Source organism: Cryptomeria japonica, chromosome 9, assembly GCF_030272615.1.
Source record: "Cryptomeria japonica chromosome 9, Sugi_1.0, whole genome shotgun sequence".
Classification (NCBI taxonomy): domain Eukaryota; kingdom Viridiplantae; phylum Streptophyta; class Pinopsida; order Cupressales; family Cupressaceae; genus Cryptomeria; species Cryptomeria japonica.
This window is the reverse complement of record NC_081413.1, coordinates 438,021,936-438,094,024: the sequence shown is the minus strand read 5'-3', so window position 1 is coordinate 438,094,024 and position 72,089 is coordinate 438,021,936.

Here is a 72,089-nt window from a genome sequence, read left to right as displayed (position 1 = left end):
CATCACAAGTTCACATGTACGCATGCATATAATCATGAAATCAAGAAAATAAAGTAGAGATACATACCTCCGCCCTCTCTTGATCCATGGGAGAATCAGGTGCATTCAACATATCCACAAAGCTCAATGGCCACTGTACATGTAAAATAGACAAAAAAACACTAATCAATCTACAAACCCCAACTAATACTTGATTTCAACATTTTCAAACAATTGTACAACTAAAAATATGTTCAATTACCTTCTTCACATGTTTTGGCATCTTCAAGGAATTCTTTTTCTTAGGACGAGCCCTAGACGTGGAGGGGGTAACCTAAAAACACAAAATTAACATGAGATATTAGTACAGAGTTGTACAAAATATGATACCGTATAGCCTTGTAGGCCAAAATCAATCGCTGAGAGCGTGATGTCATCAATCTGGGGTATTTCGTCCCCTGTCAACACCTACAAACCAGAAATTGGACCAAGCATTAAAGATAGCTAGTATATCTTGTATTTTTTTGAATTCAAAGTGTACTATTCTATTTTAACATGTTACAAAATGTATACCTCAGGCATCGAAGTTGCAGCTATGGTAACTTGGGGAGGTGTATGGGATACCGCTGCTGCATCCTATAATGCATATTATTTGTCTCATTTTAAATCGATGTATAAATGAAAATTCATTTATGTAATTACAAATTTAAAGTGACTGATAAATAAATGTTATGAATTCAAATCAACACACCTGTGTCTGTGGCTCATGGGCAAACACCATGTCCATCAACTAATCTGTCAACGCGACATCCTCAAACCTGTGAGCTTGACATCTACAACCGCAAATCATGCACAGATGATATGACTATCCATCTGCACTGGCTGCATCATCTATCCCCAAGAATATCCCTAAGCAACTGACACACATATGCTTGATGGGCTTTTTGTTGCCCTGTAACGGCTCATCATCCAATACAATAGGGTGTGCTAATGATGTCCCATGCTAGATGATGGCACCAGTTAATGCTGTGGCTGCCTGAAGAGTCTGTAGCTCCATCAACTCTTTCAGTTCTAATGGGACAACCTGATGCACCTGGGGTTTGGGTGCTAGGGGGCGGCAACACTCCACGGCTAATCGCCTATGGGATCCAAGTCTTTCTTGGGCAGAGCCACCACCTCTACCATGAAACTCTCTCATGTCAAAATAGTGTGGCCGCACATTGAGCACAAACTCACAATAAATTTTTCTCAAAATATATAATGGCACCTCATAATTATTACAAGGTGGATCATCAAAGACCATCCACCACCTCTACCAAAAAAGATTCTTCATCTGCGCATTGGTACACCAATGTATGGGAAACCTCTTTGCATTAAGAGGTAATGACTGACCAGTTTTGGGATCAACAAAAAGGGTACACATTTGTTGTTTAGAAATATTTTTGTTTTTTACTCCATCGTATGATAGCCCATTGGTATAGAATTGACTACACCTAACCCTAAAGCTTCCCCATTTGGGAATTTATGTGGAAATAGCTTTGGCACCACTAGCTAATGTTTCTAGGCTAGTGGCGAGGGATTGATGATGGTCAAGTTCAGAAGTTTTTAATTTTACAATCAGTCTATTGATTTTAGACGTATTTTGTCCTAACTAATTAATTAATTCTTCCCGTGTTTCGGTTGTGTGGTCAAAAGGAATTGGGGGTTGTTCTTGTGTGTTTTCAGGAGGTGAATTTGGTTGTTCTTGTGGGTTTTTAGGAGGTGCATTTGGTTGTTCTTATTTTGGATTAGAAGAATCTAGTTTTGAAACAAAAAATGAAAAAACCTAATCAAAATTAATGAAATTAAATTCAAAATGTAAAACAAATTGCATAAACAAGAAAGAAAGACAAAAAAAAAACAAAAACTAACCTTGATCAATAGCCTAGAGGACAAATTTAGCACCCCGTTCGTGGTTTAGGTGAGAAAATGAGGAAAAAATGAAGTTAAAAACGCGATTTACGGGTAAATGAGACCCAGTTTTTTTAAAAAACTTTTTTTACCAGGCACCACGTACGCAGTTTTATTTGGATTATTAGCGTGTACGCACTCATTTTCCTATTAATAGCACATATGCACTCATTTTCCTAAAAGCAGTGCATATGCTCATTTTCCTAAAAGCAGTGCATATGCGCTACCTTTTCTAGGCTCGAGAAGAACAAACCTAAGCGCGTACACGGGAATTTGAAATTTTAAATCCGCATACACGTTGCTTGTTTTTCCAAGTTTTTTTTGGGTAGTGTCCACTTTTCTAACCACCATCTTTGTACACACGCCCTAGGGGAAGAGACGGTGATAAAGGAGGACCTCTTAGGGGGTGACAGCTATAAAAACTTACAGTCTTATGTATACATCTTGGAGCTGAAGATTGAAATGTTTCAACAATATATCAAGGATATGACCGAGATTCGGGACCCTCTCCTTAGAGAAATTTTGTCATACGAGAATTTTGTAAAGAATATGCTAGGACCTTTTGGCCTCAAATTAGCTGATATAGGAATAATGGACCAACAACAAGTTTTGAATTAGTGGGATGCATATGAGGCACAACACCTAGGACCTACGACCCAGTTTGATGTCACCCTTATGGACATATACACGTATCTGATTACTCAATGTCAAGAGGTGGCACACATAGTGAAGGATTTAGAGGAGGGGAGAATGTATGCAGATGAAGTTTTGAAGAAGTATAAGTTTAGAGTTAAGCATGTAGCAGATCCTTCGGTTCAAGCAGTTGCATGTATAATTGATAATTATAGAGATTTTATCAAGAAATAAAGGATAAGCACACAATTGCTAAAGATAGCAAATCTTTTTTTATCCTTAAATCTTGTATTTTTAACTGCGGCTCCTACTCAAGTTCCAAATTTGAGAGAAATTCTGCATGATTATGAAAACGTGGCTCACCTAGTAGGGTTTTTGTAGTGCTCATGTAGTCCCTATTTCGTAGTTGTTAAGTGGAGTGTCAAGGCAGAAACTTGCAAGTTAACTGCGACTCCTATTTTCAGTTCTTAATTTAGGGTAGGTTTATTTCCTAGATAGTAGGGTAAAGAACTTCTATAAATTGAGAAGTTGGATTCATTTGTAAGGGTCCCAAATTGATGGTGTAGACACTCAAAATTGTCATGTTTAATTAAATAAATATTTTATTTATTTAATTATCTAAGCCTAATTCTTCTATTAATTAAATAAATTTTTATTTATTTAATTAATTCATTTATCCTCTTCTAGCCTTATTTCTCATTTAAATAAATACATTTATTTATTTAAATTATCCCTTTCCTAAATTAAATAAATATTTTATTTATTTAATTGTCCTACTTCTTCTATTAATTAAATAAATCTTTATTTATTTAATTAATTCATTATCTTTTTCTACACATGACACATGTCATTCATCTCTTAATTCATACACTACCTACCTCTTTCATTATTTTGGTATTTCTTTTACCTACCCTCTAATCCTAGCCGACCTCTCTTTTTACACCTCTCAATCTTAACCCTCCATTTCATATTGTGTCTTCTATTTAAGGAGATGCTTTCTTCATTGTCAAACCCTAATGATTGATTTTGGAGTACTTGGCTACACTACAATCCTACTTGCAACCACATTCCGTTCTTTGTTGAGCTCTTGTGCATACAAAAATCTGAGAGCAAGCATATCAAACAAGATCAATGGAGATAGGAAGAATGGAGATCAAAACCCTATTGGACATGTGATGGTATAATCTTTTTGATTTTGAGTTATTTTGCATTGTCTTAGGTTATCTTCATATGTTATGGTGGATCTTTGTTCATTGTTAGGCTAGGGTTTGGTGGTTGAATTCATTTAGCCTTTCAATATTGTTATTATTGTTATCCATTTTCACCATACACATTTTGGCACGCCCCATGGGACATGGATTTTTCTTAGATCTGTGTTTTTTGCAGATTTTTCTAACCCTATATTGCTATTTTGTAAAACAATTTGGAGAATAACCTTGTGCAGCTAGGGTTTTGGACACAAAATCAAGATCTTGGAGAGATTCGATCATATCTCACAAACGGCTTGGCAATTTTGCACCAAATTTGTTTTGCAGGTTGAAGAAAGTATCAGGAGCTCTCAAGTCAAAATTCAGAATTTTTGGAGCACATTTTCATTTTCTATGAATTTTTTATGATTTTTCATAAAAAATTAATTTTGAGAGCAAATGAGAGAATTTTTCGGATTTTCTTACATTTTTGGAAATATTTCATAATTATACACAGGATCTATTCTTTGTGATTTTAATTTTGATGCAAAATATTTCCCTAAAAATCGGATCTTTAAAAATTAGAGTTTTTCGTTATTTTGATTAGATCTCACAAACGGCTTCAAATTTTGACATAAATTTTTTTGTGTAGGTCAGGAAAAGTATCAGAAAGATTTAGTAAAAATTTTAGATTTTTTGGATCGACTTTTGCATTTTATATGAATTTTTTATGATTTTTCATAAAAAATTAATTTTGAGAGAAAATTAGCAAATTTTTAGGATTTTCTTACATTTTTGGAAATCTCTCAGAATTATACACAGGATATGTTATTTTTTATTTAAAATTTGATGCAAAATTATTCTTCAAAAATCAGATCTTTGAAAATTAGGGTTTTGCATTATTTTACTCATATCTCACAAACTGCTTGGATTTTGTTGTAGAAATTTTTTTGTACAAGTTTGGAAGACCATAAGGACTCTCCAGTAAAAATCTTAGATTTTTCTAATCGAGTTTGCATTTTATATGAATTTTTTATGATTTTTCATAAAAAATTAATTTTTGGAGCAAATTAGCAAATTTTTTGGATTTTCTTACATTTATGGAAATCTCTTGAAATTTTACAGGTGATCTTTTTTTATGATGAATTAGATCTTTGAATTGGTCAACAAAACGCATTATTGAAGGCCCCTATTTCACAAAGTCTTTTGGATCTAAAATTTACCTAACTTGTGTGCTTGCAGGAAGGGGTGATTATTTCAAACAATCCAAACTACTAATAAATCTTTGTTGCAGATCCTTGGCAAGGGTTTTTGGATTTTTATTCTGTGCCTTGTTTTCATAGACTAGCAAACACTTCAATTGGTGCACTAAAATTGAATCATTGTCTTTTGTGTCTTGAGCAATAGGCTCTTTTTGTTCAATCTTTAGAGGGCCTGTCTTCCCGTGTGGTCATTAGGACTACTAGTGAGAAGAGAACGACCCAAGTGGTAGTGAGGAAAACCCACCTCATCCGAACCACTATAATCAAATGTATTCATGGTGAAAACTATGAATAACGTGTGCTGATTAGTTCATACCGACACTATGTCTCCCCATACACCCGTTTGATCAAATTTATTTGATCAGTTGTAGGGCGTAACCCCTACCGGCTGGGAGCCTTCTGTATTTACAGAGCTGAAAGTGCTGCATGTATGGCCACACGAGCAGATGCCCTTACTAGCACCATTTTGTTTTAGAGGCCCAAATCCTTCTAGTTGTTGGGGCAGGAGGTCGGACCTCTGGTAGCGGCCCACACACATACGGTTCTTAGTAGAGATACAAAGTTCGCCATGGGGAGTTTTCATGGGGACTGATGCTTGGCTGACCCGAGAAGTGAGTGCCGAGGGTGGAGCCAGTGAGGTCAAGCATCTAAGTATCCGCTCTGAATAGCGTAGCCTCGGGGGTAAAACCCCATGTGGGATCAACAACTATTGTCTTGGCCAGCCATAAGAATTGTGCTTGACTTATGTTAAACATTCAAACAATCAAGATCAAACAACAAAACATTGTGTCTTTTGTGTTTTCAAGTGTATGCAAAACAATTTTACATCAAACAACACACTTTCTTGGAGTCATTTTGCAGTCTAAACACTTGCAAACATTGAGTCCTCATTAACATTGTGTCCTCTTGTCACAAAAAATAGTCAAACATTCAGGTTTGGTCACAACCAAAAACTTCACAAATTGGAAAAATTTCACAGTCCAGCAAACAAAAGAAATCATTTTCGGAATTCTTGAGCTTCCTAGGTCATTTCTTCAGGTTTCATCTAGCATTCAACCTGTCCTTGGGTCTCACATAGTCCATCATTGCTTCACATCTCATTTTACATTCACAATTGTCTAAACTTGAGTCAAAAGGTCGCTTGTCCTCATCATACTTTGTCAACACACTACATACAACTACACATTGCTAAGTGGTCCCTCATCAAGGTTTTTTACCTTTGGGTCTCATTTGGTCTTACTTAGGGTCAAGGTCAGCTTAGCTCATCAAGAGAAACTATCCTCTCTTTGGAAGTCACACCTACTCTACTACATACATACTTGGTCTTACACTTTGGACATTACAAGTACACTTCAGACTCATTTACATTTCATCCAACTCTTGGTCTTCCATACTCTTTCCATTTTTCATCTAGTTTCTCACATCTTGGTCTAATACCTAGTTCATGGTTGAAACCCGCCTTCAAAAATCTAGGAGAATAGCTAAAGAAGCTCAAGAATCCGCCAACATGAGTTCTTATGAGTATGACAATGATTTATTCTTCAATCCTGAGCACACTACATTACCAGACATGAATGTTTATAGACACAATCCAAATGTGGAAAGCGCAAACACTATAAACAATGCTACACACAATGACACAGTGGACAATTCTTCAATACTCTCAGCAGACATACAAGAATCCATAATGGATCCTCAATTCAATAGATTGGTTGAAGAGATAATGAGGAGAGATCGTCAATACTTTTTAAACATGATGGCACAAAGTGGAGCTAAAATACCACATGATTTTGACTTATCTCAACTTATGGAAAGTCGACCCTCACAGCAAACTCAACCTAACATGGATCAAAGGAGACCAAATAGTGGAGAAAATAGAGGACCGAATAATATGATGCCGGAGTCACCATCAGTTTTGCTTCAAAAACCAGAGATCCCACATACACAAGCTCAAACATATGATACTTACATTCAAAGACCATCATGGAGGCCTTATGCTCAAACACATGCTCAAGGTATGGATCAATCAAGACAAGTGGATACTCAAGGACATCCTCAAAATTTTGACACAAGGAGACCTCATGTCAAAATTGGGGGCAACACAATGGAAAATGAAAGGCCTATTGAATATGGTTTATATACGCAAAAAAGATATGGAGTCCCCCAACAAGAAGTTATGCCAAGTGCTCCATATATGTCACAACAATATAGACCTCCATATGGACATGTCTACGATCAGTATCATCCATATATGCAGCAAGCTCCTCCTCAAATAGGTGTTTCAAACATGGGATATGCTACAAGAAATCCATCTCCTCCCAAAAATAATTTGGAGCAACAAATTAGAGATCTACAAAAGAAAGTGGAAGACATGGGCACATCAAAACCCACATATACTATGAGAGATATATGCCCTTATCCCTTCGATAAGAGCATTCCAATGCCTCCGTTTCCTCCACACTTTGTAACACCAAAATTTGATAAGTATAGAGGAAAAGGAGACCCCAAGGCACACATAAGACAATTTTTCACAGCTTGCATTGAGGTAGCGGCAGAAGAGACATATTTGATGAGATTATTCCCACAAAGCTTAGGCGATCAAGCTACGGAATGGTTCTCCCAACTTCCACTTGGTATTAAGTCATGGGGTGACTTAGCAGAGGCATTTATCCAACATTTCTCCTACAACATAGAGACAGACATATCAGTCACTACTTTGTGCAACACCAAGCAAAAAGAGGGAGAATCTTTTGCATCATTCTTACAAAGATGGAGGAATCTAGCTAGCAGATGCTCTTACGAAATCCCACAGAAACAAATGGTGGAAATGTTCACACAAAATGTTAACAAGGCTATTGGCTATGATCTCAGAAAAGCTTGTTTGTCTACATTCAAGGATGTCATTGAAAAGGGCCTAGCAACAGAAAAGGTCTTAATTGAACAAGGAGTTATCAAACTATTCAAAGAAAACAAAGAGGACTTTAAGGGAAAGGACAAACCAAAATTTTGGAACAAGAACAAGAACACAGTTAATGATGGCGTTGTTGATGCCAATACAGTGAGACCAAAGTTCGTCTTTTCTGGATCAAGTTCTACCAACAATCAGGTGAACACTCAAACAACTTCTAGACCACGAAGGAAGAACACTCCATTGGGAGAACCACTTGAATCAGTATTCAAAAATCTTGTGGCAAACAAAGTGATCACGGTCCCAGATTTTCCTCCATATGAACCAAAGGTCAAACCGAATTGGTGGAATGATGATGAGTTTTGTGAGTTTCATAAGAGCAAGGGTCACAAGACAAGTAATTGCCATCGATTGAAAAACATTGTGCAAGATCTCATTGATAGAGGTGATATTGAGATTGAGGGACATTCATCTAACCAAGAGCATGAGGTGTTTAAGGAACCATTCCCAAAACATGACAAAGGAAAAGGCAAAGTCACAGATGATCAAGCCAATTACACCAGAGCACCTTACAATTATGATTCTACCATCAATCACATCTCAATGGACAATCATATCTCTACCATTACTATCAAAAATAAAAATCCTGAGAATCCTCCTCAGCGACCTAAAATTGTCCTAAAGGGTGTGGGATCTTCATCCGAAGCTACCTCCGAATGTCATGTTACAACCTGTCGAGGTAAGATTACATTGCCAGGTGCCTCCACTAAGAATACCAATCCTTTATCTACCAAGCCTGAGTACGATCTTGTAGAACAACTAGGGAAGACACCCGCGCTCATCTCCATCCTTGAGCTCTTACGTATATCTCCCGCACATAAAGCCATTCTTCATAAAATCTTGAGAGATACTGCTGTTCCCACTGATCTAAACATGGACCAATTTCAAGCCATGGTGGGATACCTTTCCATTCCACACTCCCTTACATTCACAGAAGCTAGTGACGCCTCTGTAAGTCAGCCACATAATGCACCACTACACATCGAAGCCTTCATACACAAACATAGAATCAAACGAGTCCTGGTAGATGGAGGAGCAGGTCTAAACATTTGTACATTGAGCACTATTAAACAATTGGGATATTCTGATAAAGCTGTGAATTCTACAAACAAAATCACCATTAAGGCATATGACGATGAAGAGCGTTCATCCAAGGGCACAGTCACCTTACCTCTTAGAGTTGGGCCAGTTACAAAGGATGTGGTTTGTCAAGTCCTAGACATCGATCTCACATACAACATACTCTTGGGACGCCCATGGATTCATGAAATGAGCGCAGTCCCATCTACATATCATCGATGTATCAAGTTTCCACACAATGGAGTTGAAGTGACCGTCAAAGCGGATCCAAATCCATTCATATATTGCAACAATCTGCAACCTAGATCCGAAATAACAATTCCAGCTAATCGAGAAGCTATTCCTTCATCGGCATATGTGGATCCTGAATCCTTAAAAGCTTCTACATCCAAACAAGCAGAGCTAAAAGAAAAGTTCAAGATTAAAGACCTAGGATGTGGTGAGTATATATTTCATGTTGACCAACTCCCATTATCTCCTAAGGTATTCTGTCAACAAGAACAACCTACAAACAATTTTCAATGCCAAGGAATTGGGTGTGAACCACCTAGTGTTGTGGCTACTAAGTCTGAATGCAAATCTCCTCTAGCGGTGCAAGCAACTCTTGATATCAATAGTCCTAAGAGTGGTTCTAACAAAGAATCTATTGAGTGTATCGCCAACCCTCTTGAGAACTCACATAGCCTTACCATATCATCCGCTCATTCCATTTCCACTCCACTCTCAGACTTGGATCAACAAGAATCACAAAAGCCCTTACTCATTAGGGATCAAAAATCAAGCTTTGAAAAGAAAAATTTAAAAGTCAAAAATAAAGAGAAATCCTTTAGTCCAAATCAAAATCAAAAGCTACTGGACTCTGCAAAAATCAAAGTCAAGGATAAAAATCCTATGAAGCAAAAAGAGAAAGAGTTGATCTCCCCTAATATCAAAATAACTGGGGGCAAAAGTTCTACAATTTTAAGTCAAAAAGCATACTTGTTGATCCTAAGTCTCCATCATGCTATCCTACTTTCACTTCTTTTCACAATCATAAGCCTTCACAACTCATCCACTTGTTCCACACATCCTTTTCCTTCTGGTGATAAATCATGGACCTTTAATGGAGCTTCCTCGAAGGACTTTATTATCAGTGATGCCCAAACTTCTTCAGGTGACACGCATATGGGCCTGTGTAGTCCACACACTAGTAATTCTATCTCAATTCCTTTATCAAGGAAGACAGACACTCAAGCTACACATCATTCAATCAAGAAACAATGCAACTACAATCACAAAGTCAAGCCTCGCACATTTGAGGTAGGTGACTTGGTTCTCCGAGAAAACCCCAAGAATCAGCAAGACAGAGAGAAGAAGGGCAAGTTTGAACCAAACTGGCTTGGTCCTTACATTATTACAGCAGCATATGGATCTGGGGCATATCAGCTCTCAACTACAGAAGGTGAACCCTTGGAGGATCCTATCAACAGCATGCACCTTCGCAGGTTCTACACATAAGCTCTTCGGAACATCCTAATTCAAAAATACAAAAAAAATCAAAAACATTGCAAAAATACAAAAAAATTATAAAACAAAAAAATCGTTACTTGGTGAAAACCTGGCAAACAGGCGCCTTGTGACAACAAAAAAATTAAAAAAAAAAAAAAAAAGTAAAGAGAAATAATTTCGTCCAACGGTGAAAACCACTTCGGTGGCGCCCTGGGCAAGTACCATGGTGAAAACTGGGTCACCAGCGCCATGCGTAGAGACTTTGCTCCTCCCTCTTTCAGGATTCTCTTTCATCCTTCACTTTGTACACACTCACAACCTATTCGTTCACAATAAACTTACCTATTCCCATCATGGCTTGTTATTGATCTACCTAAGATTGGTTAGCCATCCATAACCCTCCCTTTTCACTCCCTTTCCATCCATAATAAATCAGATCCTATCTGTGGCTAAGGCAAAATCCTACGTCTAGTGATGGGTGTGGAAATGAGAACATCACATGTTTCGAGGAGTACAGTTTCTTCCAGCTTCCTTCAGTCTATTCGCGCACAATCCGCAATAAAGCAACATTTGCATCACAGATCCGCAATAAAGTTTCATCTTCTCCGCAATAAAGTATCAGTTTCATGGATTCAGTCAGTTTCAGATAAGACACAGCAGCAACAATGGGCTTCAACAAATCAAATCTTTCAACAAACTCAGACAACATATGGTTCAGTGCTATCTATCCTTTTTGTGAAAGTGAACATTGTGACCATAATCAAATAAGACTTATACAAGTGACAAGAGACACTAAACTTGAGGACTACAGTGGATGTTGGTGTCAAGTCTTGGTTTTCTTTTGATTTTATCTTTTGGTGACATGTCTTTTAGCTTTTCCAGGATGTCTTTGACTAGAGATTCTATCTCCAAGATGTCTTTGACTAGAAAGGCGAGGATGGGGTATCGTCACCTATTTGCATTTGCTGTCTGTGGATTGTCTCTTAGTAATGCTATGACTTGTCCAAGGATATGAGGACACTGTGAGTCTAGTATGAACTAGGGCATTCCTTGTTTGTGACTGTCTTATCTCCATGCAAACAGGTACAATGACTTTCTGGGTCGAACATATGCCTCGATTGTCATAACCTATTCTGCCATAATAAAGCTCAATGATGATAACGCACAAGAAGCTCTTTCACATTCATATCTTCTGTCTTCCATCCCCCTTTCTTGATTGACGTCCATGGTCCTTCTCGAGTCCGCGTAGCCTGCTATCACATGATTGAGTATAATGACACACCAAAAACATTTGCATTTCATATAGTTACACCTACATCACCACATATAAGCATTTCATACATACATATAGATATCACAATTGCATCACATCCTGCATACAACACATGTTAGCACATCTCACATTTTCATTATGTAAATAATCGTTTGCATTATCATATTCATTTGCATTACATACATTCACATTTGCATCATGCATCTCATATAAAACATAAAAGAACAAAGATATATTGCATTGCATCATATTAGCATCCATATCATAAAACATGTATCACATAAGAACATCTCATCACATAAGGTACACATGCATATAGCTGGCGCAAAAATGGTGACTCATCTCATATATAATCAAAAGTGTCATGATACAATGATGTCAAAAGAATCATATGGCTACAAAAGAATCACCCGCAGGTGTCTACAATACAACAATGATACATATACTGATACAACGGGAGCCCACTATAGCTATGAGGAACTCCCTCCCTCGGAGCTACCTCACCTCGACGGAGTCTGAGCTATAGATGGCCCCGCCCCAGGATCCTCCTGTCTCTCTGGTGGTGGTGGAGGCCCCATGACTCCACCGCTGGATGCCTATCTCCTGCGACTCCCTCCCGTAGCCGTCGCTGTGCGCGACGATCTATGGAAGCTCCTAGCCCGCTGATCTGCTGGCACGGCTGCATAGTATAGATCCCTCCAGTAGGCGATCTCCTCTCCGGCTTGCAAAACATATGCGTAGCCTGCCCCTGCATCCTCTGCTGCCCGCCTCCCTGCCCTCAGAGCTGTCTCGGCCTCTGTGTATCTCTGGATGGCCTGATCCCTCTCCCGCTCTGTGTCTCGGACCTTGATCCTGAGATGGTCTCTCTCCCACACTAGATCCTCAATCTCATCTGCCTGGCCCTGGCAGATCTCCAGCAGCCTCAACACCTCATCCTCCTCAGAGTCTCCGCTCTCAGCCTCTGCCTGTGGCTCCTCCCCTACAGGTGCCTGTCCCTCAGCCTCTGCCTGCACCTGTCCCTGTGCCTGTATAGGTACCTGTGGCTGTACCTGTCTCTGTCCCTCTGCCTGCACCTGTCTCGGTCCTTGTCTAGGACCCTGTGCTGCTGGTACCTGTAGGGGCAGTCCACCCCGTCCTCTCACCATCGGAGCTGCTCTCTCCTGTCCTCCCTCCCTCCGAGGTGCTACCCGCCTCTCTCCCACCACTCCCCTCCACCTCCGCCGGCCCCTACCTCCATCCCTTCCTCCATCATCATCATCTCCTCCACCCTCTCCATCCAGTGGCTCTGCCGGATCTGTCAATCTGGGAAATGGATGCTCTGCCCAATACGCAGAGTACTCTGCATCCATCCCTGCATCATCTACCTCTGGCCACATGTCCCATGGCATCGGCATCATCTCCGCTAGCTGTGTCACCGCCTGATCATATGATAGCAGTGGGCCAAATTGCACCTGATCTCTGACCGTACGGGCATACATGCTCGAACCCCGTGGCATCCGCTGGATCCGCCCAAACTGCCTGCACACCCTGTCAACAAGCTGCCTCTCCAGAATATAGGGCGTCCGCCCAATCAGATACCTGCTCCTGAAAACATAGGGTAGCTCCAGCGCGTCGTCCTCCCACTCCTCGCACCCCAGGTACGGTCTCCAGATGACCATGTCTATATCATCAATGACTCGCCTCCAATGCTCCAATCTCCCAATCCGAGGCTGGAATGTGATCATGTCATACAGGTGCACGAAACTCCGTCCCTGTCCTCTGCCTCTGAAATGAATGGGCCGTGTGATGGGAAGGTGCTCATAAGCCCACACCTGCAAGAGAGTCACGCCGCAGCCCAAACCCACTGACCCGTGGTACACAAACTGATGCAGCTCATAATACAAATGTGCCAGGACACATGGCCCCCATGCATACCTGGTGTGCTCTGCCATCAACGTCTCCAATGCCCCCCCCTAGCCCACTGCCAATCCTCGTGTGGCCCTGTCTGGACACAAATACCCACTGATGACTCCCCCAACAACTGCCGGCAAGGCTAAACCTGTGGCAGTCATGGTATCCCAGGCTACATGACCTGCTCGCATCTCCAAACCGGGATCCTGAAACACCCGTCTCAATGCCTCCTTGTCACCGTCACGGTCATAAGGAATCAACTCTCCATCAATAGGGATATGCAGTATCTTGTACACATCCTCTAATGTCACTGTCATCTCACCCATCGCTAGGTGAAACATGCACGTCTCCGAGTGCCATCTCTCGGCCAACGCAGTTAGCAACCCCATGTTTGCTCGAAACTCGGGCACATAGAGCATATGTGTGAGACCCATCTCCTCAATGGAAATCATGTCCTGGATCGACAACTCTGGTCGCAGTCTCTGAGTCGACGGGAATCTCTCCCGTGACTCTAACATCGGCAAATACTCCTGCAGTCACACAATCAATCTTGTCAGTTATCGTGGCATTCACTGTTTATCACAAAATGCTACTCGCTACCTAAATACATCTGGTTATCTATCCTAGTGACACTCACTGTTCATCACAAAGTGTTGCTATCTACCATAAGTAGTGCTCCCTGTTCATCACAAAGTACTACGTGTGTGACATTCCCTGTTCATCACAAAGTGTCACTCACATTCGCACTCCCTGTTCATCACAAAGTGCTACCTATCCTGGTGCTCCCTGTTCATCACAAAGTGCCTTGATCTATCCTAGTCTTCCTAGAGGACCTGCTTGAGTGTATCCTCTCAGCAGCTTATCCAATCGACAGCGTATGTTCATCACAGAACTGCCGATTTGACCTAAAAGACTAAAACCATGCATTTAAACACACAAATGCACTTTTACAACACAAACGCGCTTTTAACTCCTAAACGCGCTTCTAGACTGCACAAACGCGCTTCTGCGACACAGACGCGTTTTCTGAACACAAACGTGCCTATGCCAGACACAAACACGACCAGGGAACACAGACGTCCCTACATTACATAAACGCTACTAAAAAGCACAGACGCTGCTACATTTCACAAACGCGTCCGCATTCAACACAAACGCGGTTCCAGGCACAGACGCGCCTGGACCCGACACAGACGCGCCTGGCGCGGACACAAACGCGGTTGTGCGTTTTTGCACTTTTCAACTATCCTATTCCTAGCGCATTTATTGCTCCTAAACATGCATTTATGACAAAACTCAAAATGCGTGAAAGTACGAGGAGGTTTTCGGGTACTTACCGGCTCTCCTGCATCGGCTGGTCGCTGGAATCGGCGAACACAGTCGAATCTATGAATGGAAGCCATCGCTGCTGACTGCTGCTGCTCTTTTCTTGCTCTGCACTGTGATCTTCTAAGGGTGGTCTATCTTATAGCCTACTCCTGGCCCTGGCCTTCATTTCCCGAGTCAGTCTTTCTCATCCCGTGACTTTGTCACTTTATCCGATCAATCCATTCTAGCCTTTCTTTCTTATCGAGAGATTGTCTGCAATCTTTTCAGACATTTTCATCCAATCTCTCAAGGGGGCATATAATTCCCATCTTGGGGCAACTCTGTATCAGTTCATCTTATTTTCTTTGAAACAACGCGACAAGCCGCATTGTCTCAAAGAGGGGCAAAATGTAGACACTCAAAATTGTCATGTTTAATTAAATAAATATTTTATTTATTTAATTATCTAAGCCTAATTCTTCTATTAATTAAATAAATTTTTATTTATTTAATTAATTCATTTATCCTCTTCTAGCCTTATTTCTCATTTAAATAAATACATTTATTTATTTAAATTATCCCTTTCCTAAATTAAATAAATATTTTATTTATTTAATTGTCCTACTTCTTCTATTAATTAAATAAATCTTTATTTATTTAATTAATTCATTATCTTTTTCTACACATGACACATGTCATTCATCTCTTAATTCATACACTACCTACCTCTTTCATTATTTTGGTATTTCTTTTACCTACCCTCTAATCCTAGCCGACCTCTCTTTTTACACCTCTCAATCTTAACCCTCCATTTCATATTGTGTCTTCTATTTAAGGAGATGCTTTCTTCATTGTCAAACCCTAATGACTGATTTTGGAGTACTTGGCTACACTATGATCCTACTTGCAACCACATTCCGTTCTTTGTTGAGCTCTTGTGCATACAAAAATCTGAGAGCAAGCATATCAAACAAGATCAATGGAGATAGGAAGAATGGAGATCAAAACCCTCTTGGACATGTGATGGTATAATCTTTGTGATTTTGAGTTATTTTGCATTGTCTTAGGTTATCTTCATATGTTATGGTGGATCTTTGTTCATTGTTAGGCTAGGGTTTGGTGGTTGAATTCATTTAGCCTTTCAATATTGTTATTATTGTTATCCATTTTCACCATACACAGATGGTTTGTGGCCTACTTAGAGATTTTAGAATATTTTACAGATTGTTAAGAAGTTTGAGTTATTTTTGTTATACATTCATTGAGATTAATATTAGAAGCAGCTTGTAGATTGCCTAGTCTACGTTTATATTCCACCAAATTGTTTTGTGTAATCTGGTAACGTCTATTCTTTGGAGTTAGCAATGTGGTTTAATATTTTTGTCTATCACTTTATGAATCATATTGTGCATGTTAGTGGTTTATGAGAATTATTCTGATAGGCCATATTGTTGATGATTTTATTTCCATAGATTTGTGAAATTGATGATTTTGTAGGTTTTCTAGAGGTCCGTTGTTGAATGCTAACTTGGATAATATTTGATAATTGCTTGGATTGCAGGGAACTAATTGAGTAGTTCATTAAGTTGTCATTATATTGGTCTTTATTGTTATTTTCTTGTTTCCCTTTATGCTTCACATTTTATTTCCTAGAGAATCTTAAACTGTAAAAAAACAAAAAGAAAGGAAATACAGTTTGTTAGGTCCCGGAGACAACTGAGAGTGGGGGGGGTGGGGGGTGAATCAGTTGTCTAATAAAACTTAACCAGCTTAATGCTTGATACCGGTAAACCAGTCTAATATACTGGTAGACAGTTTTAAAAGTTAATTGCAATACTGGTAAGGATTAATGCATGAAACAAAAAGACAAAGTCATCCACAACACATAACACCAATATTTGTACGTGGAAACCCTGTAAGGGGAAAAACCACAGTGGGAAACCTTACCCACAATTAGATGATACTACTGCAGATAGTAAGTGTATACAAATGGTGTCTGCACATGCAGAAAGGCCAAGTTCCTAGAGCTCACTGCTCAATCACAAATGGGAGTCACACTGACTACAATTGGATGGTTAAATCCAATAAGAATGTACTGCTTAAGTTAGCATCTTTGTATGCTGGATTCAATACCGGTATAGTTTTGATGTCTTTACAAAAATCCTTCTTCAATCTTCAAATGATGTCTGCATGTATAGCTCTACTTATTCTCACATATACCTTTACACAATCCTTTTTTGCATTCCACACTTGATCTTACAAGTAAGATCTTATATTTATATCATAACATAAGACCAATTTTAGTAGGTCGGCTCTACAAGATATTACAATAAAATCATTTTATAAACAATACAATATCCAATGCAATAACCGATTCAACATGTCGGCTTAATACATTTCCAACAATAATAAGTCATCTCCATAGCGTGTCATGCTGATCTAGAAAAGATAAACCTGCCAGTGTATATCCTAGACCTATTTTCTGGTAACAACAAATATACAAATACAAATATGCCAATTAACAAACCTTCAAGACAAAGTGTCCAAATGATGTCTTCTACATAACAATGTGATTTCCATTCCATTCCAAGTGCCAGTGATCATTATATCTTGCCAGTGTACTAGATATCGGTGACTGTTCATAAGTCATTTGCTTTCCGGTGAATGTTGTTGATTCTCCAAAGAGCCAGAGTTGATAATTGTTAGTAGGTGTTGACATCAATGACAAAACCATACCAAAATACCAACAATCTCCCCCTTTGGCATTGATGGCAACACAAGATTGAAAAACCATCAAAGTGCCAAAATAGAATTGCCAAATACCAATAATTACGAAAGTATAAGTAAACTCTCCCAAAGTATCAATCTCTCCCCCTGAGAGTAACATGTGTTTCTTTGTGTTTTTCCATACCAATCTCTCCCCCTTTGACATCAAATGCCAAAGTTATTACCAAGCCAAGTTCATATACAAAATACCAATCAATTTAGTATACCAACTACTCCCCCTGAGAAGTAGCTTCCTCATCAAAAGCTGGAATAAAAGATTTCTATGTTAATTCTACCGGTTGATGATAGTCATCAACTTCCTAAGTCTCTACCAGTGAGGGTATGACCCCAAGTTGATCTCTGAGATATTCAAAAGTTTCCTTAGGTAGAGGTTTAGTGAAAATATTTGCAATCTACTCTTTAGTATTCACATAAACCAGTTTTATTTGTTTTGCTTCAACATGTTCCCTTAGAAAATTCAGTTTAATAGAAACATGTTTGGTTTATAATGTAATACCAGATTCTTAGATATATTAATTTCTGTAGTGTTATCACAATAGATAGTAATAGGTTCCTTGCATTTTACCTTTATGTCCTTTACCATTTGCTTAAGCCATAGTACCTGTGTACAGTTAGTTGTTGCTGCAACATATTTTGATTCTGCTGTTGATAAAGATGTACAACTTTGTTTCTTACTCAACCAAAAAATCAATCTGTTTCCAAGAGAAAATGCTCCACCGGTGGTGCTATTTCTATCATCCAAATCTCCTGCCCAATTTGCATCTGTGTATGCACATAATTCAAAGTTTTCATCTCTAGGATACCATAATCCAAGATCTGTAGTGCCTTGTAAGTACCGGAAAATTCTTTTTACTGCTGATTCATGATTTTCTCTAGGATTACTCTGAAATATTGAAATAATACATACTGCATTCATAATATCAGGTCTGGTTTGTGTCAAATACAGTAACCTCCTATCATAGATTTGTACCTAGTTGGATTAACAAGTGTAGATTCATCCCTTAGTGATAATTTTTCATTTGTAGTCATAGGTGTGCTTACCGGTTTAGAGTTCTCCATCCCAAATTTCTTTAGTAACTCTTTTAAGTACTTGGATTGACTCAAGAATATACCTTTATCAGTTTGAGAAATCTGCAATCCTAAAAAGAATTTTATTTCTCCAATCATAGACATTTCAAATTCTTGTTGTATTTCAATAGAAAATTCTCTACATAATCCATCTTCTCCTCCAAAGATTATATCATCAACAAAACTTCTATAACCAAGATGTCATCATTAGTCACTTTATAATATAAATTGTTGTCTGCATTACCTTTAGAAAAACCAATCTTCAAAAGATTCTTATCCAATCTTGCATACCAAGCTCTTGGAGCTTGCTTCAACCCATACAAAGCTTTCCTTAACCTGCTAACCATATCTTTGTTTTCTGTCAAAGAAAATCCATCAGGTTGTTCAATGTAAACTTCTTCTTCAAGATCTCCATTTAGAAATGCACATTTAATATCCATTTGATACACTTTATAGTTCTTGTGTGCTGCAAAAGCCAAAAATAATCTGACTGCCTCAATTCTAGCTACCAGTGCAAAGGTCTCATTGTAATCAATTCCTTCTTTCTGAGAATATCCTTTACACACTAGTCTTTCTTTATTTCTGATTACCTTGCCATCTTCATTAAGTTTGTTTCTAAATACCCATTTGGTTCCAATCCCATTTTTATCTTTAGGCCGGGGAACTAATGTACAAGTGTTATTCTTCTCAATTTGTTCTAATTCTTCTTCCATAGCTTTAACCAATATTTATCTTCACATGCCTTATTAATAGATGATGGTTCAATTTGAGAAATAAGACATACCTCTTCATTTGCCAATCTTCCTCTTGTCATAACTCCTTTATATTTTTTTCCATTATCTGATCTTCAGAATGATTCAGCCTTACAGGCCGGGGTGTCTTGGTTTGCTGTTGTTCCTTAGTTATAGTGGAATTTTCAGATGATACTGGTGTAACTCGATCTTCATTCTGTACCGGTGGGTTTAGTGTAGGTTCATTTGTCAAAATTTTTGTTGCTGGTTTAGAGTCTATATACCTTGAAGTTCCTCTGAATTATTCATCAATCTTCACATTTGTACTTTCAACAATTTTCTGCAGTCTTTTGTTAAAACATTTATATGCCTTGCTCTTAGATGAATAACCAAGAAATATTCCTTCATCACATCTAGGATCAAATTTTCCAATATACTCATCTCTTCTGATATAACATTTGCTTCCAAATATTCTGAAATATTTAAGAGTAGGGGTAATACCAAACCATAGTTCATGAGGGGTCTTACCGGTTTCACCTTTGATGTGAACTTTGCTAAATATATAGACCATTGTACTTAGTGCTTCTCTCCAATATACATGTGGTAGGTTTGCTTCTGATAACATACTTCTGGCTACGTCCATGATAGTTCTCTTTTTCCTTTCTACAACTCCATTCTGCTGTGGTGTCCGAGGTGCTGATAGCTGTCTTCTGATTCCATTTACTTTACAAAATGTATTAAATTCCTTAGATGTAAATTCTCCTCCTTGATCTGATCTTAGACATTTGATTTTCTTACCGGTTTCATTTCTACCATTGCTTTGAACAGTTTGAACTTTCCAAGTGCTTCTGATTTTTCTTTCAGAAAAGTAACCCAACACATTCTAGAATAGTCATCAATGATTAGCATGAAATATCTATCATCTTGTAAACTTTTAGCTCTAGCCGGACCACATAAATTAGTATGAATTAAATCAAGAGCATTATTAGATTTTTCTGGAATACTTTTGAAACTAGCTCTAACTTGTTTTCCAAATTGACATTCCTTACATATTGTATTGTGAGGTTTGATAATTTTAGGTAAATCTCTAACTACCTTATGAGTACTGTTCTTCACCATATAATCAAAATTTACATGACAGAGTCTCTTATGCCATAGCCAACTTTCATCAATATGTGCAATCAAGCATGTCTTTTCACTATTATTCAAATGAAAGATATTACCTCTAGTTTGGTTACCGTTTGCAATTTCCATACCAGTTCACTTCATGATTTTTCATTTTTCATTTTTGAATTGTAACTGAAATCCTTTCTCAACTAATTGACCAACACTCAAAAGATTATACTTTAAACCTTCAACATATTAGACGTTGTAACTATTATTCTTACCATCAAGAGATATTGTACCCTTACCTTTGATCAAACAAGCTTTATCATCTCCAAATCTTACAAGGCCTCCATTATACTCCTGAAAAGTTAGGAATTTACTCTTATCACCAATCATATGATGTTCCTGAATCAATGATCCATTCACTCTTAACTTCAACTTTAGCTACCAAGGCCTATTCTACCGGTTGAGCAGTAGGTGCCGGTTGATCTTCTATTATAGCAACAAAAACCCATCCATTGTCTGTCGGATCCTCATCAGAATCATCAGTCACTCCTTCATCAGCAATGTAACAAGATTTGTCTTTATTCTTCTTAAATCTGTATCTCTGATATTCAGGGTTAGGCTTGTATGTTCTTCTAGCTTCTTCTCTTAGTCTAGCATGTCTATCAGGGCATCTTGAAGTCATATGACCAATCTTATTGCAGTTAAAACATTTAAAGGGTGCTTTACCTTCATACTTACTTCCAACTGGACCTTTTGTCATTTTCCTTGCAAATAGTGCTTCAAGTTCTTCAAGTTCTTCATTTTCTTTCCTGCTTTCTTCGAGTTCTCTTGCATAAAAGGCTTTCCAATCAGATTTGTCAAATGATGATACACATGATGTTGATGCTTTACAAGCTAAATCTATCTTTATAGTAGCAATAAGACCAAATTCCTCAATTTCAAAAGCTGAAAGTTTTCCAATCAATGTATCCCTAGTTACTAATGTATTAGGCATTGTTCTTAACTCATTTATAGCAGTGACTTTCATTTTATATGCCGGTGGAAATCCTCTTAAAACTTTTGAAACAATTTCATCTTCACTTAAAGTTCCTCCACAACATTTAATACCTAAAACAATCTCATGAACTCTTTCCATAAAAGCAGAAATCCTTTCATCTTCTTCCATTTTTAGATGTTCATACCTGACCCGGAAGCTTTCAAGTTTTGCAATCTTGACTGTGGAATCTCCTTCATTCAGTGTTTCAAAATGATCCCAAATAGCTTTTGCAGTAGACGTATCTGATAATCCCATGATTTGTTGATCTGATAATGCGCTCAAAAGTGCTCCTCTTGCTTTACGATCATTTTCCTCATCTTTAGTCAAGTTAGGTGGATTAGGCTAACCAGGAGTGGAAGCAGTATAGCCATTTTTTGCAACTTCCTAGATGTCCTTTCCAATGTAATTTAGATGTGTCTCCATTCTGATCTTCCATATGCCATAGTTGGTTCCATCAAGTTTAGGACTGTCCTTCCTGAAATAGTTAGTAGACATTGGATCTCCTCAAGCTGTTAAACTTCTCCAAAAAGAGGACTAGGCTCTGATACCAATTGTTAGGTCCCGGAGACAACTGAGAGGGGGGGGGGGGGTGAATCAGTTGTCTAATAAATTCAAACCAAAAATAACTTAACCAACTTAATTCTTGATACTGGTAAACCAGTCTAATATGCCGGTAGACAGTTTTAAAAGTTAATTGCAATACCGGTAAGGATTAATGCATGAAACAAAAAGATAAAGTCATCCACAACACATAACACCAATATTTGTACGTGCAAACACTGTAAGGGGAAAAACCACAGTTAGAAACCTTACCCACAATTAGATGATACTACTGCAAATAGTAAGTGTATACAAATGGGGTCTGCACATGTAGAAAGGCCAAGTGCCTAGAGCTCACTGCTCAATCACAAATGGGAGTCACACTGACTACAATTGGATGGTTAAATCCAATAAGAATGTACTGCTTAAGTTAGCATCTTTGTATGCTGGATTCAGTACCAGTATAGTTTTGATGTCTTTACAAAAATCCTTCTTCAATCTTCAAATGATGTCTGCATGTATAGCTCTGCTTATTCTCACATATACCTTTACACAATCCTTTTTTGCATTCCACACTTGATCTTACAAGTAAGATCTTATATTTATATCATAACATAAGACCAATTTTAGTAGGTCGGCTCTACAAGATATTACAATAAAATCATTTTATAAACAATACAATATCCAATGCAATAACCGATTCAACATGTTGGCTTAATACATTTACAACAATAATAAGTCATCTCCATAGCGTGTCATGCTGATCTAGAAAAGATAAACCTATCGGTGTATATCCTGGACCTATTTGTCGATAACAACAAATATGCAAATACGAATATGCCAATTAACAAACCTTCAAGACAAAGTGTCCAAATGATGTCTTCGACATAACCATGTGATTTCCATTCCATTCCAAGTGCCAATGATCATTATATCCTATCGGTGTACCAGATACCGGTGACTATTCATAAGTCATTTGCTTGCCGGTGAATGTTGCTGATTCTCCAAAGTGCCATAGTTGATAATTGTTAGTAGGTGTTGACATCAATGACAAAACCATACCAAAATACCAACATAGTTACCCATAACCAACGAGACTTAGTTCTAACCAGTAGGCCCCTTTACAAGTATAACCACATCAACCATTGGGCTGCCCATCACCATCGAGATCTGACTATAGAGACCTTGGAGTAGGGAGTTTTCCCAAACTCGTTACTTTTCAAGAGAGGTGGTGAGTGTTCACATTGGCTACGTGACTGTTGGCAAGTGTGTCAAAACAATCATCAACAAGTGGTCTCTACAGATTTCACTTCAAACACATCCTTTATGCTCGAATAAATCATCTGCAAATTCATTGTTCCTTTTCTCTTATGTTTTTCAATAATTTCTCTTAGACTTTGTGTTAAGATATCACTGTGTGGTATATCAGGATGCACATCACCATGTGCTTTGTCAGATTGCACATCACCATGTGCTTGGTCAGATTGCACATCACCACAACTATTATTTTCACCAAATACATTTGTTGAGTCTTAAAAACATTGGCTTCTACGAGTTGGCCGCATTGTATCTTTACTTTCTTTTTGTTTTTTCTTTGCATTTTCTCTGCATTGTTTTTCTTTCCTAAAAAACAAAGAAATATATCATATCATGTCTTATGTACATCAAACTCTTGCCTATAAAATTTTATTAAGCAGTATTAAACAAATGACATACTACTTAGTGGATGTACAACTTGCCTGTTTGTCAAACCAAGATGCGATAAAAAAACATTATTTTTGGTCACACGTTCTTCATGAGAGCACTCATAATCTATGATTGGAACTTCAACAATATGATCACTATCATCTAATTTGTGCCTTAAATTATCTTTCCTCATTTCCTGATGTCCAAATAAACAATAATGTATAATTACCCCATCAAATTGAAGAGATCTCATTACCAGAAAAATATAGAGTGTATAATCTAAAGGAATATCAAATCCAAGAGAATCTATTTTTTCAAGTAAAATTAACTATCATAAATACCAATATATTCTAAACCCAAAGCATATCACTATCATAAATAACAATCATCATGCTTATAAAGACTTCAATAAGTTCATGAGAACAAATCCAGAAGGGGATTATTATTGTCAAAGATCACTGAATAATGTGGCAGTGATAATACAAAGCAACAATGATCTTTTTCAGTTCACAAAGCATATCTCAGTAAATCATAGTTTGATACATAGAACAATGAATCATCTAGAGTAGGTATAAGGCAGTAACAAACCATACCATGATAGTCATAGAGCTAAAAGATTGTTATTATATAGTAGTCCCAATAAATGCAGAGCGGTCTATGATACAAAGATAGATTAAAATATAGTCTAAGATAATGGCTATCAACAAAGACATTTCATCAAATTCTTGTCTTGTAGTCATTACTATTATAAGGCACAACTGATAGTCACAGTATATCATGGTAATAAATATTAAAGCTAACATATTCATATTGCAACTTTGTTCAACATTAAAGCTTTGAAACAAGTATTAGTTAGAAGGTCTGTGTCCTTACAACATAAAACAATCTTTAAAAAACATAAAAGTCTTAAATAAAAACTCATAAAATGGGGCTCATCAATAATCATCTGCATTGCCAACGAGATTAGAATCTTTATCACTAGTGTCGGCATCTACATGATTTTCTTCCTCGTCCTCATTTGAGAAATGTAATACATTCTCTCTCCCAATTTTTTCATTTGTAATAAAAAATTCTTCTTCAAAGAGTCCCTCATTGTCTTCATCCACTTCTTCGAATGTTTCTTGTAGATTAGCATATTGCCCATCAGGCATTACATCTACAACTTCCATAAATTTTTTCATTTCAAATGAGACTCTATTTGAATTCAACATATGACCATCCCGAGTTTCTTACGTCATCATTTAGAAATGACTGGTTAATTTGAAGAGGGGAAACATACGGCTCATCTGTCTTTGATAAAAATTGTCGTGTATTTGCACGCATAAATCCATACTCATCAAATTGTACCACAGATGGTTGGATCCACTTACATTTTAATAATATAAGACTATTTTCACCAAAATCCACTTGAATAATATCTTGGATGAATCCAACATAAAATTTCTTCTCATTTTCACGAAGAAATTCAAAACTAACAACACAATCACAATTAGTATTTGCTTTGTCTTTTTCTTCCACTCTTAAGTGACTACCATAGGCCCACATTGCACTAAAACAAATAGCCCATAAATGTGGAGATTGTGAAAGTTCACTTTCCTCTGTTGTTATATCGTGACCTCCATCTTTTGCATCATTGATTGCATTAGCAATCCATTCTTCAAATTTTGGAAATGAATCACCTCCAATCAAATCATGATGTCTATGCTTCTGAGGTTGATGTTGCATCCAAGTTTGATTCTCTTCTTCATATTTTATACATAAAATTTTGACGTACAAATAGTAAGATTTATAATATAAATATGTAAATTCAATTGAGTAAATAAATTACTGTGTAATTTCTTTTTTACCTGCGCCACTTATCGAACTAAGATGTGCTTTGAAGAATAAAGGCATGTATTGCACTTCTTTATTGATGTGATCACTTGAAGCAAAATCCATTGCCTTCTAATACTTCACGTGCAACTCTATCATCTTCGTCATCATCCCATACATGTTGATTGACATTTTAAAAATCCTTCATATATTTTATGCAAAATCACATGGCCTCTTACATTGAATATCCCTTAGACATGTTGTCTTTTGGTTTTGCCCTAGGATGGACAATTTTTTTTCAAAACCTTCATATATCTATTAGTCCCAACTGGTGCTGAGAGGGGAGGGGTGAATCAACACTTAATCAAATTTTCACAATTTAACTTTTATCTTAAATCTGCATTCATCTAAGATCCAACAATATACTCAATCACTGAAGTAAAATATGCAAGCATTAAAAGTTGGCAGTGACACTATTATCACTATTTTGAAAATTGGGTATTCTTGTCCCATAATCGGCTAAAATATGCAAAGATGTGTTTGTCATAGCCTTGTTGCCTCTGTGTTTTTTGGGTCAAAGAGGGTTTAAGGTTTTGAAAAATTTAACCCTTCCTATGTTTTGAAAACCCTTGCATTCTATTCTTGCATTACTTTTTCCACTTAAGTGGAAGGGTCGCTCCGTCATGATTGTGTCCCCCCCTTTAGGTTTTCCCTAGGTGGGTTTTAAATGATTCTTAATTTTTACGCCTTTACCTATGTCTTGTTTTAATCTTTGTCGGGTTTCTTAACAATCGTGCAAGTCAAAGTTGATCCTGCAGTGTGCATTGTTTCACTGGCCAAAGATGCCTACAGTTTAGCATTCGCAAAGTGGCAAAAAGTGTAAGTGGGCCCGGCCAAAGGATTGTTCGTCAGGTAAAAGGAATGCATCTTGTTTTGGATCCAATGGCTCACATTGGTTCGCTAGCCCAAGATGCATGTGATTTATCCTTTGTGAAATAGTGAAAGATTTGGCTGGTCCCGAAGGTAAGCGATTCCTTTGGTTAAAGGATGATCAATGTGAAGTTGATCCAACAGTGCGTGTAGATTTGCAGCCAAAAGATGTTCGTGTTTTACCTTTCGTGAAGTAGCAAAAAGGTGGAGGGCTTGAGCAAGGTGGTCACGAAAAGGTTAACAGGTGAGTAGTTTCCAGAGATGTAACGATTGTTGTTGCTTCATGAAGAAGAGTTGCCTGAGGTTTAAAGTCTGCAAAGTAGCGAAAGGGTAGGTGGGCCCAAAGTATAAGAAGGTCATGGTTTTAAAGACCGATCAACTTGGAGTTGATCGGATGGCCCATGTAGATTCACAGCCCCAAATTAAATGGAGTTTACCATTCACTAAATAGCGAAATGACATGGTAGTCACACAGTGGATGACATGGCAGGACAAGTGGGTCACTTGGTCGGGATAAATGATGGCTTGTTAGATGCACATGGCTTCAAAGGATTGTTGAGGGGCTGCTTTGATTTAATCGGCAATGATGTTGAAATCCATGGTGAAATAGAACACGTGGCGGTCCTAGAATGGAGCCTGATGGATTTCATGAGCGAATAGCTGACTAACACGTAAGATTCATTCACCGGTGATGAAACAAAGTAAGTGGTTTCCAAGCCAAAGGTCCACTTTAAAGGCTTGAGATGTACATCTCGAAGTGGATCCAATGATGGGCGTTCTTTCACAACCCGAAGATGTAGGGTGGTTAGCATTTGCGAAGTGGAGAAAACCGCTAACAGTGATGGTTGTGTGTGGTTAGTAGAAAAGACTGGTGGTCACTGTAAGCAGTAAAGATCATGCAAGTGGTAATTGATTGGATGACCAACGTTGTTTCGCGTGATTGAAGTGCACAAGGTTTAGCATTCACAAAGTATCGAAAAGAAGGTGGGGCCCATTACTAATACAAAAGAACTAGAAGAAGTAAAGGCAGTGCAAGTTTCCAAGGATCCGATGAATGTCGTTGCTTTGCAAAGGAAAGGTGCGAGGGTTTTAAACTCCACAAAATGGTGAAACAACGAAATAGGGAAATACTCAAAAAACTTGTGATCTGTTGGAGCCCATTTTTTGAATCCGATTTGCAAATCCAATTATGAGTTGATGGCCGAAGCATGCAGGATTAATGTCTCAATTCAATGCCAAGTTGCCATATTAAGGTCTACATCAATTGAACATTGGCACCATTTCGACAAGTTTGGTGCAAAGGAGCTGGTGTAGAGCGAATTTCTTCAGGAGAGTAATAGGTTTTTTGTGTCTTGCTTGCTAATTACAGTTTGAAAATAGGTACTTTACTGTGTGCTTGCCTTATCGGAATTGTGTTTTAATCTTAATTGATATAATTGCATTAGCGGGGATGGCACCAAGAAGGGATTTCATAGGGAAGGTTAATTATCAAGATAGGAACATATGTGATGACTTCCTAGAACAATTGACCATTTCCTTAAATGCTGCAGCCAAAATCAAAGAATTGGTTCCTAAAGCCCTCCGTCTAAGGATTGGATATGGTTTGCATGACAAAGGTAGATGGTTAAGGGATTCACAAATAGGTATTTTGGGGCTGGGTCTTTTTAAAGTGGGATTCAGTTAGAGACATGCCAGTTCCCCAATGAATTGTATATGGGAACTAGATGTGGGGAAGCTCATAGTCCCTAGGGTTTTTATGGATGTAGACTTACTAACCCAGATCGCACACAATTATGATCCTGTTGCTAGATGTGTGAGGAATGTCAATGGAGGAGCCCTGATAGAGATCAATGATGATGAATTCAGGAATGTTTTTAAGCTCAGTGAGGCATCAAATTTATTAGAGCCTATTGATTTTGAAACATTGGCCCATGTTTATGGTGTAGAAAGATCACCTTAGGAGTGGCCCTTTGAAGGAGTTTTTTGTTAAAATAGGAGGAATAACTGTATTGGGCCCTAGCACCATGGAACCCTTGTCCCTGAATTTGTTCACTTTAAGGGCAAAAGTTATGTATTGGTCACTATGTTAGATCCTTGGGGAAGATGGTGAAACAACCATGCCAACCCATTATATGCTAATGATGGCACAAATTCTGAACCCCTCTCTAGCAGTAACATTTGATTATGCACCTTACCTAACTGATGCATTTCATGCAGGGTTGGTAGGGATAAAAATGGTAAGGTGGATAGACCTTTTGGATGGTATTCTCTTCTAATGCACATATTTTTGTTCAAAGGAGTTGATTATTTTGCTAAGGAAATGGACTTGGTCAAAGAAAAGGAAGATGAGGAGATGCCCGTGCAACTGTGGAGCACAATTTTGTCTTGGGATAGAGAGGATGCCAGTTACTTGAAGTTTGATAGATGCTTTGCATCTAGGCTTAGGATTCTTTTATGCCCACGGAACCCTAGGATCCCAAAGGCTCTTTTGGAATTCCTCAGGCCTAAGGAGTTTGCTGAAGGTATTAATATTGTTCATAATTGGGGTGATATGTATTTTTACCTTGTTTCTATAGTTTTCAGAGTTTATGGTTTCAGAGGCACTCCATATTTATTGCCTTATCAAGACCCATTGAAGATAGGAATTGCAGAGGTCTTAAGGCAAATTGGAGGTGTGCAAGAGGGAGAGCTGACAAATAGGGGTAAAGGAACTATTTTCCCAACTGTTACCATGGCCCATCAACTCGTGATAACAAAAGGTGGTTGGAAATTCTTTGATGACTTTTTTCAACCATATAGGTTGTCTACTATAGTAACCAGGTTTGCTGACCCTGAGGATTTTTTCAATGGCATGTTCAGGAAGAGAGTAGTATGCAAAGGTAGGGCACACCAATTTCATTTCCCTAAGGACCTAATTAGAAATGAGTTCAGTTTGGATGAGCAAGAATTGAGGAAAGAAAAGTGGGTGGCATACAAAAAGGGTCTGGATTTCATTCATCAATTTGCTAGCAGTTATGACCCTCTGTCTAGCTTTAATCCCTTTGAGGAAAAGATCAAATTCTTAATTCTTTATTTTGAAGATTTAATGCAAACTCTGAAAGAAAAGAGGGAGGCTATGATAAGAGATAACCCTGAGAAGGCTATGTTAGTTCTAGCTAAGCCTGCCTTTTCTAAAGCCATCCCTCCCGGTGATTATGTGATGCATAAAAAGTCAAAATATAGTGTGTTGATGCCAGCAACAGGTGAGCCCTCCACTTCAAGAGGGAAGAGAACAATTGAAGATGCCATTGACATCCAAGAATCCCCTAAAAGGCAAGGGGTGGGGAAAGAAGTGCAAACAGGTGGAGCTCTATACTCTCCATCTCAATCCCCTATTCATATAGGAGATGAACAAGCAGTAGTAGAACAATTGTTGCAGTTAGGAAGCCTCAGAGAGATTTCTTACACCTATGAAGAGACACAAGAGGGAATTCCAGAAGAGCCACCTAGTGCTGAAATGAACTTAACTGAAGATGAGTTGAAAGGTAAAGAGTTAGACCTGGCTGTCAAGCAAGCTAGTGAAGAGTTCCTAGCTAACAACAATTTTGTCACAACAAGGGTCTTCATGCAATTTGTATGGAAACAAAACATTGAACAATTCAAGGCAAGATGTGAAATGAGAATGAGTGAGCAGCCTCACAAAGATACAACCTTAGTGAAGGAAGAAGTTAAACAAGAAATGATGGCTGAATTCAAAGCCATCACTCCTGAAGCTGGAAGAGAAATGGTGTCAAAGGTTGGTGTTTTAATCCTCCCTAAATGGGATATAGAAGATACATTGGTACTTGAAGCAATCAGGAAAGAAACCAAGCCTATGGAGGGAGTGACATTCAACAAAGATAATGCTGCTCTAGTCATGTGGTCCCTAAAGAGGGATGGAAGTAGAAGAAGGAAGGATACCTCAGGATCTAGTTTTCTAGGAGGTATGATAGTAAAAAGAGTCTAAGATACAGGGGTGGTAGAAGCTGCTAGCACCATTTTAGAAACTGTAAATTTCAGTGTGGCAGTGGCAGAGAAAGAAGCAAAGGAGAGAGCATATCTCCAAGTGAAATTAGAAACAATTCTAAAGGCTTATAATGAAGCCAAAAGGGAGGTAGCCAACAGGGATACTAATATTGCTAGACTATAGAGTCAATTGGTAGGACAACACCAAGGAGGTGAGTCCTCTCCCTTGATGATTGCATCTTCTCTAGCAAGACCTGCACCTACCAGTCCTATCATAGAATTTTCCCCTTCTCCTATGCCTTCTGGTTTTCAACCGGCTGAGACCATTCAACATGAGTTGGAAAAGTTGAAATAGGCTCAAGTCCTATTTGCAAGTAAATATGAAGAGAAGGTAAAGGCCACCATTTTGAGTTTTGCTGATACAGTAGAGGCCCCCACTATGCACACTAATATGAAAAGAATTTTGGACACCTTGTGTGAGCTAAACGAGGACAAGGCTATTTTAGAGCCTATTTTGACTAAGTGGATGCCAAGAGAAGTGGATTTAGAACTTATGTGTGCATCCTATGATGAAGCAGGATCTGATGCTATTATTAAATCCACATGTGAGTTAGCAAAAGTTCTGACCAAGTTAGCAGAAGGAAGAGCCAATGTGGAGAGGAAATCTAACTTCTATAGGAAAGAATATACAGAGCATAAATTTGAATTGTTTCCTGGGGGTTTTGTTAACCAAAATCAGTTGAAGGACAAATAGGTATGGCTTGATGAGCTGGGAGCTAATTTGTCTTTAAGGGTGAATGAAATCATCAATAAAGATGACACATCACTATTTGTTAAAATAATTGAAGAGATAGAAAAGATAAAGTCACACTATGACTTTTTGGAATCAAAGGTGAGGAGAGTAAGAAACTCTTAGAAAAGGTTACTTAAGTTGAAGGAGAAAATTTTTGGCTACTCATGGCCTGCTGATGAGGTGTTCCAAGAGTGGACCAAGAAATATGCGGTGCAAGAAGAAGGAATCCCAGAATGGTTAGAAGATGCTACAGATGAGCAACAAACTGAAAAGGCTGTTGAGATCGAAGAGGACTTGTAACTATTTCTTTGAAAGGAATTACAGTTGTAACTAATCATTCTTAGGAATGTCCGAAGCTTATATACATCCATAATATTATAAATGGATACCAGGACTAATAGCAAAGGGATCATAAGAAATTTTGTAAAGGAACTCTGCAGAAATATATCTAGGGTTTTTTAGCTATCACAAAGAGTACTTTGAATCATGTAAGATTATTTTCAAAAATGAATATAAAGATACAGATCAACACTTTTCAGGCCTAAATTTGTGTTGTCTTCCAGTGTGCACTTGTTAATTTGCTAGTTTCATTTGAATAATCTAGGGTTATTTGATTGAACATGGATTGTAAAGCAGTCATATGGATATGTTTCTATCTTTTCTCTTCAAGGGAGAGGAATTAAATATGCATGAAATATCTCTACCAGTAAATCAATTGTTTTCTCATCTTGAATTTGATGAATGGTTTTAGTTTTAAGAGGATAAAAATAATGTATGTGTTAGGCATGTATGGGGTTAGCTAAGGCCGAGGTGGTGAAATGCATGGGATTGTTCAGTTTTGGAATTGTAATTTGATTTGGGTGGCTTTGTATCCTGAATAAGGCACTGGTATCCAATTGTGGGATTATTTCTATCTTTCTCAAAGATCAATACTAAAAATGAACACAAGTTTTTCTTTTAATGTTTCTGTTTCATTGAGGTGATGAAATCCATGGGTTTTTAACATTGGTTTACTATGGATCTCAATCCTAAAGTGTGAAAATATTTTCAAAGTGTAGAAGGTTTTGAAACCTTGTTATATGTTATTTTTGAGTTCTATTTCCCTGATCTCTTCATATGCAAGTAGAGTTACTTAATTTCTTACAGGAAGGAGAGAACGAAAATCAAAATTTGAGAACAACAGACACCAAGGAGTTATCTCAAGGATATCCAAAAGGGAGAAAACCACGCTGTGAGTAGGAACTCATAAAATTTGTACTCTTTTGAAGTACGCCCTGTGAGGAGCCATCCCTGTTAGGAGATTACAAAGACACTTCTAGGTGCCACCCAGTTAAGGGATTTTGATCAAGGCTGGTTAGTGACTTTACCCTATTAAAGGTAGCCTGGTTAGAGGACTTAGAACATCAGTTAATATGTCATCCGGTTAAGGGATTTTATAATAGGGACCTATTAAAGTCCACCTAGTTAAGGAATTTATGTTGCAGTTGTTAGAAAGCAATAGATGGATGATCTACTGAATTAGCTACTGATAGCTTGATCATATCTCAATATGCATCACACTCAATACACATTGGTTGTGTCTTCTCTGCATAGCACCGGTTTCCTTCTTACACCTTCATCTCTTCACTCATCCAGTCACCTATCCCTCAACACTGCACTCTACCGATCCTCAGACCTTTGTCTCTGCACTCTATCGATCCTCTAATCTTCGGCTCTGCACTGTACTAGTTCATTATCTCTTGACTCTGCACTTCGTCGATCTACCTCAAACACACTCTACTATGCTAATACCTTTTAGCACTTCCTCTCTCTCTTCTCTTCACTTTGGACCACCTTCAACAAATTCTCCTTGTTGCAAGTTTCATGATCAATTTTTTTGAATTAACTTCAAGAACACTTTTTACATTTTTTGCCGACACCTTTAGGCATTCCCTCAATTAAACCAATCATGGATTTTAGAAGATTTCAAATTCAAAATCTCCTACTCTTTCTCTGCACATCTTATAGCAATTTTGCCAAGTGTTCAACCAATTCTGCCACCGCATCTCCCAAAGATAGAAACTTTTGAGTCGTGTTCAGCCAAATAAGTGCGAACTAGAAAATCCACATGTAATCATGCTTGACTACATGATAACTGAAAGTTGACCTTACTAACATATGATTTGGCGTAGAGACAAGCTCAACAACTCATCTTTTGCACCACAACTGAATAAATGATCACTGCTCTGAGATTTATGGTGATCACCTGTCTTCCTTTTGTCATACCAGTGTACTGGTATGCCACTGTACTTCTATATTACTAGTTCATCCTTTGATTGCTGATATATTGTGCTAGCACCAAGTCTCTTCCCCTGTTTACCAATGAGTTACCGGTGTGTTTAAACAAACAATTTTTCTTGCCCGAGTCACCTTTTATGACTTCACCATCACCAAAGTGACCGATCTTCTTGAATGATAGACCAGTTGGCTTAGTTTATCTTTCCTTGAGCTGATTGAACCTTTGATCATTCAATACCAATGTTGTTTCCATGTATTGTAAGTCATCACTTTTTCTTACTGAAAAGTAACACCACTCTACCTATACCACTTCACTAGTTAGTGTCTTCACTGGTAAGTGTTGGACATCAATGACAAACCTTAACACATATATCGGTTCCCTAGATTGACCGGTTTTGTCAATGCCAACAATCAAACAATCTCCCCCTTTGGCATTGATGGAAAACACTTCAAACTCTGGCTAATTAGATGCATGTTTCTTCATCTCTTTACCAATGAGTCATTCTACCCTAAGTGATGAATATCTCCCCCTGTCACTCTGATACAACAACTTCAACTCAATCACTATATGCCAATGCTCAAGCACTCTAATCATATCTCTCCCTTTGACAACAATGCCAAATAGTCCTTTCTAAACACTTACAAGACTGCTCACCCTAACCAAAGTAGTGCATACTCATCAATCTAGTTTAGAAAAACAAAAACAAAAAAAAAAACTTGAAATCATACCAGATTGATGTAGAACCCTGTTTGCTTACATTAATGAATGGAGGGGTATAACCCCCAACTTACCTCTGAGATAGTCAAATGTTTCCCTATGTAGTGGCTTGGTGAAGATATCAACCACCTACTCTTTTGTTGGTATGTACTCTAGAATCACTTCCTTTTCTTGAACTTGTTCCCTTAGATAGTGATATTTGATGGCTATATGCTTTGTTTTGGAATGCATCACTGGGTTCTTGGATATGTCAATGGCACTGGTGTTGTCACAATGAATCACTACCGGTCCAACCACTTTTTCTTGTATTCTTTCCAGCAGTTTCTTGATCCAAACTATTTGTGTGCTATTGATTGCAACAACTACATACTCAGCCTTAGTTGCAGATTGAGATATGTAGTTTTGTTTCTTACTTGTCGAAGATACAATCTTGTCTCTGAGAAAAAGTGCACCTCCACTGGTGCTCTTACTATCATCAATATTTCCAGCCCAATCTGAATCAATTAAGACACTTAAACTGAAGTCTCCCTTGTGTGGATACTAGAGACCATACTCATCAGTCCCCTTTAGGTATCCGAATATTCTTTTGACTGCCATCATGTGAGTCTCTTTCAAGTTTGCAAAAAATATGGCAACCAAGACAACAACTTGTGCTATGTGTGGTCTGGTATGTACTACATACTGTAACTTACCAATCATGGACCGGTAAATTGTCTCATTTACTTCTTCAGCCTCATCATGTTTAGATAGCTTGCAACATGTAACCATTGGAGTTCCAATAGGTTTGCAATCTTCCATTCCAAAAGTTTTTCAGAATTTATCTTATGTACTTAGTCTCACTGATGAAGATACCATTCTTTAATTGAGAGACTTATAGGCCAATAAAGAACTTTATCTCGCCAATCTTTGACATCTCAAATTCTTGCTACATTTGTTCTATAAAGCTTCTACTCATCTCATCATCTCCCCTAAAGATGATGTCATCTACAAAGATCTCAGCAATTAGGTGTTTATCTTCAGCTCCATTCTTTAGATATAGGTTACTTTTTCACTAGTTCTTTTAAACTTTATGCTTAGAAGATATCAGTGTAACGTCTAATACCAAGCTCTTGGTGCTTGTTTCAGCCCATACAGAGCCTTCTGTAACTTGCATACCATATTCCTCCCATATTTAGATGCAAACCCTTCTGGTTGTTTTATGTATACTTATTTTTCTAACACCCCATTTAAGAATGTCGATTTGACATGAATTTGGTAAACTTTAAACTTTTTATAAGAAGCATAGGCCAGCAAAATTCTAACCCCTTCCAACTTGGCTACCGGTGCGAAGGTTTCTCCATAGTCCAAAAATTCTTTTTGAGAATACCCCTTACAGACCAATCTTGCCTTGTTTCTTATCACCTTAATGGTTTCATCCATTTTATTTCTGAACACCCACTTGGTGCCTATCACATTTTTATTTTTCGGTCTGGGCACTAGAGTCCATGCATCATTTTTCTTTATTTGCTTCAGTTCTTCTTCCATGGCTTTGACCCAGTCATCATATTTTAGAGCCTCCTTGGTTGTTTTGGGCTCAAAAATTGAGAGCATACACCCATTCTCTCTTTCTCTTCTTCTAGTCAGAACTCCTACATCCTTGTCACCGATGATATTTTCTGTAGAGTGATTATTTCTGACATATTTAGCCAATACTAGTTCACTCCTCAGAGCTTCTTCTACCAGTTGCATAGGTTCTACTTCAGATTATTCATCATTAGCCACTTCAATAGGATCTTCTTCAATAGGTTCTATTGTACATTGTACTCAAACCCTTTATTGTCCTCTGGTTCACTCTTACTGTCCTGTTCATTTTTCTCAGAGTACTCATCTACTCTGACATTTGCACTTTCTACAATCTTATCGGTCCTTTTGTTTAAACACCGATATGCCTTGCTCTTTGTTGAGTAACCTAAGAAGGTTCCTTCATCACTCTTGGGATCAAATTTTCTAGTGTACTCATCCCTTTTGATATAGCACCTACTTTCAAATACTTTAAAATAATAAACATTAGGTGAGTATCCACTCCATAACTCATAGGGGGTTTTGTTTGTCCCCTTCTTTACTTGTATCTGGTTCAAATTGTATATAGCAGTTCTTATTGCTTCTCTCTAGAAGATATGTGTGATGTCCTTCTATATCATTAGAGTCCTTGCACAATCAATAAGAGTTATGTTTCTTCTTTCAACAACTTCATTCTGCTGAGGTGTTCTAGGTGCAGACATTTGTCTCATGATTCCCTGTTCCTCGTAGTAGTTAATGAACACTTGAGAGGTAAACTCTCCTCCTCTATCTGATCTCAGGCACTTCATATTCTTACCAGTTCCTCTTTCTACTCGAGCCTTAAACACCTTAAACACCTTAAACATGTGAAAGACTTTAGATTTTCCTTCAAGAATACAACCCACATCATTCTTGAGAAGTCATCTACAAATAACATAAAATATTGGTCTCCATAGAAATTTTTGGTTCTCATAGGACCACACAGGTTTGTGTGAACTAAGTCCAACACATTTTTCAGATGAGAAAGTTTTACTGCTGAAACTGGACCCGATCAACTTTCCTATTTGACACTCTTTGCACATAGCATTTTTCAGGTTTTACTATGTCAGGCATAGCTCTGACAGATTTTGCCTTATTGACTTTAGCTATGCTATCAAAATTAACATGACACAATCTTTTGTGCCACAACTAGTTGTCTTCTACCTTAGACACTAGACAATTACCTATGGTGGTGTCTAGATGAAACAATTTCCCTCTTGACTGTTTACTGGTTGCAATCGGACTTCCAGATTTGTCATTTATTTTACATATCCCTTCATTGAACTCTAACCGATATCCCTTATTGTTAAGTTGTGCGACACTTAACAAACTATATCTTAATCCTTTTACCCAATAGGCATTATCACAATTTGTCTTATCATTCAAGGCTATAGACCCCTTACCTTTTACTGCACATGGGGCATCATTTCCGAACCTCATTGTTCCTCCATTGCAATCCTCAATGCTGAGGAATTTGTTTCTGTGACCAGTCATGTGGTGAGTGCAACCACTATTGATCACCCATTCTCCACACCAGTTTGTGCTAGAAATCAATGCCATATCTCCTTCCTCTATGCTTTCCTCTTTGACTACTACATATGCAATGCCATCTCCATCAAATCCCTCTGATCCTTCATCAATGACTCCTTCTTCGATAAGATAACATTCCTTCTTTCTCTTGTTCCTGTAACTTCTAAAATTATCCTTCCTATCTCTATCATTTTCAGGGTATCTTGAAGCAATATGACATATCTTATTATAGGAGAAGCACTTTAAGGGTAGTTTACCTTTGTATTTTCCTTAACCTCTTGGCAATCATCTTGCCAATAGAGCTTGAATTTCATCTTGCTCCTGTTCCTTAGAGAGAAGATTGTCACTCTCATGGGAATGACCAATTCTGGTACTAGAGCTACTACCTATTTCTTTCCTTCTCCTTGTGGGTGCATGCATCATGGATTCTTTTAAAGTTGCATCAATCTTTGGTACATTGTTGTTATTATTGCTCAATTCAAAAGCAACCAACTTACCGATCAGTGAGTCAAGAGTTACATTGACTGTTCCCAAGGATCTAAGTTCCTGGATAACAAAGACCCTTATGGAATATTGTGGTAGTAGATTTCTTAGGATTTTGCTAACCCCATCATCCTCCTTGAGCTTTCCTCCTGCACTTTTAATGTAGTTTACTACATCCTTTATCCTCTGACTATACTGCTCTATGTTTTCACTTTCCTGCATTCTCATCTTATCATATTTTCCTCTCAGGCTATCTACTTTGGCCTTTTGAACATGGGGATCTCCCCCATAGAGTGTCTTAGCTTATTTTATATCTGAAAAACTGATTTCAAATCTTGTACCTTAGCAAATTCATTATCTGAAAGAGTGCTAACAATCAGATCCATAGAAGCAGTATTATCTTGCCTTTCCTTGATCTGGTGTGGAGTAAGAGTCCCTGAAGGTTCATTGTACTCAGTGATCACATGATTCCAATAATGTTCACCTAGGGATCTTAGATAGAGTTTCATTCTTCCACACCATAAGGTGTAATTCTCCTTAGAGAACTTAGGACCCTCCTTACGTGTCATCTTGTATCTCTCCCTAAGCTAGTTAAGCTTCTTCTGATTTTAGGGACCTGCTGCTCTAATAACAATTGTTAGTCCCAACCGGTGTTGAGAGGGGAGGGGTGAATCAACACTTAATCAAATTTTCACAATTTAACTTTTATCTTAAATTCGCATTCATCTAAGATCCAATAATATACTCAATCACTGAAGTAAAATATGCAAGCATGAAAAGTTGACAGTGACACCAAGGAGTTATCTCGTGGAAACCTAAAAGGGAGAAAACCATGGTGTGAGTAGGAACTCACAAAATTTGTACTCTTCTGAAGTACGCCCTGTGAGGAGCCATCCCTGTTAGGAGATTAGAAAGACACTATTAGGTGCCACCCGGTTAAGGGATTTTGATCAAGGCCAGTTAGTGCCTTTACCCTATTAATGGTAGTCTGGTTAGAGGACTTAGAACATCAATTAAGATGTCACCCGATTAAGGGATTTTACAATAGGGACCTATTAAAGTCCACCCGGTTAAGGGATCTATGTTGCAGTTGGTAGAAAGAAACAAATGGATGATCTATTGAACTAGCTATTGATAGCTTGATCAGATCTAAATATGCATCACACTCAATACACACTGGTTGTGTCTTCTCTGCACATCACCGGTTTCCTTCTTACACCTTTGTCTCTTCACTCAGCTGGTCACCTATCCCTCGGCACTGCACTCTACCGATTCTTAGACCTTCAACTTTGCACTCTGTCAGTCCTCTGATCTTTAGCTCTGCACTTTGTCAGCTTACTATCTCTCAACTCTGCACTTAGTCGATCTACCTCTAGCACACTCTACTGTGCTAATACCTTTTAGCACTTCCTCTCTCTCTGCTCTTCACTTTGGATCGCCTTCAACAAATTCTCCTCATTACAAGTTTCACGATCAAAACTTTCTGAATGGACTTCAAGAACACTTTATACATTTTGTGCCGACACCTTCAGACATTCCCTCAACCAAACCAATCATGGATTTCAAAAGATTTAAAATTAAAAATCTCCCACTATTTCTTTGCACGCTTTACATCAATTTCACCAAGTGTTCAACCAATTTTTCCATAGCATTTCTCAAAGATAGACAACTATGAGTCGTGTTCAGCCAAATAAGTGCAAACCAGAAAATTTGCATGTAATCATGCTTGACTGCATGATATACGGAAGTTGACCTTACCAACATATGATTTGGCATAGACACAAGCTCACCAACTCATCCTTTGCCATGACAACTGAATAACCGATCACCGCTCTAAGATTTATGGTGATCATTTGTCTTCCTTTTGTCATACTGGTGTACCAGTATGCCACTGTACTTCTATATTACTGATTCATCCTTTAATTTCCACTCTGTTGTGCTAGCACCGAGTCTCTTCCCCTATTTACTAATGAGTTACTGGTTGTTTAGACAAACAAGTTTTCTTTCTTGAGTCACCTTTTGTGACTTCACCATCACCAAAGTGACCAATATTCCTGAATGATAGACCAATTGGCTTAGTTTATCTTTCCTTGATTTGATTGAACCTTCGATCATTCAATACCAATGTTGTTTCCATGTATTATAAGTCATAACTTTTTCTTACTGAAAAGCAACACCAATCTACCTATACCACTTCATTGGTTAGTGTCTTCACCAGTAAGTGTTGGACATCAATGAAAAACCTTAGTACATATACCAGTTCTCTAGATTGACCAGTTTTGTCAATGCCAACAATCCAATAATATCGTTCTATAGGATACATCCATCTCATTCTTATTGGGCCACAATGTTCTAGTTCATATTCTAGATGTATCAAAAGATTCATATAAATTTTAAAGATTGCTGGTGGGAATTCTCATTCCCATAGAATAAGGACTTAAACAACCTCCTCCCTCAAACTATCAAAGTTTGAAGGATCTAATACATGTAAGCTCATTCTCTTTAATATTCTTGGCCCCTTTTCCAAACTTGATATGTTTACCACAATAGGTAAGATATTCTTGATTATGACATGATAGTCATGGTCTTGAGGCCTCTTAAACTATTAATGTGAGTTTGGCTTCTAATGGTACTACTTACATATCTAGTGGGAAAGTGAGTCTAAGACATCAACTATAAGAATTGTGCACGTTGTTCCTTTGTCCAGACGTAAAGATCACCATGTTTTCTATATTTTTCATCATCATATTTTTCAACCCAAATATTTCAACGATTCTTTATTTCTCGAAAGTCTTCACATGATGAAATAGTATCTAAAGTACCAAAAAGAGTTTCTATAATAGCATAGGCTATATTTTTCTGGGTATGCATAAAGTCAACAGTATGCCTAATGGCTATATCCTTAAAGTATGACAAATTATACAATATGCACTACCGTTTTACACTGCTTTCATTACATGGATCATATCTACTACCTACAATCCCATCATTTTCAATAAATGACATTATTTTTTGTCCATACTCAATAATGTAATCACCTTTTATCAGCAATGGTGCTTCATGATTCTCTTCTTGACCATTGAAACATGTTTTTGCTGATGATATGGATGATCCATTTTAGGGTAAGCACGATGTCCACAATAAATATACTTACGCAAACTTATTGAGTACCTCACAAAATCCTTAAAGTTGCAAGTAGGAAATCCGTGGTATCCATGAACATAGAGACCAGATAATTTGCCAAACGCAGGAAGATCATGAATCAAAAAACAAGAAGGAAGCTCTTAAAGTGAATTTGATTGAATGACCATCCCTTAAAGATTGAATTTCTTCAATTCCTTTCCATAATTCTATTAGCTCATCATACAATGGCTCTAGATAAGCATCTATTGTTTCTGAAGTCACACTTTTCTTTCCTGGTATAATCAATGATAATTAAGAAAAATGGTTTAGTTGCTAACCATGGAAGCAAGTTATAAATGATTAGAAACACTGGCCAAGCTGACCATTTAGTACTTTGACCTGAGAATGGGTTCACCCCATCTAGAGCCAAACCCAAACTTGTATTATGAGGATCTTGAGAAAAATCAGGCCATGTATTATGAAATTCCATCCACGTCTTTGAATCAGGCATATGTTGTTGTTTTCCATTAGTGCTCTTATTTTGGGCATGCCACTGCATAAGTTCAACAATGTCTCTGCACCTATACATTTGGAGTAATCGTGGGATTATCAAAAAGTGGCGAAGAACTTTTCTAGGAACCACAACTGATTTCAACCATTGTCTATACCTCGCTTCATAATATTTCAAAAATTCACTGTCACTTGCAAGATTTTTGCAAAATAATACACAACCATTTACACATGTGTGGATGATTTCATACCACAAGCTGAGCTTACTGATTTTCTTTTTACATTGACTTCATTTTGTTGGAAATGTGGAGTCATTTAATAACAATGAACTTAATAATTCCAATAACTGATCTACACTTTCATTTGTCCAACCATGCACCACTTTTAATTTAAGAATTTGAAGGATTGTTGTCAAATGACTTAACTTACAATTAGCATAAACAGGCCTTAAATAATCCCCCATTGACTTGCTCCAATCATCTCTTAGACCCTCATTCAACATTCTATCAACTTCAAACCCTTCGTCAAATATTTATGCCTCTTCATCTATGTTTAGTGCCACTTCATCTATGTTTTCTGCCACTTCATCTATGTTGTCTACCTCTTCATCTCTCACAGTCTAAATTCTATCATATCTTCATAATAATTGTAATCCCAAGGGATTATACCACTATGTCCACATCTTATCATATGTCGATAAATCACATTTCTTTTTTTCACCTTTCCACCAAGACAATCATTATATGGACATGCATATTTGTCCAAGATTCCTCTCATTAGATACTCTCTCATCATATGCATGATATTGATTCGTAGTCAACCTTCAATTCTAAGCCATCTGTAATATTATGCATTCTAGTATAAATTTGTAAACGGAGATGCCAAAGCATTGTTGAAAGTAGTCACTTTTAATAGAGACCATAATAGAAAGAAGAGGATACAACGAGTCATTGTTTTGAGATCTATCTTACATTCATTTGAAGTTTACCTAATAAGAATGGAATATGTGTGTGTTTCCTATCAGCTTGGATAGGATAGAGGGAATCAACAGAGAGTCCTCCTTCTCAATTTTGCATTGTTTCAACTATAATTTGAGAGACTTGCGTTTGGTGAAGAATTCCTATATTCTATCAAAATTATTAGGATTCAATCTGATAAGCTCATTATCCAATTAAAAACCTCTCAATGCATCTTGCTTTCCAAATAGAGACTCTAATGTAGTCCAGATCTCATTGGGTGTTGTGCAAGACTCAACATGAAAGAGAAGATATGAAGAGATAGACATGCATAATGTTCCAAAAGCCTCATCACACCTATTTCACAATTTATTCTTATCAATAATCCCTATAGTCTCACCTTCCATACCCATGATCACTCTATATAACCCCTAGTGTTTCAAGTGAATCTTCATTTGTTTTTCCAACTATGATAGTTGAATGGAGTAAGGGGAGAAATATGATTTAGATCTATTGGAACTATTAATTTTGGTGGAAATAATAGTTCTCCTTAGGACTTTCAAGTAGTCATTTTTCCTGACCCTTATCATCAATCAGATATTTATATTCCATCAACCTTGAGAAGCACTCTTTATATTGCTGGTAATTACTCTTGACTTCATAATACAGGTGTTGTTCACCAGAAGTGATTAACCCAAGTACACCTGCAATTGATCTATGAAGTAGCTAGTTCAATCTATGAAGAACCTCAGGGCTTGGACAACATGACAAGGATATGAATCCTTCTACTCTTTAGGCTCTGCAAAACCTAGGCAGGTATACCTTTGATGCTTAAAATTCAACCTATTACATACCTATGACAACATCAACCGAAGCAGATAAATCTCACCAAGGCTCAATAATAAGGAGGGTATTATAGATGGGATAGATCTACACTTACAACTCAACAATGTTTTGAAACATGAGATGGATGGACATATTCCCACAAAACATAAAACAAAGAAAGATATTCTGATGTTGGATTTTAAATTTCTTGTGCAAATAACTTCGAATTGTAATAGATTAGTGCCTTCATCTAGGCATAGAGTCAACACAAATGGCCACAAACAAAATCCAAGCTGCAGATCAAATTCACTGAAAAGATAACCCTGTATTAATGCCTGGCATTAATACATTCTGAACTTCAAATCAAAAGATCATACAAATCCAAACATTAATTCAGAATTCACAATTTCTGCTCATTGAATTTAAATCCTTTATGTAAAGGATGCCTAAGAACGGGAATTACACTCTCCCTTGGAGAAGATAAATTCAAAATCCCTTGAATACTGAATTTATTGAAATTGAAAAAATGCCTAAAGACAATCCAATGGAAATGTATATATGCCTTACATATATATATATGGCCTGCAACTGAGAATTTGCAGCTAAACATATCTATTCCATGACAGAAAGAATGAGAACATCAACAATTACAACCCATAAAATTTAAATGCACCAAACTAGAACCTCTCTTGGAAATCTCCCTTAGAGAATTTTAGAGAATTTCTCAAAAATTGGAGCCCCTACAATTGAGAAGAATTGGGAATAAGAAGGAGAGGGAAAAGATTAGGTCTACAACCGAAATTGCCAAGTGTCTCCTTTCTAACTGAATTTCATTCCCATGTAAATTTCTCCCAAAAAATCTTGTCTTTGTTAAAACAAACTTCATAACTACATTCCTCATCTCGAGAGCTTTCCGGCAATATATAATACTTGGTATTTTGGCTAAAAATGGACCTCTGGGCGAATTAATTCTTCATGTGGCTCTGTCATTTAAATTTTTGAATTTTTAATATAGTTGAAACTATATATTAAACTTGATTTTAACTTTGATTTTTCACCCCTTCTTTGGCTTGACGCCCTGCCACATGGTAGTCTCTGATTGGCTGATAGGATCCACTGGGCCCCATCTAGGATGACACCTCATCACTCTGCCACATGTCCGCCACCAAGCTGCTTGCTGATCGCCACATCATCGCCATGTGTCTGCCACCTGTGCACCACCTCAGCGCCACTGGACAACCACCTCACTGGGACCTGCCTGCTAGACTGCCAACTGGACCTGCCACCTGGCTTTCACCATTTTGCGATAGGTAACTGGCATGCATCTTCGGGCTCCGAAATCACACGAGCCGTTGGATCTTTCCAGACTTGCTCAATCTTTAACTCCCTTCGCTGAGCTTGGGTTTTTTGCCATTTCGCAACCCTTAACTCACGAGCATCTCTCCTTTGCAAAGTCACACCAACCGTCGATCATCTGCAACCTGCTCACCAGTTAAGTCACTCCTTCTCTCCAAAATTTTGTTTGCCTTGGGATGCATTTTTGCGTGGGGTTCCACCTGTCGCCGCTCAGTCAGCCTCCTCGATTGCCTTGGGATCCACGCCCACACGCGTGGGGTCTGCTTTGGGTGCCCATCAGGCACCTTGTGTCAAAAGACTTGAGGCTTTGACATATTACTAGTGTGGAGTATTCCTTTTAAATATCGAAAAATTTCCCTCTACAGTGAATGTGGGATAATGTCATTTTGCCTGGTAATGTGCATTTTTGAAAAGTTTTATGAGACTTTTAATGGTTGCCAATGCTAAAGATTTCTTTGCCATTCCACCATAACACAGGAGATGACGCTCTGGTTGTGGATTAATCAATACACTTGCTGATTGCAATTGCTAAAAATTTAATTGAAAACCCCTCTTTTATCAGCCATGCAAGAGCTAAATTGGTGTTTGCTGAGTTTATACGCTGCCAATAGCATTTGAATTGACTTTTAAAAAATTACCTTTGGCCATACCATGCACAACAGGGAAGGAAGTCATTAGCAACGCCTGACAAGGGAGAAGGAGTTAGCATTACAGCTACCAACACATATTTGCAATGCACATATATAACAATTTCAAAATTCCTTTTACATGGCCATCACGTAGGAGAAGGAGAACTATTGCCAAAAGCATTTGGTTTGTTTTCAAATTGGTTGCCATTTCAGTCCATACCAAGGAAGAATTAGTTCATGCACCTATTACTGCATTTGCCCAAACTTCAATATCTCTGCTCAGCCACAACCACGTGAAGGAGGAAATTGGCTCAAGGCATCTACTAATGGTAATTTGCTAAGAAGTTTCATATTGTTTTCTCCAATACCACACAAGGAGCTGCCATTGTTTTTTCTTTTTGTTGTTTTCAACGCTGCCCCTCTAAACTACCACACAGGATATGCACCAGCCAATTGCATTGCTTGGAAGTTTCTATGGTTCCCATTAACCACGCAGGAGGAGGCACTGGTTTTTGATTTGCAAGATTTGCATTTGCTAAGAGTTTAAATACCTTCTTCACCAATCATGCAGAGAGGGCATTTACATATGCTATGGAATTTGGTCATACACCAGCAAATTGCATTGGCTGAAAGATTTTTTTAAAAAACCCATTATTACCACTTCCACGCAGAAGGAGAGGGAAGATTGGATTGGAATTTTACTTGCTGAAGATTCTTAAAACCTCTCAACACCTCCCTCTCTTCTGAGCATATCCAAATATTTCCCTCATCCTTCATTGTATACCACTCTAAAAGGCTATAAGCACCATTCCATAAGTTTGGCAAAGATTGGAAACTCCAATATGCCAATGTAAAATATTCAAATTTGAGTAAGCCATAGCATCAATAACTTTCTTGATTATCTCCAGGGGTTGAAAAGCCGTGAAATAAGATCATTTTGCCACAAAATCAATGCGCGGGCATGAGCCAGGTCGGGGCCCAAAGTGGGTCCGACTAATTTTTTTTTTGTTTCCATACAACTGACCTTAGAAATACCCGATGAACCTTAAAAATACCTCTGGAATCGATCGGCACTATTTTCGGATCACCAGACTGAGTTTCGCAACTTTCAGGCACTTACACCACATTTTCGCATTTAATCGCGAAGACCTATTCTTCAAGCCAGTCAAAACACCTTTCTGGACCTTGCCATCTGACAGGCGTGTACTATGATATACAAGCATGAATTCTACCAAATGATTTCTCAAGACGAGTCCTGAGTGAAGAGATATTAATTTTCAAAAATGCCCAACTGGCTTTGTCGACATTGCGGACCTGATGAAGTCAATGTTCTGGCAACACATGATGCCTTTCTCAAAAATATCAAACGACCTTCGTAGACCCTCAAATTTGAAACAAAGGTACCTTGAAGTACATATTAAATCTTTGGATTCTCAGTTTGACCAAAAGTCTGACTGGGTGCAAATGGCGCGCTCATGAAAATGGCTACTTTAACTGATATAGCACTGAAAGTACGGATCACTGAAAACGATGACTCAATGAACCCTTTTGAAAACCGATCAAACGGATTGGTAGGAGCCTGAAACTAGAAGCATAGCTCATCATTTATACCAACAATATCCTGGAACAAACATTCTGGCATAACACTCACTGAGGGAACTTTTACACTTATGCGAAACAGGGCTCTGACTAGGCACTGAAATAGGGACTTGTCAAACCATACAAATTGCAAATATATTAAGCTTTGAAAACTGAGCAAATGAATTCATGAAGACTTGAAATTTTGCATGTAGGCACACTTTTATGCATACAATTGAATCCATTTTGAATTTCTTCATGACAATCAACAGGGCAAAAGATGTAAACACCCAAAGTAGGCTACTTAGTAAATTATGCATTTGTGCCTAAAATACACTTTCAGCTCACCCCTCGAAATGGGTACCTAGTACACTTATCCAAACTAAATTCTGAAAGTTGCACATCACTGCATAGGCCAAATGAAAGGTGTACAACAATTTTCCAAAGCTTTACCCTTTGAAAATCAACTGGCTCCATTTTGCCCTCTCTCTAACTAGGCCATTCAAACTGACTCATTTGGAAATGCAAAGCAAAAATTTGAATTGGGCCTCAAAACTTGACTCAAATTTAATGAGTCCCAACAGTGGCTCTGACTGGGGATGGTTGATTGCAATATCAACACAAGAATCCAGAATCTATGGTTAAGCAGACCACCCAAAAATGGAATACTCTTCTCTTCCTTTCTCTTCTCAAAAACTGAGGGCTCCTTAATCTACCCGAACAACAAGGCACTTTATTGAAAGCCACACAATTGAAGCAAAGCAACTGTACAAAATATACAACTTATAAATGGCCCCAGGCCATCAAAACTGGAATCAATTCTTACCTCTGTCGAACACATGATTTTCATTTCCACAAACTGGAGGTAAGCTGAAAGTTTCATTGTTATCTGGCTGATCAAAAACACTGCCACTTCTAATCAGCTGATCACATAAAACATAATCATCAACATGTTCATAATCACTCAATCTTTGGAAACCAAATGAATGTTGAAAGGGCTGATCACTAGGTGACATAAAAGTGCCATACTCTTTACCATTCTTTCCCAGCTGAAATGAAAACTGGCCTAACTTATTCTGAGAGTTGAAAACATCAGGCACATCTCTATTGCTAGTTTTCTCAAATGATGAACACTCTTCCACAATAACGACTTGCAAACTAGAGAGGAAAACTTCCTCATAACATGACTACACCTAATCTTGTTGATCGCAATTTCTATCAGCACTTTGCATAAGAAAAAACACAGGATCATCACTTATCAATGGTTCATTTCCTACTTGCAAATTTGAGAAAACTATTTCAGATTTGTCATACCTTTTAAAATCAAGATCCACACAATGCATATCAAAATTTGAGTTCATAACAACATATGAATCTATATTATCACACCTATCAACCGTATATGCACTTTCATCTTGTCCATCACTCAAATCAAGAATAGGGAGAGAATCAACAACATATGTATCATACTTCACATCCTCAAAAACATCATCAGTATCATAACATGTACTGGTTGGGTATGAGAGATTGGGCATATGTTTGGATGCATACCTCTAAAGATCAGCAGCTAAGAGTTCTGAAATTTGTTCACTACTTAGTGAACCTTCTTCTTCATTTTCATTTTCCTTGGCTTCATCCTCTGAGCTGTAAAAATTGTCCCAATCTAATAAAGGTATTAGATCAATAGTGCTCATGTCTTTATGCACATTCATTTCATCATTACAACAACTCGCATCCGCATCATAGCTTTTAACATGCTGCTCATAAAGTGCTGCTATATTTGCAACGTAGTTTCATAACTTTGATTGCAAACATTTTGTGGATTGAAATTAACAACAAGGTGATCCATATCATTAAAATTTGAAACCTCAATGGGCTCATGATTACTCGAACAATTACTTATGTTCTCACAAATTTCTTCTTGCTCTGAATACACATCTAAACTGTCATGCTGGGAATAAGAAACACCTTCAGCATTATAGGAGGCATATCCACTCACGGATTCATCTCCCTCACTGTCCTCAATCTTGTGTACATTTTCAGATTTCATTCTTTCAATCTCATATATCCATTCTTTTATACATGCAACACTCTCTTCTGTCAAGGTTCTAGACCAATTAACTGAGTTAGGCTCATCAAGCTCTAAAAATAATTCAATCAAAACAGACTCATGGGGTCTAGCATCAGCTGAAAACTCATTTAATGTAGCTATGAATCTTTCATAAAAAATATATGATGACTCTTCCTCTTTTGTTTTCCATACTTTCTTTCTTAGAAACCAGATGAATTTCTCTTAGATCTTTTGAAGACATACTTTAATTTCTCTATCAATCTCTTTTAGATTTGACAAAGGATTTTTAGATCTAGGAACTACATCTAGATCCATCAGGTTTAAAAAAACTATTGAACCATTATCATGCTGATGCATTTTAGTGTTTCATAAATTCTTTCCAAAATATTGCAGTCATTAATTTTCAGAATTATACACACTTCTCCCATCACTTATGACTGAAATTTATTGTAAAACATGAAGCATGCATACTACAAAATTCTTTTGCTATCAATGGTGACTGTTTCACCTTATAAGGAACATAATTATTTCATAAAAACTTTGAGGAATACCTAGTAAAATAACTGCTGCTGTTGTTCACTTCTTATTTCTCTTTGACTAGACCTTCAATCTCTGAACTCCAAGCCACTATTACCTTTTTGCTGCAAGCTCACCAAATCCTTTAAATTTTTACAATAGTGCACACTGGTGCAGAGATCTTTTAGAGTCGCCACTCACTGCTGTGAGAATTTATAAAATCATTTGTAGAACATGAACAGATCTAGACTCACACAAAGATAAAAGGATAACAAATTTTCAACACTTAGCATATAACACTACTAGGCAAATAACTGTAGATCTGAAAATGCTTTCAGATTTACAACACTTTTATGACTCTTTCCTCAAATGGATATGGCTAGACTCATGGATTTGACTTGACAAATTTTTACATCTCTGTCCCCAGCAGAGTCGCCATTTTTGTTGTTCACCAAAAGTGATTAACCCAAGTACACCTGCAATTGATCTATGAAGTAGCCAATTCAACCTATGAAGAACCTCAAGGCTTGGACAACATGACAAGGATATGAATCCTTTTACTCTTCAGGCTCTGCAAAACCTAGGCGGGTATATCTTTGATGCTTAGAATTCAACCTATTACACACCTATGATAACATCAACAAAAGCAGATAAATCTCACCAAGGCTCAATAACAAGGAGGCTATTGCAGATGGATTTCTGTCAGTTAACAAATAGTTACAATTATTGATAGTCCCAAAGATACTGAGAGGGGGGGGGGGGTGAATCAGTATCCGACTAGTTAGAAGAATATTTAAACTTATTAAGAACTTTGCATTCCAAAACAGTGTACCGGTAAATAAGAATTAATGCATCAAATAAGAATAACAGAGACAACATAGAGAACACACCATAAAACAAGATATTTAAAGAGGAAACCCGATGTGGGAAAAACCTCGGTGGGATTTGTGACCCACAATATTCACTCACTGGCCAATGAATAAATATTACTTACAATGAGTGGCCTACACATGTAGGAAGGCCAACTGCCTAGAGCACACTACTCAATAAGAGTCACACTGACTACAAAAGTGGATTATGAAATCCAATATAATGTACTGCTTCAAAATAGCATCAACTATGCTAGGTTCAGTACCGGTTTAAACTCATTCCATTACCAAAACCTTCATTGTCAACTATATCACCTTATACATAATTTTCATACTTCCATACATCCTTACTTCTCTAAAATGACCTATAAGATCTCATAGATATATATGAGTCTTTTACAATATTCCATGTCATCTTTACAAAAGATAATTACATTTAAATACAATAAACAAAAGTTTATTCCCTGTCGGCTGGGGTGCCGGTATGCATTGTTGCCGCTGCCGGTGAAGTGTCTGCTGGTGTATGTAGATGTATATTGTCGGTGCTGGGTAACTGTCAGTGGCTTACCAGATGAATACCAGTTGCTTGCCATCAATGACAACATCAACTATTCTTATAAGAGTGTAGAATTCCAACAATCTCCCTCTTTGGCATTGATGGAAATACTCATGAGAAAAATCCAAAAACTGTTCCAAAAACCCAAGTCCAAAAAGTTACCAAATAGATGTGCTCCCCTTGAGCAAATGATCTCTTCTGAATAATCATTTTTCTCTCTCCACTACTCCCCCTTTGAGATCAATGACAAAGGTTGTCAAAAATAGTCAAATGAGTGTAAAAATGTCACCTCGAAGTTTGTAATTGGTTGGTTACAATCTGGAATATATATGCCAAAACTAAATTTAGACTACATGAATTTGTTGTTGTCATTCAGGGTTGCCTCAGTTTATTGGATCATGTTGGTGAGATGATGCATGTACTCTTCCAGTGATCATTCTTGTTGAAGGAATGCCTTAGAGATTTTATTTCTCAAAGAGATTAGATTGTCCAACTTAGGATCAAGTTTGTATTTAACTTCTTTGGCATTTGACTTAATCCTTTCCTTTTTTTCTCAAATTTCTCCAGTTTCTCCTAAAAACCTGCTATTTTCTTCTCAATAACTGATATAGGTTCAGATGAACCAATTATGTTATCAGCTATGTCATCTATTTCTTTCTATACTTTGCTAATCTCCTTTTCTATGTCCTTTGTCAAAAGATGTGGTTTGCATGTTTCTCTGTACAACTCTTTTGTATTCCAAAATTGTAGTGTTCAGTGCCAGTAATAGTGTATTCATGTGTTCTGTGCACTTCTTTATTGTGTCCTCAAATAATTTATCCTTCTCCTTTTCAACTTTCTCTTTGAATGTGTCCTCATTCACCTTATGAAGCATTATTACATTGTTAGTAATGAATTTGGACAATGTGTCCAATTTACCTAAAGAATCCTTTACATGATCTATGTTGCATTTTGGTGCAATCAATTGAAGAATTGGTATGGTGTCATCAATTACCTTGTAGGCCAATGCATTATAGTATATTACCTTCCTGATTGAATCCAGGAGTACCTCTGTTACATTAGTAGGTCGGAATTCACTTGATGAATTGTCGAATGTCTGACCTATTACCTTAATTACCTTTGTGCTTGCAACATTTGTAACCATTTTGCTTGTGTTATCCTCCGGTGGATCAGTCTGAGTTTGCATTCCAACTAGTAAAGGTTTTTCTGATTGTTAGTATCTCAGCCTTAGTAGGTTTCTCTGTGCCAGCATCTATACCTTTAGTATTCTTCCCAGTATCCAATGGTTGCTCTTTTTGTAATGATTTCTCTAATTGTAATGATTGCTCTGTTGGGATCTCAACCTCAATAGTCTCTACTCGTTTTTCGGCAATTTTGCCACTATCAACATTATCATCCTTAACCTCTATAGTGTCCTTATCCACAACAATATTCACTTCTTGAGTATCCACATTCATGGTGAATAGTATTTCAAATTCAGGATTAGTGTCATCATGTGTGATACCTTCATTGTTAGTAACTAGTGGATCAACAGTATGTACTGGTGCAGTATCCAAAGGTGGTGGTAAATTGTCAGTGATCTTGATGTTTGGAATACCACCAATTTTACCTTTCCCCTTGTCCTTATCCTTCTGATACACCTTGAATGTTTTCTTTGGCAGGTTCATTTCCTCTTGTTTTTCTTTTTCCAAAATGAATATATCCCATTTGTCAACAATCTCCTTTACAATCTCATTTACTCTACCTGCCATTGAACTTACTTGTCGGCAACCACTAGCAAAAATGGATCTATTAGCCTCGCAAATTAGATCATCAATTTCCTCTTTTGATTTAACCAGATGTATAACTAGAAGTTTTTCAACTTTTTGTTTCTTATCCAATTCCATCACTGCAATCCTTTTTGCATCTAATCTTCTATATAGTTCATTAGGTAAATCATCCACTACTTCAATTACAACCTTTTTATATATATCCAGATGTAAAATTATACTACTCTCAATCCTTTCCTTGTCTGAATCTTTGAATGTGTTATACAATTTACTCACATTAGCCAAATTACCATCACCAGTTATTTCATTTAACAAATTATCTAATGAAGGTATGACTAGTTTCTGTTTCTTCTTGGGAGTTAGTTTCTTAGCCGGTTTCTTTATTGCCAATTGTTTCTTCATTAAAGTCCTTGTTCTTTTGGGTGAAGGAGAGGGTACTAGTGAGGTTTTTTTCTTCCTCTCAACTCTTTTGATTTCAGTTGGTATCCCACTGTCAGAGGATGTGCCAACTGGTGAAATGTGTGCCTCCGGTTGTAGTCCTTCTAGCTCACTAGCCGTTATCCCAATAAAGTTCATAACATTTTCTTTGATTTCCTGTACCTTTTTTGATGGATCCCTAATATACTTTTCTCTTTTCTTCCTTTGCTTCATTGTTTTCACACCACTCTCAATAGTTTCAACACTACCAAAAACTTGTTCTGTTGGTTCTCTTGGTGCATCTAACAAAGCTTTTTCATATGTCTCAATAATGTTGAGATCTACCTCATAGCCCATTTTAGTTACCCATACAGTCCTAGGAAGTACAAATTCCATCCATGTCTCATCCTTTTTTATGAAAAAATAGATTTGTTTGTGATATTTGTCCACTAGACTCTGTGGTAGTCTTTCTCTAGTTTTCATTTTGGCCTGAAAAGCTTCAAAGTACTTAGTTATATTGTTGTCTTTTGCAGTTCCCATGCCGGTAAAAGATTCTTGTAATTGTTTTTTCTACTGGTATATCATATCCAAAGTCTTTTGGTCCTATAGCGAGAATCTCCTTAGTGAAATACATCATTAAGCATACTAAAAGATTCCTAAAGCGAAATGTTCCTTTCTTATCTCCTTTAATATTTTTCAAATTATCAATGAGTTCATCTTTCCGCCATTCACACACATCAATAATTGCATTGTTGTTGACCATTTTATAAGCACTATTAATGCAAAGACTAGAAACTGAATTAATCCTGTTTGCATGTGTATTCTTGTAACCAAGTATCATACTTATGAATCTCACATTGACGTCTTTGATGTCATTCACTCTTAGTGATCTACTATTTGATTTTTCTCCAGTTAGGGTCATTACTTTGTTGTTAGGAACTTTATTTGTTTTGTCTAGTCTTCTTCTGGTTGATGGTAAACTAGTTAGTGCCCTAAGTGCTTGCCGGGTAAATTTGCAGACAAAATCCAACCATAGAAATTCACCATGTGCTCTAGTTAGGAAAATTCTCACTACTTCTTCTAGAAATTCATGGATATTCAATATCTCAACAAAACCTAAAGTCTCCACAATCTTGTGTTTAGGTTTAACAGTGCCATTTTCATCACAAATTACCATTCTAAACATTTTCAACAATTCCTCAGAACCTAATTGTTCAATGTTGCAATGAATATAAATCCCAGGGTCTTCTGCATAAGCTACACCTTTAGGAATTTTTGAAAAAACACCTATGGAAACATCTTGATTAGCTACTTTGGTAATTATCTTAAACATGGATTTAGTGCGTTTTACATTTTCCATTGTAGTAGGGTTCGCAATAAATTCGGGAGCAGAAGAAGAAGCCATTTGAAAATAACCTTTAGCTACCTGACAATATCTGAATGCTTGAAAGAAATCGCTTCACACCTTCGACTTGAATGCCTTAGCTCCTTTTTTTCGTGCTCTTTGTTGATTTGAATGCTCAGTGAATAAAAAATGAGGGAAATTTGATAATTTATAATGAATTTTCTCTCAACAACTAGATTAAATGTTCGCCGGTTAAGTGAAAAATTAACACATCTGCCAGTAAAGAAGAAATCTATCTTCTCACTATCGACCGCGTGTAATCTATATGATATTCAATTTGCTACAATACCCCCAAAGGGTTACTTCTCAGTTGGATGAAGAATCTCCTGCCGGTGGAGGGTTACTCTATTCTACCAGTGAAGAAATAGTCTCATCAACATTTTGATCTAACTTCCTAATCCATTGTTTTGAAAATTCTTGCTTTACCTCATCAACATTTTCTTTGCCTTTCAAACTGGATCTTTTATTATTTGTGTGAAGTCTTACTTCTATAGAATTTTGCAATGTATCTAATCTTGTTACAAGCATAACAAGTCACATTATTCCTCTGATTAACTTTTCTATATCCTATGTCAGTTTGTATTCTGCATTGATTAGATAAGTGTCCATATCTTTCACAAACATAACATTTCACATTCAATTTGGAGTTTTCTGAATTATGACCAACTTTGTTGCATCTGGAACATTGACCGGTGGGCACATTAATGTTCTGGTTGTTTCTAAATCTACATTGATTTTCTTTATGACCATATTTTTTGCAATTGAAACATTTTCCATTAAACTTGTAAGCATTAGGTTGTCTTACCAGTTTACTGTGATCATGATTGTTTGCAGTACCAAAACTTTCTCCAACTTCAAATCCAAGTCCATTAGTATCTCCATTTGGTTTTTGACTATTCAGCATATCATCAAGTTCTTTAGAACCTTTCTTGAATTTCTCTTTGTGTTGATTTGCAGTAGCCAACTCATTTTCTAGAATTTCCTTTTGTCTCATAAGTTCAATTTTATCATGTTGCATGTGAATCAGATCTGTCTTCAACATATCATTTTCATGATCGAGTCTTAGATTTTCATTTCCAACATCATTGAATCTCCTATTCAAGTCATCTTCATTCTTCTTTCTGTCTTCAATGTCTTTACAAAACCTCATAGTCATATCTTGCATTTCGTTTTTCATAATATTGTTTTCTTGTCTCAACTTGTTCACAAGTTCATTAAGAGTTTCCTTTTCATCATTATCATTCTGCATCTTCTCATGAAATTATTTTCTTTTATTTTGAGCTATAGTAAGAATCTCCATAATTCCTTGAATGAATTGCTCTGCAGTCCTCAGATCATCTTCAAGTTTGATATTCTTCAACTTCTCTGCATGATAATCTACAAGAGCTCCTTCTAATTGTTTTCTTAAGTTCTCCATCTGTACTGGTGTCAAAATCTTCCTTAAGCTATTAGGCTTTTGAAAATAGAGGACCAAGCTCTAATACCAATTGTTAGGATTATTGATAGTCACAAAGAGACCGAGAGGGGGGGTGAATAGGTATCGAATTGGTTAGCAGAATATTTAAACTTATTAAGAACTTTGCATCCCAAAATAGTGTACCGGTAAATAAGAATTAATGCATCAAATAAGAATAACAAAGACAACATAGAGAACACACCATAACAGAAGATAGTTAATGAGGAAACTCAATGTGGGAAAAACCTCGGTGGGATTTGTGACCCACAATTTTCACTCACTGGCCAATGAATAAATATTACTTACAATGAGGGGCCTGCACATGCAAAAAGGCCAACTACCTAGAGCACACTGCTCAATAAGTGTCACACTGACTACAAAAGTGGATTACGAATTCCAAAACAATGTACTAGTTCAAAATAGCATCAACTATGCTAGGTTCAGTACCAGTTTAAGCTCATTCCATTACCAAAATCTTCATTGTCAACTATATCACCTTATACATAATTTTGATACTTCCATACATCCTTACTTCTCTAAAATGACCTATAAGATCTCATAGATATATATATGAGTCTTTGACAATATTCCATTTCGTCTTTAAAAAAGATAATTACATTTAAATACAATAAACAAAAGATTATTCCCTATCGGTTGGGGTGTCGGTATGCATTGTTGCTGTAGCCAGTGAAGTGTCTACCAGTGTATGTAGATGTCTATTGCCGGTGTCGGTAATTGTCGGTGGCTTACCAGATTAATACCCGTTGGTTGCCAGTTGGTTTCCATCTATGACAACATTAACTATTCTCATAAGATTGTAGAATGCCAACAATCTCCCCCTTTGGCATTGATGGAAACACTCATGAGAAAAATCCAAAAACTGTTCCAAAAACCCAAGTCCAAAAAAGTTACCAAAATGATGTTCTCCCCTGAGCAAATGATCTCTTTTGAATAATCGTTTTTCTCTCTCCACTACTCCCCCTTTGACATCAATGACAAAGGTTGTTAAAAATAGTCAAATGAGTGTAAAAATGTCACCTCAAAGTTTGTAACTGGTTGGCTACAATCTGGAATATATCTACCAAAACCAAATTAAGACTCTGCATTTATCTATTGCTGTCGTTCAGGGTTGCCTCAGTCTGTTGGATCATGTTAGTGAGATGATGCATGTGCTCTTTTGGTGATTGTTCTCCTTGAAGTAATGCCTTAGAGATTTTATTTCTTAGAGAGATTAGATTGTCCAACTTAGGACCAAGTTTGTATTTAACTTCTCTGGCATTTGACTTAATCCTTGCCTTTTCTTTCTCAAATTTCTCCAATTTCTCCTCAAAACCTGCTATTTTCTTCTCAATAACTGATATAGGTTCGGATGAACCAATTATGTTATCATCTATGCCATCTATTTCTTTCTATACTCTGTTGATCTCCATTTCTATGTCCTTTGTCAAAAGATGTGGTTTGCACGTTTCTCTATACAGATCTTTGTATTCCAAAATTGTAGTGTTCAGTGCCGGTAATAGTGTATTCAAGTGTTCTGTGCACTTCTTTATTGTATCCTCAAAGAATTTATCCTTCTCCTTTTCAAATTTCTCTTTGAAGGTGTCCTCATTCACCTTATGAACCGTTATTACATTGTTAGTAATGAATTTGGACAATGTGTCCAATTTACCTAAAGAATCCTTTACATGATCTATGTTGCATTTTGGTGCAATCAATTTAAGAATTGGTATGTTGTTATCAATTACCTTGTAGGCCAATGCATTATAGTCTATTATCTTCTTGATTGAATCCAAGAGTACCTCTGTTAGATTAGTAGGTCTGAATTCACTTGATGAAGTGTCGGATGTCTGAACTATTACCTTAATTACCTTTGTGCTTCGAATATTTGTAATCATTTTCCTTGTGTTATCCTCTGGTGGATCAGTCTAAGTTTTCATTTCAACTAGTAAAGGTTTGTCTGATTGTTTAGGTGTCTTGGTGATTACCGGTTTCTCCGCTTCAATATGTACCTTTGCCTCTGTATGCACAAATATCGGTATCTCAGTATCAATAGGTTTCTCTGTGCCAACATCTGTACCTTCAATATTCTTCCTAGTATCCAATGGTTGCTCTATTTGTAATGATTTCTCTGATTGTAATGATTTCTCTTTTGGGATCTCAACCTCAATAGTCTCTACTCATTTTTCAGCAATTTTGCCACTATCAACATTATCATCCTTAACCTTTGTAGTGTCCTTATCCACAACAATATTCACTTCTTGAGTATCCACATTCATGGTGAATAGTATTTCAAATTCAGGATTAGTGTCATCATGTGTGATACCTTCATTGTTAGTAACCAGTGGATCAATAGTATGTACCGGTGCAGTATCCAAAGGTGGCGGTAAATTGTCAATGATCTTGATGTTTGGAATACCACCAATTTTACTTTTCCCCTTGTCCTTATCCTTCTGATACACCTTGAATGTTTTCTTTGGCAGGTTCATTTCCTCTTGTTTTTCTTTTTCCAAAAAGAATATATCCCATTTATCAACAATCTCCTTTACAATCTCATTTACTCTACCTGCCTTTGAACTTACTTGTCGGCAACCACTAGCAAAAATGGATCTATTAGCCTCGCAAATTAGATCATCAATTTCCTCTTTTGATTTAACCAGATGTATAACTAGAAGTTTTTCAACTTTTAGTTTCTTATCCAATTCCATCACTGCAATCCTTTTTGCATCTAATCTTCTATATAGTTCATTAGGTAAATCATCCACTACTTCAATTAAAACCTTCTTGTATATATCCAGATGTAAAATTATATTGTTCTCAATGCTTTCCTTGTCAGAATTTTTGAATGTGTTATAGAATGTACTCACATTAGCCAAATTACCATCAGTAGTTATTTCATTTAACAAATTATCTAATGAAGGTATGACCGGTTTCTGTTTGTTCTTGGCAGTTAGTTTCTTAGCCGGTTGCCTTACTGCCTATTGTTTCTTCCTTAAAGTCCTTGTTCTTTTGGGTGAAGGAGAGGGTATTGGTGAAGGTTTTCTCTTCCTCTCAACTCTTTTGAATTCAGTTGGTATCTCACTATCAGAAGATATGCCAACCGGTGAAATGTGTCCCTCCAGTTGCATTCCTTCCAGCTCACTAGCCGTTATCCTAGTAAAGTTCATAACATTTTCTTTGATTTCATGTACCTTTTTTGATGCATCCCTAATATAGTTTTCTCTTTTCTTCCTTTGCTTCATTGTTTTCACACCACTCTCAATAGTTTCAGTACTACCAAAAACTTGTTCTATTGGTTCTCTTGGTGCATCTAACAAAGCTTTTGCATATGTCTCAATATTGTTGAGATCTACCTCATAGCCCATTTTAGTTACCCATACAGTCCTAGGAAGTACATCTTCCATCCATGTCTCATCCTTTTTGATGACAAAACATATTTCTTTGTCATATTTGTCCACTATACTCTGTGGTAGTGTTTCTCTAGTTTTCATTTTGCCTTGAAAAGTTTTAAAGTATTCAATTAAATTGTTGTCTTTTGCAGTTCCCATGCCAGTAAAAGCTTAATGTAATTGTTTTCCTACCGGTATGTCATATCCAAAGTCTTTTGGTCCTATACCAAGAATTGCCTTAGTTAAATACAACATTAAGCATACTAAAAGATTACCAAAACGAAATGTCTCTTTCTTATCTCCTTTAATCTTTTTCAAATTATCAATGAGTTCATATTTCAGCCATTCACACACATCAATCATTGCATTTCTTTTGACCATTTCATAAGCACTATTAACACAAAGACTAGAAACTGAATTAAGCTTGTTTGCATGTGTAGTCTTGTAACCAAGTATCATACTTATGAATCTCACATTGATGTCTTTGATGTCATTCACTCTTAGTGATCTACTATCTGATGTTGCTCCAGTTAGGGTCATTACTTTGTTGTTAGAAACTTTCTTTGTTTTGTATAGTCTGCTGCTAGTTGAGGGTAAACTAGTTAGTGCCCTAATTGCTTGCCGGGTAAATTTGTAGACAAACCCAACCATTATAATTCTCTGTGTGCTCTACCTAGGACAATTCTCATCACTTCTTCCTAAAATTCATGGATATTCAATATCTCAACAAAACCTAAATTTTCCACAATCTTGTGTTCAGGTTTAACAGTTCCATTTTCATCACAAATTACCGTTCTAAACATTTTCAACAATTCCTCATAACCTAATTCTTCAATGTTGCAATGAATATAAATCCTAGGGTCTTCAACATAAGCTACACCTTTAAGAATTTTTGAAAAAACACCTATGGAATCATCTTGCTTAGCTACTTCAGGAATTATCTTAAACATTGGCCTAGGGCATTTTACATTTTCCATGATAGTAGGGTTCACAATAAATTCGAGAGCAGAATAAGAAGTCATTTGAAAAATGCCTTTAGTTGCCTGATAATATGAAAATGCTTGAAAGAAATTGCTTCACCCCTTTGCCTTGAATGCCTTAGCTCCTTTTTTTCGCACTCTTTGGTTGATTTGAATGCTCAATGAATCAAAAATGAGGGAAATTCGATGATTTATAATGACTTTTCTCTCAACAATGACATTAAATGCTCGCCGGTTAAGTGAAAAATTAACACATCTTCCAATAAAGAAGAAATCTATCTTCTCACCATCGACTGAGGGCAATCTGTATGATATTCAATTTTATACAATACCCCCAAAGGGTTACTTCTCAGTTAGATGAAGAATCTCCTACTGGTGGAGGGTTACTCTTCTCTACTGGTGAAGAAATAGTCTCATCAACATTCTGATTTGTCTTCCTAATCCATTGTTTTAAAAATTCTTGCTTTACCTCATCAACCTTTACTTTTCCTTTCAAACTGGATCCTTTATTATTTGTTGGTGAAGTCTTACTTCTACAAAATTTTGCAATATGTCCAATCTTGTGACAAGCATAACAAGTCACATTATTCCTCTGAATAGATTTTCCATATCCTATGCCGGTTTGTGTTGTGCATTGATTAGATAAGTGTCCATATCTTCCACAAACATAACATTTTACATTCATTCTGTAGTTTTCTGAATTATGACCAACTTTGTTGTATTTGGAACATTGATCGGTGGGTACATTAATGTTCTAATTGTTTCTAAATCTACATTGATTTTATTTATGACCATATTTGTTGCAATTGAAACATTTTCCATTAAACTTGTAAGCATTAGGTTGTCTTACCGGTTTACTATGTTCATGATTGTTTGCAGTACCAAAACTTTCTCCAACTTCAAATCCAAGTCGATTAGTATCTCCATTTGGTCTCTAACTTTTCAGCATATCATCAAGTTATTATGAACTTTTCTTGAATTTCTCTTTGTGGTTATTTGTAGTAGCCAACTCATTTTCAAAAATTCCCTTTTGTCTCATAAGTTCAGTTTTATCATGTCTCATGTGAATCAGATCTGTCTTCAACATATCATTTTCATGACCGAGTCTAAGATTTTCATTTCTAGCATCATTGAGTCTCCTATTCAAGTCATCTTCATTCTTCTTTCTGTCTTCAATGTCTTTACAAAACCTCATAGTCATATCTTGCATTTCATTTTTTATAGTATTATTTTCTTGTCTCAACTTGTTCACAAGTTCATTAAGAGTTTCCTTTTCATCATTATCATTCTACATCTTTTCATGAGGTCCTTTTCTTTTATTTTGAGCTATAGTAAGATTCTCCTGAAGTCCTTGAATTAATTTCTGTGTAGTCCTCAGATCACCTTCAAGTTTGATATTCTTCAACTTCTTTGCATCATAATCTAGAAGAGCTCCTTCCAATTGTTTTCTTAATTTCTCCATCTGTACCAGTGTTAGAATCTTCCTCAAGCTGTTAGGATTTTGAAAATAGAGGACCAGTCTCTGATACCAATTATTAGGATTATTGATAGTCCCAAAGATACTAAGAGGGGGGGTCAGTATCTAACAGGTTATCATAATATTTAAACTTATTAAGAACTTTGCATCCCAAAAAAGTGTACTGGTAAATAAGAATTAATACAGCAAATAAGAATAACAGAGAAAACATAGAGAACACACCATAACACAAGATATTTAACAAGGAAACCCAATGTGGGAAAAACCTCGGTGGGATTTGTGACCCATAATATTCACTCACTGGCAAATAAATAAATATTACTTACAATGAGGGGCCTGCACATACAAGAGGGCCAACTGCCTAGAGCACACTGCTCAATAAGAGTCACACAGACTACAAAAGTGGATTATGAAATCCAATACAATGTACTGCTTCAAAATAGCATCAACTATGCCAGGTTCAATACCAGCTTAAGCTCATTCCATTACCAAAACCTTCATTGTCAACTATATCACCTTATACACATTTTTTGATACTTCCATACATCCTTACTTCTCTAAAATGACCTATAAGATCTTATAGATATATATGAGTCTTTTACAATATGCCATGTCGGCTTTACAAAAGATAATTACATTTAAATACAATAAACAAAAGTTTATTCCCTGTCGGCTAGGGTGCCGGTATGCATTATTGCCACTGTTGGTGAAGTGTCTGTTGGTGTATGTAGATGTCTACTGCTAGTGCCGATAACTCCCGGTGGCATACCAGGTAAATACTAGTTGGTTGCCATCAATGACAACATCAAATATTCTCATAAGAGTGTAGAATGGCAACACAAACTCCCCTTCTTCACTGGCTCTCACACTGCCTGTTATTAGATTACTTTCTTTGATCAGTGACCAGTTACTCTCAGTATTTCTTCTCTCTCTCTATCTTAGCCTCACACTCCATAGTGTCACTCTTGGATGCCTTCTTAACCAATCGCTCCTCACCGGGTTCTTGACTGTTAGAACTGCAATAGTTTGCTGGTTACTCTATCTTTACCGGTTAGACCCTCTCACAGGTCAACCTGCTAACCCACACTGCAACTTTCTTAGAATAAACTCCAAGGCAGATAATCTTTCTCCTTGCTTAGGCTCTCTTCAGTCTCACACCTCGCATCAAGCATCGACTCATTTCAGTCTTGAGCTTACTTATTTATGTTTTAGGGTTGCTGCCAAAGTAGCATTGAAATGATGTCGTGTTAGGATTTTCCTTCACCAACTTGATCCATATTAGATTTTATCCGATTTTCTTTTCTGGAGTGATGATGTGCATGCCATCTATCAACACTGCCAACACCTCGCATTCTAATGTGCATTTTCTATATTTGGATGTATGCAACATGCCTTTCTGCGTTTCTATGTCAAACGCCATTAATGACTTAGCTGTTTCCTTTGGCAAGCGGGTACAAAGATCAAATATTCTTGCAGGGATAGTTCAATCATCCTGTCACCTTTTCTTCCTTGAGCCGCAACATTCAGCCATCCTCCCATGATTTTTGGGTTCTTGATAAAAGCCGACCTGCTTGCTAACTGTTATGTCAATGAATACTTCATCGACCTCTACATGATCACCACCTGGCTTCCACATGTCATCCTTATTGACATCCACCTATGCTTGGTTTTTTATTTTGGTTTGACATCCTTCACCGACCAAGATTGACTATATGTTCAACTCACCTTACCGATACAACCTAACTTCACTAGTTGTCCTTCATACTTGCTGATCTCTTTTATGTTAGTGGATCAACTTGGCCTTCCATCAAACATGTTGGTCCAATTACTCAGTCCATTTACTAATAGCATTAAACTTATTTGTGTATACCCGTTTACATCCTTTAGTTATTCTTTTTCTTTCTTGCTTTGCTTTGCCAATGGTCCTGCTTTACCGGTCAATGATCCATTTCATATGTACCAGTAACATACCTATTTGTCTGCTTATACACTCCATATTTTAGTCCAGTTAACATCATTACTTACTTCACCCATACCGTTCACCACTACCTACTTACCGGTGACCATTCCATACCGGTTGACATCAATGACAATATAATGCCAACAATCTCCCCCTTTGGCATTGATGTCAACATACTATGTTCCTTCATCCAGCCCATTTAACCATTTCTCCCCCTTTAAAAACAATGACAAAGGGTTGTGGTATGCTTCCATCGAATCCATTCTATCAAATCCATTCTCCACTAGTTATATAGTGTATTCTCTCCTTTTGGCCACAATCTACTCAACCAGCAACATAGAAAATTCAAATGTGAATATACCATGAGTGCTTCCAAGTGGGAAAGTAGATAATCATAATCATGAAATTTCCTACACCAATTTCCTTCTTCTCGAGTTGATGTTGTCAGTACACCCATAAGTTCAAGCATGTTAGTTCTACATCATAAACACTTGATCTCCCCCTGTGTCCAACATATGGTTCAAGAGATAGGATATTTTACAATTAACTCTCCCTGAACCATAGATCTCCTTCCAATCTTAAGTGCTTGAGGTAGGTGACACAACTCCCAACTTGAGTCTTAAGTACTCAAAAGTGCTTATTGGTAATGGTTTGATGAATATGTCTACCACTTGTTCTCTTGTAAGAACATATTTCATCTTTACTTCCTCTCCTTCAACCTTCTCTCTTAGAAAATGATACTTGATGGCTATATGCTTTGTCCTTGAATGCATTACCAAATTCTTTGATATGTTGTTGGCACTTGAATTATCACACCGGATGGGAGTATGACTAGAGATGCCCACCTTTAAGTCCTTGAGAGTTTTCTTCATCCAAAGCACCCGAGAGCAGCATGTAGTAGAAACAATATGTACTACTTCAACAGTTGATAGGGAGACTGAATCCTGCTTCTTGCTATGCCATGAGACCAACTGGTCACCTAGGAAGAATGCACCACCACTTATGCTCTTCTGGTCATCAAAGCAACTTTCCCAATCAGCATCAGTATATGCTTCCAAGATGAATTTCCCCTTGTTTAGGGTACCACAATCCATAATTGAGTGTCCCTTGTAGGTACCTAAAAATTCTGATTACGACATTCATATGTGATTGCTTAGGTGTTGCTTGAAATACAGCCACCATGAACATTGCTTGCACTATATCTGGTCTAAAAGCAATAAGATATAATAAGCTTCCTATCATAGATCTATATAGTGTTTGATCCACCACCAATGATTCATCATTCTTTCCTAATTTTCTTTCGGTCACCATGAGGGTACTCACTAGTTTGCAGTCCTCCATTTGAAATTTCTTTAACATATCCTTTGCATACTTGGTTTGTGAGATAAAGATTCCCTTACCTTGCTATGATATCTGCAAACCAAGGAAGTATGTCAATTCTCCATGCACTGACATCTCAAATTTTGATTGTATCTGATCAACAAATTCTTTGCAAAGGGTGTCCTTGATGCCTCCAAAAATAATGTCATCTACATACACAACTACAATGATCATGTGATTTCCATATTTCTTGATGTATAAATTACTATCAGCACTCCCCTTTTTGAATCCTTTCTCCTTCAGATACTGATCTTGCTTTGAATACCATTCTCTAGGAGCCTTCTTTAAACCAAACAAGGCTTTCTTCAACTGACACACAAAGGTTTCATCATCATGTAACAAAATCCCTTCCGGTTGCTCCATATACACTTCTTCTTCAAAATTTCCATTGAGGAAGTCATATTTTACATCTAGTTGATATACCTTATAGCCCTTGTAGGCAGAAAAAGCTATAAACATTCTAATTGCTTCTAATCTAGCTGCCGGTGCAAACGTTTCTTCAAAATCAATGCCCTCTACTTGACAGTAACCCTTGCACACAAGTCTAGATTTATGCCTAACAACTTTACCTTTTTCATTCATCTTATTTCGATAGATCCATTTGGTGCCAATGATGTTCTTGTCTTCCGATCTAGGGACTAATTCCCAAGTCTTGTTCTTCTCAATCTACTGCAACTCTTCTTCCATGGCATCCATCCTGTTGTTCACCAAAAGTGATAACCCAAGATACCTGTAAATCTATCTATGAGATAGCCAATCTCAATCAATGAAACACCTCAGGGCTTGGACAACATAACATAGGATCCTAATGATCCTCCTGCACTTCAGGTTCTGCTAGACCTAGGGGGGGACACCCTTTTGATGCATTAAATACAACAATTACAGACACATAACTACATCAACACTAAGCAGATAAATCATTTCACAAGCTCAACAGGTTAAGAAACATTACAAATTGGCTAGATCTGTACAAACAATAGGATAAAATAGAGCTTGGAAAGAATGGAACACAAACACCCCTAAACATGAAGGGAAATTAGATTTGTCGTTTAAAATATATATCTGAAAACATCCCCAAACTTGCAAGACCAGTGCCTTGTTCATTGGGCAACAGAGTCACAGACAGAACTACAAATATGAATCATAGATGCAAGCTTATTTTCCTTAAACAAAATATTCATGCACAAATACCTTATATTAATGCACTATTTGATTCATTCACAAATTTATCAGATCTGGATACACATTTCATCATTCATGACTGACTACAGAATTTAAAACCTTCCTTGAAGGATACCTATAAACAGTCACACAATTTCCTTAAAATTGACAAATCTTCATCCTCCTTGAGGATTCAATTTATGATAATGAAATGCATACTTAGAGACAATACTGTGAGGAATTTACTCATGCCTGACACAAGCACGACCTGCAAGTAAAATCACATTTACAACAATGCACTGCAATCTCTGTACCCTGAAACCAAACAGAAGCATTCACAAATCTGGGTCATGATATTCAGAAAGTGGAAGCCATCAAATCTGGAGCATTTTCCAAATTTTTGGAACCTTTACAACTGAGAAGAATTTGGAATAAAAAGAGGAGGGAAGAAAATCAAATCTGCAACTGAATTGCCAAGTGTCTCCCCTCTAACTGAATTTTGTTCCCATGGAAACTGCCTCCAAAATATCTCACATTTGTCAAAATTAACCTCATAATTAGATTCCTCACTCCGAGAGCTTTCCGGCGATATATAATACTTTATACTTTGGCCAAAAATTGAGCCCTGGGCGAATTAATCCTCAACATGGACCCATCATTTAAATTTTTCGAATTTCTCTATAGTTTAAACTATATCATTTATTCATTTAAAATTTGATTTTTTGCCTCCATATGTGCTCTGACGCCTTGCCACATGGCGGGGTCTGATTGGCTGATGGGGTCTACTGGGTGCCACCTAGGATGACACCTCATCTTTTGCCACTTGTCGGCCACATCATCGCCACTGGGCTGCTTGCTTGTATGCCACATCATCGCCACTGGGTGCCACCTCACCAGGACCCGCCTACTGGACCACTGACTGTACTCGTCACCTACGTGCCACGTGGACGGCTCTCATTCACTTTCGCTATTTCGTGGGGTTTAAACTACGTGCATCTTCCTTCGCGAAATAGCGCGAGCCGTTGATCTCTCTCGAACTTGCTCGCTCGTTAACTTGGCCTTCGTTTGCAAAATTTCTCCTCTTTTCCTCGGGAAGCATGCCTGCGTGGGGTCCACTTGGTCTTTGTCCAGTCAACTCCTCCATCACCTCGGGAAACGTGCTCACGCGTGGGCCCACCTTGGGCGCCCATGGGCACCTTGTGTCAAAAGCCTTTATGGCTTAGACAGTATAGTATAGTGTGGATTAGCATATAAACACTAAAAAAAACTACCTCCCAGTACATGTGGGATAAAACATTATGCCTGGTATTGCCATTTTGAAGCAATTTCTGAGTTTTAATGGTGTTTTACTTTGCATTTGCTTGAAATTTATAATGATCTTTCCTCTCAACCACGTCATACTGGGATATATTATCAACACAAGGCACTTAAAGGATGCTGGAGTTTGTGACACTTGTTCTTTGAATGCTCATGTCATCACACAGAAAGCTTCAACGCTGCCCTGGTTGCTTCATTTGGGAGGGCACATGAGGAGAAAGAGGAAATTGCAATGTCAATTGCTTGAAAACCTTAACAAAAAACCTCCTCCCCAATCCATGTGAAGGATCTGGAATTGCAGCCCCCTTCTTTGTTTCCTCATCTCCACGTGAGATTTGCTAAAGTCCTTTGCAAGCCATTTTAATTACCACGCTGCTTGGAGGAATTGCATTACACTTGCCACATGCCATGCAAATGGAAGGGGATAACTACGCAGAGGGAGGGGAAGTGCGAAGGAGGAGTATGAGGGAGGAGCCGTGCTGCAGGGAGGTCTTTATACACCCCCTTCTCCCACCACACTCCATCACCAAATGTGTTTACCCTTTTGCCATGGTTCCTTTTACCTCTGCAACTCATGACATGGGAGATGTTACAAGCCCATGGCACTTGGAGGAGACAACCAGCTTGGTTCGCTTGGGGCTACATCTACCGCAGGAACCTCACACTGCCTTGGCCTTCATTTTATAATATCTTTCAACGCCCTCTCCAGCTATCACGTGAGACTTGAAGGTCTTCTGTAGCATGCCACGCTGCCTGGAAGATTTTCTATTTAAACAACCACATGCCACGCAATGGAAAGGGAGAACTATGCAGAGGGAAGGGCAGATATCACATTTGCTTTAGTTAGAAAAACTTCAACGCAGCCTCCTTGGAAATTGTTACCGTTGACTTCCAATTGCTATGCTTGACTGCATTCTGTTTATATCATTTTTGAAAACTCCCTGAGATAAAACCATTGCTGCAGCCTGGGATAGATTTGTCTAGCCTCCAGTACAATGCTCTGTCAAAGCAAACACATTTGGCTTGCTAAATGTTATCCAGAAGTCCACTAAGACACACAACTTCTCAACTACCACCATCGCATGACATGGCAGCTTGAAGGCTGGATCTCCTTCGTGTGGTGGGGGCGGTTAACCATATACCATCTCACAAATCATACCTTCAAAATTGGGAATCATGGTGAGGGGGAGGCCAAATTCATTGGTGAAGAAATCTGAAGTGGGAAGCTTGCACATGTTCACACACATACCAACACATCCACTATTCTTTAGCTACATGCAATTTTTTGATATGCACCCCACTCCTTTGTTTGACACCATTTACCTCCACCTCGATCACTTCAGATAGCCCAATACGAACTCTAGCCTCTTATATTAATATGATATATGCATCATAATTTCTCTCCTGTTTGTGACTTTCCAATTCTGCCACAATTGTTGCCATTTCCATCAATTTTAAGAATGTAGTGCACTGGTTTTGGTTAATTTTTTTTTTGCAAAGGGAATAGTTGGCATGCTAAACATTTTGTCACAATATTTTCCTCCCTCCAAGTTTTACCCTATTACTCAAATCATATAAACATATAATTTAAGATATCAATTTAAAACTTGATTCCAAACCTCAGGACGCTACAAGTCAAGTCGGGCCCCAAAGTGGGTTTGACTAAAAAAAATTTCGTTTTCACGCAACTGACCTCTGAAAATGCTTTAGGAACATTAAACTTACCTCTGGAAATGATTGGCATCGTTTTCGGATCATCCGACTGAAATTTGCAACCTCCAGGCGATTACGCCACAATTTTCGCATTTAATCACGAAGACATAATTTTCAATGTGGTCAAAACACCTTTCTGGAGCTCACCATCTGACAGGCGTGTACTCTAATATACAAGGATGAATTGTACCAAACGGTTTCTCAAGACGAGTCCCAAGCGAAGAGATATTAATTTCCGAAAATGGCCAACTGGCTTTGTCGGCACTGCGGACCTGATGAAGTCAATGTTCTGGCAACACATGATGCCTTTCTCAAAAATATCAAACGACCTCCGTAGGCTCTCAAATTTGGAACATAGGTACCTTTAAGTACATATTAAATCTTTGAATTCTCATTTTGATCACCCGACTGACAGGATACAAACAACGCGCTCACCAAAACAGCTACATTAATTGATCTAACACTGGAAGTGTGAATAACTGAATTTGATGGCGAAATGAGTCCTTTTGAAAACCGATCAAACGGATTGATAAAAGCTTGAAATTTGAAATGTAGCTCACTATTTATACCAACATTAGCTTGGAACAAACATTCTGACATGACGCTCACCGGGACATTTTTACACTTGTACAAACATCACAAACTACAAACGGATTGAGCTTTGAAAACTGAGCAAACGGATTCGTTAGGACTTGAAATTTTGCAGACTGACTCACATTTATGCATAGAATTGAATCCACTTTGAATTTTTTCATGACGATCAACAAGGCAAAAGATGTAATCGCTCAAAGAAGGCTACTCCATAAAATCTGCATTTGTGCCTAAAATGCACTTCCAGCTCACCCCTCAAACTGGGTACCTCATAAACTTGTCCAAAACAAATTCTGAAAGTTGCACATCACTGAATAGGCCAAATTAAAGGCGTGGGACATGAATCCCGAGCCTTACCCTCTGAAAATCAACTGGCTCCATTTTACCCCCTTGCTAACTAGGCCATTCGAACTGACTTATTTGGGTGCCTTTCTGACATACAGAGCAAAATTTTGAGATAGGCCTACAAACTTTGACTCAATTTTAAATACTCCCAACACATCCATTTCTGACTTTTGCTTGCCTCATTGAATGTTTTAGGTTCTACTTTAGTCATAAGGCAGAAATTGACTTGTTCATCATTCTAGGAAAGTCTTCTCCTAGTCTACACACCATCACTCTTATTTCCTAAAATCTTCTCTTCCGGGTGATTTATCTGCACATACCGGTTAGGGACCTTTTTGGATTCTTCTTTCGGTTCATTGTCTGACTGAGCTTCTTCACCTTCATCACCAAAGTCATCATATCGGTTCTCTTGTGCTTGTTGTCCTTCGTGCATATCATCATCAACTCTTATATGCACACTCTCAATGACTCTTCCTAGTATATTATTGTAGCATTTATAGGCCTTACTGTTAGTTGAGTAACCAAGGAACATTCCTTCATCACTATTGGAATCAAAACTACCTAAACCATCCATATCTCTCTTGATAAAAAACTTGCTTCCAAATACCTTGAAGTACTTGACTGATGGTGTGTGGTCATACCACAACTCATAAGGTGTCATTCAACTATTTGTTCTTAGTTGAACTCGGTTCAAGGTATATGCAGCAGTAAGAACCACTTCCTTCCAATACATATCCGGAAAACTTGCCTCATTTAACATAGTTCTGGCCGTCTCCATGACTATCCTATTCTTCCTTTCTACCACACCATTTTGTTGTGGTGTCTTGGGGGCTAAGTATTACCTTCTGATTCCATGTCTTTCACAGTAATCTTCAAACTCATTTGATGTGAACTCTCCACCCCAGTTTGATCTTCAACATTTCGGCTTGCACCCACTTTCCTTCTCTACCATCTTTTGAAAGATCTTGAATCTGTCAAATGCTTGTGATTTATGTTGTAGGAAACTGACCCATGTCATTCTTGAATAGTCATCAATGAAGAGCATAAAATATCTTTCATCGGCAAGAGCTCTTGTCCTAGGTGGACCACACAAATCTGTATGTACAATTTCAAGTGGTCTTGAGGTGTTGTGTTCTTTTGTCCTAAAGCTCACCCTAGTCTGCTTCCCTTTCATACATTCATCACAAAATGTGCTTACCAGTTTGATAATTGGTGGTATATTTCTTACATACCCCTTTTTTCTTACTGCAACTAAGTTATCAAAATTTATGTGGCCTAATCTTCTGTGCCACAACCATCTTTCATCCACTTGTCCCAACATACATTGGGATTCAAAATATTCTTTCAGATTGTAAACATTATCATCTATCCTTTTACCTTCGGCTACAATTTGACCAGTACTCTCCTTCTTTATCTGGCAGTTGATAGAATCAAAGGTAAATTTATAACCTTTGTCACACATCTGACTTACACTCAGCAAATTGTGTTTCAGGCCTTCCACATAATACACATCATGTTCTTTCTATTTTCCATCAATGTTTAGAGTACCTTTTCCCTTTATTTTTATGGATGAGTTGTCTACAAATCTCACTCAACCACCATACCAATCTTCAAGCTTGATAAATTTATTTTTATCACCAGTCATGTGGTTGGAACAAC